Source organism: Ursus americanus, unplaced genomic scaffold, assembly GCF_024610735.1.
Source record: "Ursus americanus isolate L20-20 unplaced genomic scaffold, mUrsAme1.1.p SCAF_68, whole genome shotgun sequence".
Lineage (NCBI taxonomy): Eukaryota > Metazoa > Chordata > Mammalia > Carnivora > Ursidae > Ursus > Ursus americanus.
This window is the reverse complement of record NW_028273650.1, coordinates 1-58,017: the sequence shown is the minus strand read 5'-3', so window position 1 is coordinate 58,017 and position 58,017 is coordinate 1. Positions and strand designations below refer to the sequence as shown.

The 58,017-nt window shown below is 55.6% G+C and overlaps 1 protein-coding gene and 2 long non-coding RNA genes across 4 annotated transcripts; 1 reads left to right on the top strand and 2 right to left on the bottom strand.

Annotated features, from left to right (window-relative positions):
• The first annotated feature begins 8,256 nt into the window (after positions 1 to 8,256).
• On the top strand, positions 8,257 to 23,478 carry LOC148106733 (uncharacterized). Of its 2 annotated transcripts, XR_015723582.1 has the most exons (4): positions 8,257 to 8,521; positions 16,176 to 21,041; positions 21,723 to 21,878; positions 22,388 to 23,478. It is a non-coding gene; the product is annotated as an uncharacterized LOC148106733 (long non-coding RNA). The 2 variants fall into 2 exon arrangements; XR_015723583.1 differs by lacking the exon at positions 16,176 to 21,041 and having other exon boundaries at positions 8,267 to 8,521; positions 22,388 to 23,469.
• On the bottom strand, positions 9,322 to 19,821 carry LOC148106734 (uncharacterized). Its single transcript, XM_087860558.1, has 4 exons — positions 19,737 to 19,821; positions 17,391 to 17,533; positions 10,343 to 10,462; positions 9,322 to 9,987 (listed from the first exon to the last, which is right to left on the bottom strand). Exons 1-4 carry the CDS (start codon positions 19,789 to 19,791, stop codon positions 9,496 to 9,498), a joined length of 810 nt encoding a protein of 269 aa, XP_087716684.1. The 5' UTR covers positions 19,792 to 19,821; the 3' UTR covers positions 9,322 to 9,495.
• A 1,741-nt stretch (positions 23,479 to 25,219) lies between the features above and the next one.
• Positions 25,220 to 28,126, bottom strand: LOC148106732 (uncharacterized). The gene is made up of 2 exons (XR_015723581.1): positions 27,899 to 28,126; positions 25,220 to 25,508 (listed from the first exon to the last, which is right to left on the bottom strand). It is a non-coding gene; the product is annotated as an uncharacterized LOC148106732 (long non-coding RNA).
• Positions 28,127 to 58,017: the final 29,891 nt, after the last annotated feature.

The window sequence follows — 58,017 nt, the reverse complement described above, 5'->3', positions numbered from 1 at the left end:
ACTCTTGAATGGAAGCTCCTGGGCAACTCACAGGTGTCCCTCTGTCCTTAGCTACACCCTGTCCTGCCAGCTGGAGCCCCGGTCCTAGCTGGTCAGCAGCACTCAAGAAGGAGAAGAACTGGCCGCAGTCAACCTCAGGGCTGAGCAAGTGTCCAGTGGCCCTGCAGGGATTCCTCAGCAGCTGCATCCTTGCGCCCATTTTCTCCACACCCCTTCCCCCCATCTATTTCCTTATGTAGGGGGCACCATTTAGTTGTTTTAAATAGTACCGTGATAGATTTGCATGTTAGGAGATTAAAGCCCTTGTTTTGTTTTAGAGCCCATGTGTGTGGTTTGGGTCTTTTACTTCCTGCAGTAATGGAAAACTTGCACAGACTCTCATATTCGTTCCTGACCTAGGAAATCTTCCAGAGTCATCAGCTACTGTATGTGGGAGGAAGGAGAAGTGGCAACCCTTCTCCCTAGCCACTGGAGGGCACCCCAAAATCCCCCTTACTCAGAGCACGGGTCCATTTCAGTCAATGAATTTGGGCAAACAGCAGAGACAGCCCCTCAGAACTCCTGAGATTTAGAGGTTGCAGGGACTTTCCCAGGAATAGCAACAACCACTGAAAGTGGGAGTCTTTAAGACTTCTCTGCCCCAGACCTCCTTCCTGCCCCAGGTCTGGGGTTGCCTTTCTCCACTCTAAGGCCAGGAAGACTGTGTCCTGCTTCTTCCATTGAGATGCTTTTTTAGTTTTGTGTTTGGTTTTGGAACTTGTCGTATTGTAGTTCAATCTCTGGAACTGCATCAGCACCTAGTGGGGAAAAACACGGAAGGAGATCAAATCCTGCATGTGAAGGGGACAAAGCCAGAGGAAGATAATTTGCAGATGGACTCAGGGCAGGCAGGACTTTCCAGCCTCAGTCTCCCCGTTGGCTGTTTACCAAGTTTGGAATCTTTCTGGGATTCTTGTCAATGATCTCTGGATTCCCTTTCCTGCTTGTTTTGTGTGTTGGGAGAAGATGGGAGGGGTACCTTAAAGGGCACACCTGAGCCTGGTTCCATGAACATCTATGCTGACGTAGGAGCCAAGATTTCCAGCCTTCGTGCATCTCCTTATGCGGTTCTTCTGAAGCAGCAGTTCCCTCCAGGCCCCAGGCTCTGGGTCAGATGCACAATAGCTACTGTTCCCTGGCTGGCATCTGATGGATCAGGGATGGGTTCTCTCTTGCCAGGATAATGGGAATTTTTTTTTAATTTTTTTATTATGTTTTGTTATTCCCCATACAGTACATCATTAGTTTTTGATGTAGTGTTCCATGATTCATTGTTTGCCTATAACACCCAGTGCTCCATGCAATACGTGCCCTCCTTAATACCCAGCACCGGCCTAGCCCAATCCCCAACCCCCTCCCCTCTGAAACCCTCAGTTTGTTTCCCAGAGTCCATAGGGGAAGACTTTTTTAAACAAACCCAATTTGATGAGTTTTGACACATGTATATACCCATGATAATGAACATAGTCATCATTCTCAAAAAATTCCCTGATGCCCTTACAATCCTTCCCTCCCCCAACCATCCCGTCACCAGGTAATCACTGGTCTACTTTCTGTCTGTCTGTCTGTCTGTTGGTTGGTTTATTTTTATGCAAGGGTGCTCTTTATTTTTTTATTTAAATCCAATTAATTAACATATAATGTATTATTTGTTTCAGAGGTAGAGGCCAGTGATTCATCAGTCTCATATAATACACAGTGCTCATTACATCACGTGCCCTCCTTAATGCCCACCACCCCATCCCCCACCACCTCCCCTCCAGCAACCCTCAGTTTGTTTCCTATGATTAAGAGCCTCTTATGGCCTGTCTCCCTCTCTCTCATCTTGTTGTATTTTTCCTCTCTTCCCCATGATCCTCTGTTTTGTTTCTTTAATTCCACGTATGCATGAGATCATATGATAATTGTCTTTCTCTGATTAATATATTTTGCTTAGCGTAATCCCTCCAGTTCCATCTACATCATTGCAAATGGCAAGATTTCATTTTTTGATGGCTGAGTAGTATTCCATTATACACACCACGTATATATATTCCATTCCATATATACCACATCTTCTTTATCCATTCATCTGTCAATGGACATCTGGGCTCTTTCCATAGTTTGGCTGGTGTGGACATTGCTGCTATAAACATTGGGATGCAGGTGCCCCTTCGGGTCACTATATTTGTATCTTTGGGATAAATACCTAGTAGTGCAATTGCTGGGTCATAGGGAAGTTCTGTTTTTAACTTTTTGAGGAACCTCCAAATTCTTCTCCAGAATTAGGTACCAGTTTCCACTCCCGCCAACAGGGCAAGAGGGTTCCCCTTTCTCCTCATCCTTGTCAACATCTGTCATTTCCTGACTTGTTAATGAGGTGGTATCTCATTATGATTTTGATTTGTATTTCCCAAGTGATATTTAACATTTTTCATGTGTCTGTTGTCCATTTGTATGTTTTCTTTGGAGAATGTCTATTCGTGTCTTCTGCCCATTTCTTGCTTGGATTATTTATTCTTTGGGTGTTGAATTTGATAAGTTCTTTATAGATTTTGGATATTAGCCCTTTATCTGATTAAGACATTTGCAAATATCTTCTCCCACTCCGTCGGTTGTCTCTTGGTTTTGTCGACTGTTTCCTTTGCTGTGCAAAAGCTTTTCATCTTGATGAAGTCCCAATAGTTCATTTTTGCCCTTGTTTCCCTTGCTTTCTGTCACTTTAGGTTAATGTTGCATCCCCTGGAATTTTATATACACGGAAACAGGATGGACAGTATGTCCAGTATGGTTTGTTTTACTCACCCTAATACTTTTCAGATTCACCTTTGTTGTGTGCACCAATAGTTTGTTACTTTCCATTGTTGAGGAATATTCCATTATATGGATATACTAAAATTTGTTTATCCATTCACCGGTTGATGAAAATTTCAGTTTTGTCCAGTTTGCTTTTCTACATTAAGCTGCTATGAGCATTCATGTTCACATCTTTGTATGGACATACGCTTTCATTTCTCTGGGAATGGAATACCTAGATCGAATGGGAAACACATAACTTTTTAAAAAACTGCCAAATTATTTTCCCAAGTGGTTTTACACTTCTATCAGCAGACAGCACGGGATGGGGCCACTTTGCCATCACAAGCGGGAAACTGTGAGACTGGACCCTAGAGCTTCAGGTGGGGGAGCAGCCTCGAGAGATGGGCCTTAGCCAGCCTGACCCGAAGTTCGATGAGTGAGTGAGTCTAGTCCTTTTTTTTTTTTTAAGCTTTTATTTGTTTATTTGAGAGAGAAAGAGATAGAATGGGGAGAGGAAAGTGGAAGCTGGGAGAGAAAAAACAAAGCTGAGAAGATGGGAGAAGTGGGAAATCTCCAAGGGCAGTCTGCTCACCTTGCAGACACCGGAAAGCGGGCAGCCTTCTGTGCTGAGCACGACACAAAATCTGCAGAGAGAACACTGCTTTCGTGGGGATTTAATACTGATAATGACTTTTGTCCAGCCCACGATAGAAACAGGTCCAGGGGAGCCCCTGCAACTGCATTGTCTTTGCTAAACCAGGATGCACTGCCTGTTCACCCTGGAGAGAAGGTGAGGGAGCCTCCTCTGGACTCAGAACTGGTCCTCCCCTCCCCCGCCCTGCCTTGGGAGGCTGAGGAGCTCAGTAACTGAGAGCACAACTTTGGAACCACACGAGCTGGGTATGAATCCTTTCTCTGCCATTTACTTGCTGGGTAGACTTGAGCTGGGTAGTCATCACCTTCTGGCCTCAGTTTACCCATCTGGAAAATGCATTTAATAGCACTTATCTGATGAGTTGTGACAATGAAATGAGAGAACCAATGGTTTGGGGCAGAATTTCCCAGAAAATGTACATCTTTTCTTCTCTAGAGGCTGGTGCAGGTATGTGGGTGCTCTGGATGGAGGCTAACTTGAGCCCTAGCTGCAAGTTTTCCAGGCCAAACGGGCATTTCCGGTTAGGAAGATAGGAGGTTGTCCCCGTCCGGGACCTGCTGAGTGCTGTACAGGGAAAGGGTTTCCCCTCTGTGTGTTGGGGGGGGGGGGGGCGGGTTGTGAGTAATGGGAAATGGGTGTGTGGCCCAGACCTGAGAGCAGTATCCCTGGAGAGCCCCACGGGTGAGGTCCTGGGGTCACTGCTATAGGCGGCTTAGCCCCTAGGGCTGAGCCTCTGGACAGGGCCTGGAAGAGGTCCAGCTAGTGTGCCCTGTATCCCAGGGACCTGGAACGCCATGGCGGGGCAAGGAGTGGGGAGATCTGTGTGAGCAGGTGAGCAGGAGTGGCTGGGGCACTCCTAGCTCCAGCTGAGGATGAAACCACACCTGGGGCAAATCGTTCACATGTCCCCTCAAAAGAGCTGCATCCACTGCAGGCACTACTGGGGGGCATGACCCTTCCCCCCACCCAGAGGAGTTAATAGTCCCACATTCCAACATCCCTACATTAAATTCCTGTGGGAAGTGAAATTTCAAACATATTGTAAAACGTCCATCAGCAGCCTAGTTCTGAAAGTCCAGAATGTTCCCTCCTGGGCAAGGTGCACATGGTGGTTGTGGCCCATCTTGCTTTTACGCTGGCCAGAGTTGAAGGAGGGAATCTGGCTTCTGGTCCCTCAAATTGTCCCTCCTTTGTTATGCTTCCCCTTTGAGCATCTTCCCTAGGGGTGCCCCCTGGCCCCTTCCCTTCTGCTCTTGCAGCCTCCCCCCTCCCCATTTCACTGATGAGGAAGTTTAGACTCAGAGAGGTAGAGCAGTCCCCTTAGGGCCACTGGGCTGTCACGTGGGGGAGCTGGGGGTTGAACCAGATTGGTCGGACTCCTCTCTCTGTTCTTCTGCAGGGTGTCCCTCTTCCCTGACAGTCTCCTGGTTCTGACCACCTGAGGGCCAGCATCCCCGGAGGGCAGGTGGCACACCCATACCTCCCAGTGGCCCATCTTACTGGATCTTCGAGTGCCCCGGGCACCAGTTTCCTGGATCCCACTTTTTCTCATTCCAGTTTCTCTGTGTGGATCTGCAGGCTGGTCAGCGCCTTGATGTGGGCAATAATGTGGGCTTCGGTGTGTCCTTGGTGACACCAGCTTCTTACCGCCCACCCTCTTTACTGTGCACCCACCCCCAGTCTTAAAGTGTGCTTCTGTTTCCACTATGAGCAAGTCCCTCCTAGGGACAAGCCCTCATCAGACTAGGGAGGTGGGAGGGTGCTTTTCAAGGAGGAAGTGATCCCAGGATGCAGCTGCTTTGCCAATACACAGGAAGCCCTTCCTGAATGCTTCCCACAAAAGGTCAGAGCTCAGCCTGTGTGGCGCAGTGCAGGAAGGGGAGAAGCCGCATGGTCTTGTGTGTTTTGTTTTTTTATGTGGGGTCTGAGCATAGCAGAGGCTGCACAGGGAGAGGGAGGAGTGCATGCTTTGCAGTGGGACAGACTGCAGCTTTGAGCTCCAGCCCTGCCACCTGTTCCATCGCTTGCATTTTTCCTTTGTCTCGGTTTTCACAACAATAGAATGAAGATGATGTTAACATGCCCGTGCTGCAGGGCTGCTATGAGGTTTGGAGACTGTGGACACAGCATCTGACCCACAGAGCTGAGGAAAATCAGCTTTTATTAACACTGCACTCTGGGCGGTCCTTTGAATGATCGCCCCTCCATGATCAAGATGAACAGTAACCTGTACAGGAATGCTATTGCTAACCCATGATACTTATGGAGGGTATATTGTGCCAAGCACTCTGCCGAGTGTTTGACAGGAACAGTTCATTTTCTCCCCACAACAACCTAAGGTTATGGAGCTTCTCTGTAACCTCTATTAACAGATGAGCAAGGACGTTATGCCACCTGCTCAGTGTCTGACCCTGGGGAACAGTTGAACTGGAGCCTGGGTCTGCTTCACTGTCCATGGACTCCTGAACCTGAGCTCTTGGGCACCACAAAGTATGCTCAGGGGATGAGGAGGGTCTCGGCTGCACAACCTGCTGCTCATCTCCTCCGTCTAACTTTCGTCCTCTTTGTATCTGTTTGCATCACTTTTTGTCTTGCCCTTTCCTGATTTTCTGCTTTTATTAGGCAGAGGAATAATCAAAGCCGGCCTCCAGAACATCAGTTTTGAATGCATCATGATAAGGTTGAGGTAATCAAATGTACCAGTTATCCATGGCTGTGTCACCACGCTAACATCTAGGGCTTAAAACCACAAGTATTTGATTTGCTCGTGATTCTCTGGTTGGCTGGTTGGGGCTGAGTGCATCTCCACAGTTGTGCTGGTCTGCCTGGGTCTCTGGTGGCCGCAGCTGGCTGACTACTTGGCTAGGGCTGGGTGGTCAAGCACAGCCTCATCCACGTGTCTGGCAGGTGGCAGCTTGTCAGCCAAGGAGGATCTGCGCTCTTCTACGCGGCCTCCTCACCAGACCTGCTTGGACTTGTTTAGAATCAGGTGACAAGAAAGCCAGACCATCTCCTGCAGCTTCGGCTCAAAAGTCACACCACATCCCCTGTGACACATTTTCCTGGTCAAAGCAAGTTACAAGAGCCATCCGCATTCAAGGGGTGAATGACTGGATTCAATCTCCTGTGGGGAGCAGCGTCAACAAGTTGGTGGCCATTTTTAGTCTACCAAAGCGCCCCCACCGCCCTGCAAAGATCTCCTCACAATAATCCCCTTTGTCCCTCCACTCCCTTCCCTGACTCCCACTCCCTTCTTATACTTTAAATAACAGTTTCTTACTTCCCATCACCCAAAGCTGTACTCAGTTACTCCACAATATCTCATTATGTGCCAGGGACCCAGAAGTGAACAAAGTCCCCGCTTGAATGAATCTAACGTTCTGGGAGAGGGACACACAACCAAGAAATAAACAAGTACACAGTGTAGGGCTGTGGAGGACAACAGCTGCTTTGCAGAACAACAGAGCAGAGTCAGGGGGTGGGGGGGTGGGGGTTCCTATTATACACAGAGTGGTCGGTTGGCATCTGATGAGGTGACACATAAGCCTCAAAGACATGAGGGAGTGACACACTCCAGAGGGAGGAGAGTTCCAGGTGGAGCAAACTCTGGGGACCAAGGCCCTGGGGCTCACATTCAGAGACACACTTCCTTGCAAACTTGGATGGAGTTAAAAAAATTCTACAAATAACCGTAACACATTTCATTAAAGAACAACAAAAACATATATAGTAAAACTCTTGCTACGCAAAATTGTTTTATTTTACCTGCTTCTGTTACAACTAGAGTCAAATGATACCTTCTGAGGACAGAACGGTGGGTTACCTTTTTGGGCTTCAGGAGTTCACCTTTGAAAAGGAGTGTGGCCCTAACCTGCCTCCTGGCTTGTGGTGAGGATCAAAGTGACACCATAAAGATGAAAGTTGCCCTGCCTCTGGTTTCATTTCCTACCGCAAGGTTGTCTTTTTTTTTTTTTTAAAGAACACAAATCAGATATTACTTCCTGCTTGAAACCCTCCCCAGGCTCCCTGCGGCCTAAAGAACAAAGGCCAGGCTCCTAAGGATGCCTGAAGAAGCCCCTGGACGAGTGCATTTTTGCCCCTTCCACTCGTGTCCTGGGTCTGCTCAGCTGCCCTAGGCCTGGTGACTCCCAGATCCCCGGGGTCCTCCTCTTCTGTCTCCAGCCCTGAGACCAGCGCGCAGGCCCCACATCTGTCTACCTCCAGCCGCCTCCCACAGCCTCTTTCAGGCCGTCTTCCAGGATTCAATCTAAGTACAGCCCAGCATTAGCTGTGATGCCACGGAACACACCCCTGAGCCTCACTCTCCTGTGTGCAGAGGGGCCCGGGACACCTAACTCCTCGGGGTGGGCAGGAAGCCTGGCGAAGACACGCGCGAGGACTCGGGCCAGGCCCCGGCCCACTGCAGGGCTCGACTGCGCGGGTTCCGGCCCTGGGGCTGGGCTGCAGGGCGGCGGGCTAGGGCGGCCCCGCGAAGGGGCCGCGTCCGGGCTGTGGGGGGCAGGGCAGCGGGTGGGAGGGCTTCCCCGACGTCGGTCCAGCCCCGCCGGCCCAGAGTGCCGCCGGTGGGAGCCCCGGGACCTCAGCTCGGCGGGCCGCCCCTCCCGGCCTCCGCCGAGGCTTCCCTGGACCCGGCCACCACATGCGCGCTGAGTCCCTTGCCGTCCTGAATTCCGGGCGCGACTGTCTGGCGCGGTCTCGGGAGCGGAGCCCCGTGGCGTGCAGGGCATGCGCGGGCCGCGGGGCGCATGCCCGGTCCTCCCAGCTGGGGGGCAAAGATCGGTGCGGGGACTCGGCCCGGCGCGCGCCTTGGCGGTGAAGCCCGGCTCAGCCGGTCGCCGCGCACGCGCGGCCCGCGCCGACGGACGCAGCACGGCCCCGAGGGTGCAAGCCCGCTGCCACCGCTGCCGCCGCCGGGCCGGGACCGCTGTGCGCCTGCGGCGTGAGGCGTGGGAGGGAGCGCCGCCCGTCGGTTCGCGGCGCCGCCTCGCAGTGGTCTGCCCTCGCCTCCCGGCGCCCCGCGCGGTCCGAGTGAGTGCGGGGCTGGGGAGGGGGCCGGGACGCGGGCGGGCGGGCCGGCTCCTGGAGCTGGGGGTTGGCAGGGCCTAGCGGGGCCAAGGAGCCGGTCCGCAGGGCGGATGTGGCGGAGACGGGCCCCTCCCGCGCGGGGCTCGGGAGGCCGAGGATGTGGGGAGGCCGGAGAAGTGGGGAGGACGAGGGAGGGGCCCGGGGAGGACGGCGCTGTGGGGAGGACCGCGGCGCGGGCCGGTCGGGAGATGTGGGGCGGACTGGGGGTCTCCGGGAGGACGGCGATGTGGGGAGGCCGGCGGGGGGACAAGAGAGGCCAGGGAAGGGGGACGAGGGGGCGGGTTCTGGGAGAACGGGGATGGGTGGAGGACGGACTTGTGGGGAGGTCGGCGGGCTCCGGCAGGCCAGGGGACAAGGGGAGGCCGAGGGCTCGGGTAAACGGGGAGGTTTGGGGGACATGAGAAGGCCTGGGGGGGTTCGTGAAAGATGGGGAGGTTGGTGGATTCGGGGGGTCTCGGTGAGACGGAGGGGCTCGAGGCCGGAGCGTACAGGGAGGTTGGGGGCTTGGGGAGGCCAGCTGGCCTTCTTGGGAGCCAGCGGATTGCCTCAAAAACAAAAGGGGGGAGAGAGGAAGGAGGAGGAGGAGGGAATTCCATAGACGGGGCGTCTTCCAGTAGGATGGTCCACAGCATTACTGAACGAACAACAGAAGCTTAACCAGAGAAACACAAGATCTGGACCGGGACACTGGCTGCTGGGGTCTGCCAAGCCCTTCCCCTGTGCTGGCGGGTGGGGGTGGTCCCCACACAGAGCCCGGCCCAGGAGGACATGCCCACTTTAGAGCCAAGGAGGCTGAGGCTCAGTAAGGGCTGGCACCTCACTCAAGGCCACAAAACTAGAAAGCAGCCACGGCCAGGCCGGTTAGCAGGCTCCATCAGTGCCGACACCCACACTCTCCTCGCTGGAGCCCCGGGAATTTAAGGGGACTGGCACGTGACACGGGGTCCCGGCGCCCAGAACCCCCCAGCCTCGAAAAGACCCGGAGGACTGCAGGAGGATGGTGCAGACCCGCGACAGCACCCCGCGTGCGTGGAGCCCAGAGCACGAGCCCCAGGGACAGGAGTGCCCACCCTCTCCCTGTGGCCAGGGCACGTGGCCCTCCCTGCAGGGCCCTTTGGAAGCCCCTCTCCGCCAGTCCCCGCAGGGGTCACAAGGATCTGACATTCTACAGCAAATGGCCAAGGCCTAACCTTGCTGACTTCTTCAAAGTAGTCGAGGTGGCAGCCCATGAGGAAGGACGTCGGTGCCATGACGAAGTCTAGCATCTGGCGCGACAAGACGGGCACGAACGTGTGCTGCCACTGCAGGGGGTGCAGGTAGGCCAGGAAGCACTCGGCGACCAGCGGTAGCAGCGCCCAGCTGGAGGAGAAGAACACCATCCGCTGCTCCATGAGGAGGCACGTTAGGATCTGGGGGAGATCAACGACACTGTGTACACACCTCTGACCACGCGCCATGCACTGAACATGCGTGTGAATGCGCCACCAAAACCACGTGGAGCCTAGGTCTCACCCGGTTTCCCTGCTGTTTGCCAAAACGAAAGCCCCTTTAACCCCCAAAAGCACTGCTTGTAAATGGTGTGCACAGTCCTGAATGTCTGCTTGAAGCCAAAAAGCAACTATTCCCAGTGCGTTGTGGAACATTCGGAACATTCTGGAATGTTCTGGAACACACGTGCCCTGGAATCACCCTCCAGACGATGACAGCTTAGATGCCCCACCAAGCCAACCAGCACGGACGCCCCAGGTCCGGAGGGACGCTTACCTGCCGCACTTTCTCGGGCCTGAAGCACAGCAAAGGCAGGTGAAGGTCCAAGTCGATGACCGGGCTCTCAGGGTCCACGCGGGAAGGAAACACGATCTGTAGTGGCTTCATGTTAAATATCTGTGACGACCAAGTTCCGTAATTAGCTCAGAGAGCCGCTCCCAGCAGAGGCCGAAATGCACTGAGACTCTCCGTTCTGGCACCGAGGGTGTCTGACCTAGGATACGTGTTTGAAGACTCACGCTATCCCCATATATGTCACAGAACCAAACAGTCCAGAGACACAGAATTGCTGAGCAAGGCTCAGACGTGAATCAAGTGCTGAATGTCTTTTTCGGCCAAACTTCCCTAAACTCTTTACTTCATTAGCAGACTGCCCATCGGCAAAGATAAACTGACACCTGGACATCTGTCCCGATCAGCACAGGTTCTAAGTCAAACACGATCGGGTTAATCTCAGAACACTTACTGCATATTACAAATTCTCTTAGTATTTTCAACGTAATTGTCAAAGCTCTTTAAAGACATGCACTTTAAGAAATCGCTGAGAAAGACTTTATTTTTCTCAATGATGGTATCTCAAAATTACACTTTGATTCAAATTCAGTATCTGCAGAATGCCCCTTCTGTGTAAAAGGACGCGGTAGACGGAGGGGGACGGTAGGGGCCCCTCCACCGAGAAGCCTTCCAGCTCATTGGCAAGTTCGTTCCTGACCGTGGGTGTCAGCCTTTTGGGGGGCACCCAGGAGTGTCCCTGGAGCCCTGGGGACCAGCAGAACAGAGTGACCCAAGTGTGAGGAGCACCGGGCCACAAGCACAGAGAAGATTCGAATCTGAGCACAGAGAAGCTCCCGCCAGGAAAAGTGTGGAAGGAGGACACACGGAGAGATGCGGAGCACTGGCTGGAGAACAAATGTTCGCGTTCCACACGTGCTCACACCTGCATCACCACGGCTCTGCGTGAACGCTCGTGCAAAGAACCTGAGGGCAGGAGAAGCCTTCTTTCTGCAAGGGCCCCCCGACGGCACCGTCTTGTCACCCACTGGCCCACAGAAGCAAGACACATCAGAATCAAGGCGGACGCGCTGTGTGGACAGTAACATCCTTTTTATTTAAAACAAAACACGGTAGAGCAGAGTTACATGCTCCCAGCGGTGATGAACTATGAATCATTGTAAAGTTTATATGAAAAATTCCCCTCAATATTTCAAAAAATAAACGTATCGACCAGCTTCCCAACTACAGGTAGAAACTAATACAAACACCAGTCATTCTACCAGGGACGCTGTTGGGCCCCCGGGATGCCAGCGACCTCACGTGCGTGAGATCCACACCCTCTGAGCTGGGCTCTGCTGTCCACCCCACCTCTCAGGTGAAGAGACTGAGGAGGGAGAGAGATTTCGGGGAAACACTTTCCAAAGTTCAGCTTTGACTGTAGCCCCACGCAGACAATAGGATCCACACACAAAGCAACACAGGAAGTGAGTCCGGTAGAGTGAGACGGAAAAGGCGCATTTCGCGTGCACACCCAGCGACTTGGCCATGCTCTGAAAGCACGTAAAATCAGACCCGCTGGTGGGCAGAGAAGCGGCAGAGTGGGCCCAGGGACGCGGGTGTCTGCTGCTCTCGGGCTGGTGGTCCAGGCGCCGTCCGCGAAAGGGCACCGAGCCAGGCCTGGTGGAGGCTGGGCGCCACCGCCCCTGACGCAGACAGGAGATGCCCCACCCGGCGCCCACACGCTTGATTCACAGGAACCACAGCTCCTGACCACTAGCTACACAGCCTCTCCATCAATGTTTGCTTGTAGTGGGTTCTGGAATTCCATGCTGAATCGGCTCCGGGGTTAGAGAAGAATCTTGGCCTTGCGTTTTTCCAAAACAAGGAACAGCCACAGTGGTTCAACACTCCCAAAGATGGGTCAGGGCCACGTATCAATGAGGACCCCAGAGCTGGTGAGGCCGCACGAGGGGGATCACAGCGGCTAGTCTGAGCCAGACTCGGCTCATTCGGACAAATGCGCAAGAACCAAGACGCAGGCCCTGCTCTGTGAACAGGACAGGCTAACACCGAAACACGACCCATCCGTTCATTCATTCACTCGACAGCTGTGGGAGCAGCAGGCATGGTAACAGCGTCGCAAACACAGCTCTGAACGGGGCCTTTTCCTCATGCAGCTTGGAGGCCGATGGAGAAGATGGACATTGAACAAAACACACACGTGTGCGGGCCCTAACTGCAGACCATGCTGGGCTCTGCAGGAAGGGAGCAGGGCACAGAGAGACGGGTGGGAGGTCACACAGAGGCCATCCCGAAGAACCTGACTTCCAGGAACAGCATATGCAAGGGCCTGGGGGCAGCACCTGCGAGGGACTGAGGGAAATCCAGTGTGGCTGGACAACAGTCAGCAAGGGAGTGAGGACATGAGACAGAGCAGGACACTGATACAGGGGCTAGGGATGCAGGACTGCGGCAGCTACGCAGCGAGAAGCCATTGTGGGCTTTTACGCACAAGAGGAGAGTCCAATGGATAGATGTTAACAGTCCCTGCAGCCACTATGCAAAGGATGAACTGAATGAAGGGTCAAGAATGGACGTGACCAGACCAATGGCTCCCCAAGTCACACAGGTGGGACCCAGTGGCCCTGCGTGGGGTGGTGGCCGTGGCCAACTAGAGGCAAACGCCGGGAGCTGGCCGGTCAGGGATGAGCCATGGATGGAATGCAGGGGTGAAGAGAAGAGGCATCAAGAACGACCCCCAGGAAACTTTCTCACGGGGGTGGTAAAAGTCGGAGAACCAAATATGAATTCATCCAAGACTCCGAGGTACAGAAGATGGGTATGGGTGCGGTTCGTGCATTACTCATGCTCAAAGGCGGAACATAGTACATACGGTTAACCCTCAAACTGCCCTGAACTCGGCTTTGTTCACTGCTTAGCCGGTCCTCAGGGAACACTTGTTGAGTGATTAGAGCAAGAACAGAAACTTTGATGACTTCACTGAACCATAAAAAAATACCAATTATCCACATGATAAAGATGAGAGCCTTGCACAAAACAAGAACCCAATAAACGTCCCTACAAAGGTTTCTGGGAGCGGAACCAAGGTCCTGGGGCAACTTGCTCTGTCTCTGGGCCTGGAATGCATCTGGCAGGGTTCCCTCCCCCATCCCACACACTGTAGTGTGATATTAAAAATATACATTTTAAGTTCATGATCACATGTCTCCTGCGAAATAAAATTAATTTTTCAACTGTGAATAATAATCAATACGTAGAGAACCGAGATCTCTATGTCTAAGCTTCCAGAAAGGACTGAGTGAAGCAGAGTCGACATCTATGACCTTCTTCCAGACACTAATCTGGCAGGTGCTTGTTTGAGAACGAGGAAATGCCCGGTGGTTGCGTCAGTCTGGAAGATGCCAGGCCAGACAGGTGTCATCACAGCTCAGCCGTCTTGGCCCATTACTCGGCAAAGGGGGAACGTGGGCTGCCTTTCTGCAACTGTCCTTAGCCCGAAACCCTCACGTGGTGAAAGAGCCAACAACATCTCAGGACGAGCGTGCCAGGGAACCCAGACCCACGGAAACGCTTGGCCACTTATTCAACAACACGGTGGCACTGGGAAAAACCAAAAAATAGGAAGCCAGGTACTTTTCATTAATCACCCCGGACAGGAGAAAACATGAATCAGTTTAATACAATACCCAATATTCCAGACAAATAAACCAAATGAGCCGGTGTGTTAAGCACTAAGGGGGCCCATCACCAGCTCCACACCATGTATCACGGGCCGCCCGGCAAACGCATCTCTAGAAACAGCGTAATTAGATGATTCTGTAAGGAACCTGAGAAGCGTAATTTAAACACCCTGGAACGTAAGAAACAGTTTAAAACATTAAAACCATCGTCGACATAGGACTTTTACTATTCATAAAGAAAAGACAAAATTCCAGATTTAATGACCAAATGAAGCGGTCCAGGCGGCGGGCTAGGTGTCAAAGACAGTTTTGCAGCAAAATCTTTTATGTGATTGTCAACTTCAAAATCTTTACAGAGCTTTAGATGAGTCAATAAACTAAAATAAAAAAAAATCAAATCACAAAATAAGTATGAGTATCCAATTGTCATCTTAGCATTTCTTTTTTTATAATAATTTTTATTATGTTAGTCACCATACAGTATATCCTTAGTTTTTGATGTAAAGTTCCATGATTCATTACTTGCGTGTAACACCCAGTGCTCCATGCAATACGTGCCCTCCTTACTACCCGTCACAATGGAATATTACTCAGCCATCAGAAAGAACGATTACACAACATTGCAGTGACATGAAGGGGACTGGAGGACATCTTAGCATTTCTAATCAGCGCTGACCTGTCTGCCAGTGCCGGCAGCCCCAGGGCCTTCCAGGCTGGGGGCGGGGGAGGTGGCGGGAGGACACTGACGACAACCCTAGGCCTCAGACAGCAAGGTGAGGCTGCCCAGGGTCAGGACCTGCCTGCACTGGGGCACAGGAGAGGTGGGGCGTGGGGGGGATGGGGGCTGGTCATGTTCTGTTTCTTGCTGTGGGTGCTGGTTACACAGCTGGAATTCATGCAATTTTCTGTCTGGGTCATACTTCAGCAGCGAGTAAACATCTCAAAGGAAAGTGCTTGGCCACGTTTGTTTCCCAAATGCATTCTGACTTTTGAAGTACGGTTGGCCCTTGAACAATGTGAGGGGTTAAAGGTGCTCTCCCCCACGCAGTTGAAAACCTGCATAGAACTTCTCAACCCCCAAAAAACTTAATTGCTGATAGCCCGCTGCTGACCTAAAGCCTTACCGACGACACGAACGATCGATTAACAGGTATTCTGCATGTAATATGCATTATATCCTGTATTCTTAGAATAAAGTAAGCTAGAAAAGAGGAAATGTTTTTAAGAAAATCCTGAGGAAGAGAAAATACATATATAGGACTGTACTGTATTTGTTGAAAAAAATCCAGGTGTACGTGGACGCGCATAGTTCAAACCGCGTTGTTCAAGGCACAGCGGCAAGTGACTGAAACGCATGACGGACCAGCAGGTGCCTGGGGGCAGGCAGCTGGGAAGCGACCACAGGGTGTAAGGGAACTTTGGGGCGTGGTGAAAATGTTCTCTGTCTTAATGGCAGTGGTGGTGACATGGTGTCTACATTAGGCAAAATTCAGCCAACTGCCCTGGAAACCCCACCTCTGTGCCCTGGGGTGGTCCCCGGCCTCACTCGCCACAGCAGGGCCACAGCAGGGCCCACGCGTGTCCCGCAAGCCAAGCGCTTACGCTGTTACTTTAAGTAACAAATCATAAGTCCGCCTGGGGTCAGTCAGGGCGCCTAGGTGGCGCAGTCGGTTAAGCATCTGACTCTTGATTGGAGCTCAGGTCGCGATCTTAGGGTCATGAGATCAAGCCCGTGTCAGGCTCTGCACTCAGCATGGATCCTGCTTGGGATTCTCTCTCTCTCTCCCTCTGTCCCTCCTCCCTGCTCTCTCTCTCTCTAAAAATAATAAATGAATAAATCTTTAAAAATAATAATAGCTCTTCCTGAAGTTAGTGTCAGGAAATGGAGATAATTCAATATTCTTCCATATTTTAATTATTGTCAAAGAATAGTATCGAGTTAAAAAAAAAAAAAAACCAGACTCTCCATAATCTAATTCCCCAAATACAACTAAGCATTCTCTCCCAATTTCTGTCCACACAGAGGCCTAGTTTACACGCCACCGTTATAGCAGAAAAACAGATTTTAAAAATCTATAAATCTGTATTTATAAACTGCCTTTTGCATTTCTGTCATCTGTTTTTCTGTTTTCTAGTTCGGGTCATTTAGCAACGACCATCAGGAGACAGAAAACTCGAGGAGCAGGGAAACTGAACACGTTTTTCGAGTTAAATGTTCCTTCGCATTAACGTCTAGCAGGATGGTATTTGTTGCCAGTCACACGTGAATGATCACGCGTACAAAGGCCGAGAAAGTGAAGCAGGTGCTGTCCTCCCCGCAGGCCCGAACCCGTTCCGTTCGAGAAAGGGTGGCATCACCACCCCCAATTCACAGAAGAGGAAACGAGATGGGTGCACAAGCCACCTACCCTCAGGTGCTGAAGATTACCAGTTAATTAACGAAAAGGGACCCTGTCCTAATTTATCATCCTATCACTGCCCACGCCCGGGCAGACATGCCCTACTGAGCACGCAGTCCCGGAGGGAGACCCGGCGAGCGCTCTGTTCTGTGTCGGGGGCAATAAAACACGGGCTAGACCCAAACTATGGGCAAACACCAGCCACATTTTGAAAACTAAAACATTAAGGTGCTGGAACTTGAGCTCCGAAGGTGGTGAGTTTGGTCAGGAAGGATTCCTGCTCATCCCTCTGACCACAGTGTGAGAACCAAAATGATGGTCTTTCCAGAAGTCTGCGACTTGCCAGGGGTGGAGGGTGGGTATTACAGCATTAAGGCAAACCTCCGTTGGCCGCCTCTGTCGTTAACCAAACCACTGAGAATTCCAAGACTAGAACTTTGTGAGAACGAAAACCAGGCGGCCAGGGCGCGTGTGGCCGGGGGATGGACCGTGTCCACACGCCACAATCATCCCCCGACGACAGGCGGCAAGTGCGCCCGACGCGATTCTCTCTAGAGTTTTCAAAACTTCTCTACGTCCTCAGGCTTTCTACTCAATATCATCAGCATTAAGGCACTTCAAGATTCCACCCCAAGAAAAGATAATTCGTTAACTGTCATGAACTTAACAGGACTGACAGCAGCGGCAGCCTGATTTTCTCAGATAACAGGAGAAGAGCTATTTCTGATGGACGTCTTTTTTAAAAAACCAAACAACATAAAATCCTCCATACTAATTTTACTTCCCACAGTTTGGTTTCATCTTCCCTTGTCTGGCAGACCTTCCCCACAGGCTACCGCCTCGGGAAGCCTCTGGGCCTTCACGGGAGCTCCCGTCACCAAACCAGAGCCCTCCCACCACCGCCAGCGCCAGGCGTGGCCTCGCAGACACGCGGGCACCGCACGGGCTCACCAGGACAGGCAGTCCTTGAGGGCGTTGTAGTAGGGGAGCTTGGAGACCACGCACACCGAGAACGGTCCGAAGCAGCCAGCCACGCCCGCGGTCGGCCAGGATGGCTCCCAGTGCGCCTTGCCGTTGTAGAAACACGACTCGTCCTGGAGAGAAAGCAACAGGCCCGTGTCACCCTCCGATCCAGCTGGTCCCAGCTTCTATCCTCAGCAGTGTGGGCCTCTGCAGACAGAAGCGAGAGGGCAGGGGCCCAGACAGCATCCTGCTCCCCCGCCACCCGGCTGGCGCCCCCTCCGGTGTCACCGCAAGTCCCAGTCAGCGTGGATGCCCCCCCTGTGTCACTGGGAGTCCCAGTCCTCGCAGATGCCCCCCTCCCCCAGTGTGTGATGTGCTGAGGTGGCAGAGACAATGACACGTCCCGACCCCAGATTGGAACACAGTGAGAACACAGTAAGACACAGAAGGGGCCATGGGCTCTGCTTACACAGGAAAAAACCTCCAGCACTGGGCCATATGTGTGTGTGTCGGTGGGGGAGAGGGGGGGTTCTCAGCTGGAGAAAAGTACCGGCACCGAGATTCCAGAAGGCACAGACCACTGCAGAGCTTACGAGTGGCGCATCACTGAGGGCCACAGTCTGGCCCCCGTGGAGGGTTGTTTGGGGTTTTTCAGTAGGGACGGCGGACCGTGATAACAGCTCCACCTGGGGATGGTGTGAACGCGAGGGTCTTGCAAGACAGGGGGAGAGCCCGGCAAGCAGTGGGCACGCCATTCGTCTACCCACCAACATTGAACCAAGGCCCTCAAGTCAGTGTGCTGGGCCCCCAGGCAAGTCCCCTCACCTCCCTGTGCGACTGCCTGCTCCCTCAGCGGTAAAACGGGGATGATGCTGAGAGTTCCCAGCCCCCTTCGCTGTGGATTAAATGAACGACTGTGCAGGAGGGTCGTCGGCACCGGGCTGAGCACACGGGCAGCTGGCATATGAGGACCACAGTGCCGTCTGCACTCCGGGCAGGGCTGCGCGTGCAGTCCACGGAAAGACAGGAGCGCAGGACAGGGCGTGGATGGTCACTGGGCACGAGGGGAGGTGGGGAGGCCAGCATGTAGGGCCCAGAGTCACCCCGAAACCACGCAGGCACTGAGAGGATGGGCGAGGGGTCACACACACCCCAGCAGCCAGGTGTAGTGGGGGAGTCACAGGCAAAGCAGAGGCTGTGACCTTTTTAAAATGTATTTAAGGATAAGAGAAATAACATGTACTTCTCATAGCGATCACTTCACAGACAGGCTCCCAAGCACCTTCCTGAATAATCCAGCCTCCCATCCTGTCTCTGCCGGAAGCGCTGGCCAGGGAGGGGCAGGAACTCGGCCCCCGGCTCGTCTCCCACCCCTACCTAACCCAGGCAAGCAGGCAGGCTGCCAACGCCGCAGGCCCAGCAGCCCGCACACACGGCCATGAGGGGTGGCCTCCCCGCGCTGCCCACTGCCCACCCTAGTCCAGGGGTCCAGGGGACGCCTAGTCCAGACACGGAGGTCGCGCACTCAGACATCAGCAGAATGCTGGACTCCCACAGGTTTCCGAGGCACATCCACAGGCGTGAAGGGACAGAGCCCATCGAGTTGAGCCTTATGCCGTGACACTTAGGGATAATTCTCCCAGCACACCTGGCCCAGCCTCTGACGGCAGAGTGGGGAGGAACAACCGGGCAGCCACCGCCCCCTCGGTGTGGGATTCCTGGACTTCCCCGGGGTAAAGCACTGCTGCTTCTGGAAACCCTCTGGACACAGGCCGTGGGTCACCCCGCCTCTTCAGGTGCACGGCGGCCCCTGCGACCTCCAGGGGCCGGCTGGCTCGCACTCGTGGCCCTGCCGGGCGGGGGAGGGCCAAGTCATGCTCTGGAGGCCCAAAGCCGTCACCCCGCATACAAGAACACAAATGTCCCTCCACGGACATGTGGGAAACAAGCTGTGGCTCACATACACTGGGCGGTAGGACTCGGCCGTAAGACAGAGGCGCTGCTGCCCCAACGTGGATGAACTCTGACCCCATCCACTGAGTGCACGAAGCCAGACACAGAAGCCACATGCAGCCTGAGTCCACTGACACCAGGTGTCCGAAGCAGGCAAACCCATGTGGGCAGAACGGGGGCCGGGGGCCGGGGGCGGGACTTCCGGGGTGATGAACGTCTTTTGCAACCAGACGCGGCAGGGGCTGCCCGCCAGCGGGAGTGTACTTAGTGCCGCTGACCCACACACGCTAACATGATTACAATCGTGGTGATTGCGGGAAGCGTGTTTCAGCAAAAATAAACACCAGCAGATTTCAGAGGGAATTCACGGCGGTCACGTACGTGCAGGGGTCGGGAGTACTGGGCAACCACGGCATACTTCTGTTCCCACAGACATCGGTCAGCACCAGGAAGTGCACACAGTCCTCCTTCGGTTCGGAGGCCACGTACACGCCCCCTGCGGGTAGAGAAAGGAGAGGAAATCTCGGCACGGCCCCGTGGCATCCACCTCCGAGGCTGGGCTCTCCGTGAGCCCACTTTGCGGCCTACAGAACCTGTCCTCGCCCTGCCAGCTGTGGCACTTGGGGGGTCGGGCCGCCAGCCAGCCGTGGCCCCCTCCGTCCCTCCGTGGGTGCCCATTTCTCAGCCACCCTCTGTGCTCTGCAGAATTTAGCGAAGGAACATAAGAACAACCGCAGACAAACCCTCTGGGGTGTGCCTGGGGGAGGCGACCGTTTCTGAGCATGGCAGGTGCAGGGGTTGTCCCAGCTGTCCCCGGGTTGTAATCCCTGAGACCGGGAGACAGCAGCCATTCCCGATGGAACCTCCCAGACGGGGAATGACAGACGGGAAGTCCCTAGTCTGAGTCTTCTACACCAGCCACTCAGCGTTTCTCAAAGACCAGTGGAAAACATGAGGGCCACCCACTGCCGGGAACAGGCCAGGTGGGGAAAGCATGTGAGCCCGGGCTGCAGGCCCCGGGGTCCCCGGAAAAAAAGGGGCCAGGGAGCCCGGACGGAAGTGCACTCTGGGGGGAGATGCTGCAGGCTAACTGGACTCATCCTGACCCACCGGCCGGACCTCTGGAAGACGGGCCTGTCAATCAGAAGTGAAAATCCTTGGAAAGCACCTCTACCAACCGTGCTGGCGATCCCGACAGCCCTTCGTCTGGGATTCGCTCTCCAAAACACGGGGGCTGCACTATTGGGCTGCACGTCCTTCAGCTCCCAAACCCCCAAGATTAAGAGAACTGAGACCTGCAGTTTGGCCTCGGGGCTGCCAGGGGTAACCAGCCCCCCGTCTGTCACCCTTTCTTGACTTGGTTTCTAGAAAGCACCATGGGGGAGTTGGGAAAGCAGGGCGGGGGATACCTGGGAAGCAGAGCTGAGGCAGGCCAAGCAGGTCCACACCGTTGGGGACACTAATGTCTTCAGGAGGGAGGCCCTTCCAGGGCTCCGTTTTGGGCTTGTCCCTCTTCTTTCTGAAGGAGCGCCTTCTGGTCTTGCTCAGAGTCGCAGAGGGGGCGCCAGCCGTCTGACTGTCATCCTTACTGACAAAAGGAGGCACAAAAACTGACAGGACCTCCGGATCGAGAGAAGAGGGGCTGCTGACCCCCTGCTTCAGGGACACCTAAAGGGAGTAATACGAGTAAGCCAACAGCGCTCACCCTTGCTCCGCTGTGCGCCTTCTGTCCAAGCACCCACTGTCGCTCTGTTCCCCTTCGACCCACCAGAGTGCCGGTTCCGCACCCACGTGTGTGTGTGTGGCCTCACCCACCAGTGGCCCAGGACAGGAAGGACGGCACAGAAGCTGCTTTTAGGGACCCATCAGGCCATGCGTTCAGGCAAGTCACCCACAGCACAGGGTCTGGCTCTCCGGCTGCCCCTGGGCACACAGCCCGGCAGTTGCCAGCCCAGGACTGACAGGCAGACCTCAGTTCACATCCAGCTCTGCTTGGACTGCAGCAGTGAACGCCGCATCCCTGAGCTTCCCTCTCAAGGGGGCAAGGTCGCAGGTCAAAGGCTCAACCCCAGCCCCCACACTAGAGGCCCCAGTGCCCTCCCAGGTTGGGGGGGGGGCCGCATACTGTCCAGCCCAGTACAGATGGGGTGCCGGCGTCATGCCCCATGCCAGTGGTCCTGTTGCCACTGACCTGGGGACACGGACCGAGGGGTGAGAAGAAGGACTGCCGGCCTCAGAGAGAAGAGACACACCCTTCCTCCAGCAACCAAACGGTCACCCCAGGTCTACACAACAGGGTCATTCAGCCTGAACACTTTCGAACTTTAACTTGGTACCCGATTTTTACAAAACCTTTTGTCTTTTCAGTCTTCCCCCAGATAATATGAAGAGCACGGGCTCTGCCTCCGACCTCCGTTCTGTCTAGCTACGATGCCTGAGACGGGCCACTCCGCAGAGGCAGTTGCCGGGCTGCTCCCCGAGCTCCCAGAAGAGGTCAACAGGCCGTGACAGAGAAACGGGCAGGTCAGCTCCAAGCTAGTGGAGAAACAGAAGTCAAGGGCAGGATTCGCTGGGTGGCAAGCATGTGGGAAGGTGGGAGGACGCCGGGGTGGGGTGGGCCGCGCGGAATCAAAGATCTCTGAGGGACTCAGAGAGGGCATGAGGAAGGACATCGTTGTCACCAGGAGAAATGGAATTGTCACCGGCAGGGAAGGGACAGCCAGCATCACCGTTTCAGTAAGAATCGTGGAGCCAAAGGGGAACTCTTACCCTTGAGAGGATTCATACAAGGAACTCCCATCAGTAAATACACTCTCTAAACTCAAAAAGTTTATTTTTATTCTGTATAATTTAAATTCAGGCAATAATTTCTTTATATTTGGAAAAAAAGTTTAGTACCAGTGGGAACAAAGACCAAACATGGGAAATCCATAGTACTGGATAATGTTTACATCTTTGTGTATCAGGCATGAAAGGAAACCACGTCTTGAGTTCTACAAAACCTTTCTAAAACTTTCCTTATCACCATCCAGCAGTTCGGACCTACTTAACTATGAAAGTATGCACGTCCGCTCCTTCCTCACGTCAAACATCACATCGGTGAGCACAGCGTGGAGCCGGCCCCTTGCCTGCAAACCCCCCTCTGCTCTTCCCCTCTGCCCTGACGCTCCTGGGTAGGGCCCCGGCAGACCCCTCCTTCCAGGCTGTGACCCCCCCAGGGCTGACTCCTTGCCCCTCCTCAAGTGCCCCGCCTGGCTGGCAGTCTCCACACTCACATGGTGTCCTCACCTAGGGACGGTGCCCAGAGTCCCACTGCCAGCTCAGACCTCTTGCCAGTCCCAGACCGCACCCAGCTGCCTCCAGACATACCTGGCGAGTCCCTTAAACTCACAGCTTCAAAAACTAAGCTCCTGCTGATTTCCCTAAAACCCAAGCTTCCGCCCATATGCTTGCCTGTGATAAAGACAGTGACCCTCGGGTCTTCGGAGCCACCAACCGCAGAAAGGTCTCTGAAAGCAGCCCCAGTGCCAGCCCAGCTGCGCACCTGCAGACCAAGCAGCCACCCACCCCGGGACTTAGAGCAGCTACAGACTCCACAAACTAATCCTTCAAGGGTTCTGCCATGAGAATGGCATTGCCTCCTCCCGCCCGGCCCAGGGCGCCCGACCCGCACTGTCCACTCTCACAAAGGGGGGGCACCTGGGTGGCTCAGTCGGTGAAGTGTCTGCCTTCGGCTCAGGTCATGATCTCAGGGTCCTGGGATGGAGCCCCAGGTCCGGCTCCCTGCTCAGCGGGGAGCCTGCTTCTCCCTCTCCCTCTGTGCCTCTCCCCTCCCCGCTGTGTTCACTCTCTCTCAAATAAATAAATAAATAAATAAATAAATAAATAAATAAAAATCTTAAAAAACAGAACACATGTGACCTCATCACCTGCCCCAACGGGCGGTGGCTCCTGCCACTGGCACCAGCTTTTTACCCCTGCAGACCCTTCGATGGGTCCAAACCAGCCTCACACACCATCTCTGTCCCTCCACCAGAATGAAAATGGAATCTGTTTCCATACATTACCGTTATTACCACGTATTCCATGTATGTGGCACATGTGTGCTACGTCACAGGGCAGGACGACGACCTGCATAGTACGCCTGAGCAGCAGGCCAGCCTGCTTCCAAAGCCAGGGTGCCCCCAAAGCCGTGCCCCGCTGAACCTCTCGGTCTCCAGAAACAAGCGCCCATGGTCCAACGCTGTGCTTTTTCCCTGCTCTCCACTCCGCCGGACTCGTGCTCACCCCCTCCCCGCTCCTCCTCTTCACCAGGGATGCCCCCTCCACCCCCACTGGAGGGAGACTTTCCTCACCTGCAGCCAGGACAAGGCGCCTCTTCTAGACCATCAAGCCCCTGGCTCCTCACCTTCTTCCACCACCTCCACCTCCCCTCCTCACCTCCTACAGGACCTCCTTCCATCACCTTCACCTCCCGTCCTCACCTCCTACAGCATCTCCTTCCATCACCTCCACCTCCCCTCCTCACCTCCTACAGCACCTCCTTCCATCACCTCCACCTCCCCTCCTCACCACCTACAGCACCTCCTTCCACCTCTCCTGCACCTCCTCCCTCCTCACCTCCTACAGGACCTCGTTCCACCACCTCCACCTCCCCTTCTCACCTCCTTCAGCACCTCCTTCCACCTCCCCTTCACCTCCTCCCTCCTCACCTCCTACAGCACCTCCTTCCATCACCTCCACCTCCCCTCCTCACCTCCTACAGCACCTCCTTCCACCTCCCCTGCACCTCCTCCCTCCTCACCTCCTACAGCACCTCCTTCCACCTCCCCTGCACCTCCTCCCTCCTCACCTCCTACAGCACCTCCTTCCGCCTCCCCCTGCCCTGGCTCAGCACCTAGAGCACTGATGCCCTCCACGTTGTACTCTATCACCTTCAGAGCTGTTGGTGGGCTGGGCCGGGGACTGTGTGGTCTCTCTGTGTCCCCACATTCAGCCAGCCGACGGCTCTCAGCGGAGGTTGCTCATCCATTCACATCCTCGCGCTCCGCGACCTCTTAGAGCGCAGCAGTCCGGATGCCGCAGGGAATGCGGTCATCATGCTAACGGCAGGAGACTACCTCTCGCCCCGCCATTTATCTAGTCCCTTAAAGTAAGATGGCCTAAATTCAGCCAACTTGGCATTTGGCCATACATCTCACATCTGTTTTTCCACTGAACGTATGTCCTTGCGTCTTTTCTGGTTGGATAAGCAATACAGTCTCATGTTAAAAGCTAACGACAATACAGGAAGAATAAAATACATAAGAACAGAAAGGAAAGGCCTTCCCCCTAATTCCACGAAAGGGTGGGTAATACTATGCACAGCGGAGATTACAGCCTTCCCGTTTCTTATGTGCGTATATATCAATATGATTTGTCCCCCTACATACAATCATCTCCTTTTACTGGTTCCGCTAGCTTTTTTCTCCACTTCAGCATATGGGGTGGCTGATTCCCTGTCACAGCTGTATGGTGCCACACGGGGACGACGCAGTAACAGCCCTACCGAGGGACAGCTGGCGTGCTCTCTTCTTCGTCACACGCACAACCTGAGCAAAGGCAGCGGTGAACAGTGTCTGCCATACATATGTGCACGTGTCCGACTGGGTCATCAGAGTAAGTTCCTGAACGCACAGTCCTGGATCCCAGAGCATTGCAACGGCCCCTCCCCTAGGGGCGAGACAAGGTCTGTTCTCACAGCCTGGGGACAGTCACTCCTGCTCTTCTCTCGCCCACACTGATTTACTAACCCCTCCCCGGGAACAACCATTTCAGTCCAAAAAACCAGAGCTAATTAAAAAGTGAGACACACACACCCTAACTGATAGCATCACAGATTTATTTCTTATTCCTTTTTTTTTTTAATTTTATTTATTCATTTGAAAGAGAGTGAGACAGCCCGCGAGAGAGGGAACACAGGCAGGGGGAGTGGGAGAGGAAGAAGCAGGCTCCCAGCGGAGGAGCCTGATGTGGGGCTCGATCCCAGAACGCCGGGATCACGCCCTGAGCCGAAGGCACACGCTTAATGACTGAGCCACCCAGGCACCCCCACAGATTTATTTCTGTTAGATTATAGAACGGCACTGATCTTCACACAGGATGGGCCATAATCTGTGAAATAAAGCAGAAAACAGATTTGTTTAGCACTCTAGAACTTGCTGTCCACCACCGTTAATAGCCACGTGGCTATTGAAATTGAAATTAAAATTCAATGAAGTGTAAAATCCAGTTCCTCAGTGGCACTAGCCATGCCTCAAGCACCTGGTAGCCATGTGTGGCTAGTGGCCGACACACGGATGGCACAGATGAGGAACACGGGCGTCATCACTCAGAAAGTTCTGGTGGACAGCGCTGCTCTAGAAACCGAAAGCTGGGACACTCTCCACCAAGAACCGCTACAATGTTGCCTTCACACCAAGAATTACGCCAGTGAGCTACTCGAGGCACGGAGCTCTCGGCCCACTCGGAGGGTTAGTGGTGGATCCTTCCACACCCCACGCCTCGTCTCCACGGCAACCACGGAGTAGAGAGAGATGTAACCAAGCCAGAACCTCCCATGGGGTGGACGTATTCTCCAAGTCTTTGTCACTACCCTCACAAAACACCACCCATCTAAGAAATGAAATGGGAAGTTAGGACTCCTTACTACCCTACCAGGAAGTGGAATGTTTCTCATACCTCCAGGCTTGTTTTCATCTGTCACCGAGCAGGAATGCCTCAACGACAGAGAAATGGTGATTTTCAGAGTTATAAAAAAAGCCTCAGACGTTAGAAATAGAACTGCTATAACAGCAGAGTGGCCAAGTGAAGTCACATGTTTAGGTAACTGTAACGTCAACATCGGCCTTAAAGGAGGCTCAGCCCAGGAAGCTGGATCCGTCCCGAAAGGCTGCCTTTTTCCTACTCCAAATATTTGCGCTCCACCTCTTGCTGAACCCCTAACAGAATCAGCGTGTAGGATAAAAAGGGTAATAGCTAAAATGCAGAGTAGCAAACTGCTACTTGCCTGGGAAAGCCGTGGCCTGTTTGGGGCAGGAAAGCACCACCGTGCCATTCACCCTGCTCTCGAGACACGTCTCACCCTGGGGCAACCAACATGCATGCCGAAATCACCCAAGAAGCAACTGAAACCAGGTCATTTCCTATCAGAAGAAAAAGGAGGCAATGCCATTGGCAAATTAGAGGCAGGGAGATAACCCAGTCGATGAGGGTCAGAGGAGACAGAGGTCAAAAGGGGATGCAGACATCACCGGGATTTGGGGAGTAAGAAAGGAGGAGGGAAATGCAGAAACCATCGAAGTTGGCTCTGTATTAAGGGAGACTGGTCGCCTGGGTGGCTCAGTTAAGCATCTGCCTTCTGCTCAGGTCATGATCCCGGGGTTGTGGGTCCCTGCTCAGCGGGGAGTCTGCTTCTCCTTCTCCCTCTGCCCCTAGCCCCTCTCCTGCTCTATCTCTCTCTCCCTCACTCAAATGAATAAAATCTTAAAAAAAAAAAAAAAAAGCTAAGGAGAATACCAAGACATTAAGAGACATTTATCCAGTTAATTTGAGCAACATCTAGCTTCTCCTGATGACCTCGACCCTTTCCGCTGCACCCCTAAATACTCGGGTGCCTTCCTGTGCCTCTCACTGCTGTTGTCCAGAATGAGATGAGGACTTGCCCAGGTAACTGGGCGGTAGAGCCGGAATCTCGGAGTACTCTGGGCATCACCACTAACCAGAGAAAAATGCCACAGATAGGGTCATATGGACATCCTGGACCAAGAGAAAAAGAGGGCCACAAACCGATTCAAAAGAAAGCCTGGGTTACACAACCAAGAAAAAGCAGGGGCACAGTAAAGAAACACAGAGAATGAGAGTGTCCAAAACTGCTGCTTTCCGGGAAAAGGGTTTGTCACTCTGGCTGCTAGCACACAGAGAAAGAGAAAAGGGCCCCGGGCGGGGGGGGGGGGGGGGCAGGGAGTAGGCAGCCTTTTCTGCAAGCGAGAAAAACAGGAAGGTTTCATCGCAAAATGACTAAATGCAGAACATTTGAAAGTGCCCCTTACATCTAAAACCCCAAACCTCACGATGCTGTGCCTGGCACAGCACCCACCATGGAGGAGACAGTAAGTCCGGGATAATGAATGAAATCCTTTCTTCCCCCACGTAACCCCAGGCGCCCCGGCGCACCCCCGCTTCCCCCCATCAGCCGCCTTCACCCTGCCCAGGTGTGCTTCCCGAAGACCGAGCGGCCGAAGGCGGAGCACCTGGAGGGGCGTCCTCCGAGCCCGCGCTCCTCTCCGGCGAGGGCTCCCCAGTCCGCAGACCCCCGCGACTCCTCCGCGGCCAGGACAGCCAAGGTCCCCGCACCGGGCGGGATGCGGTGGAGGGGGGGTCTGGCCGGAGCCCCGAGCACCGCCCCCACCCCGCAGACGCCCAGGATGCCGGGGCCAGACCCGCGCTCCGATCGTAGCCGCCGCCCGGCCGCGCCCCGCCTCCGTTTCGCCACCTGCCCCTACCTGCTCGGGGCCGCGGAGGCTGTCCCGGGAGGGCCCCAGCAGCGCGCACGACTCCAGCAGCCCTGAGGGCAGCGTCAGGTGCTGCGGTGCGGCCTCCGCCATAGCTGCTTGGCTGCTGCGGCCCGCTGGGCGCACCCCACTCGGGCGCCTGGGGCCGCCGACCCCGACCCCAGCCCCGCGCCCCGCGCAGCGCCGCCTGCACAGCACCCAGGCGGCCCACAGCCAGGCGCCGGGTTCGCGCAATGAGCAGTCTGTGGAGCGGTACCTCCCCCGGGGAGGGGCCTCCTGGGGGCGGGGCCTCCATGGGGGCGTGGCCGGCTGCGGCGCGCGGGGTCCGGTGGGGGCGGGGCCTCTGTGGGGGCGGGGCCGGCGGAGCCCTAACTGGGCCTGGCGGGGCGGGGCCTCCCCGCGGCGGCGCCCCCAGAGGGGCGGGGTCTGGCAGGCGCGGCCGCGGGGCCCCGCGCCAGGTCGTCATTTCCTTACCGGCTCGCGGATCCTGGCGCGTGCGCCGTGTCTGTGCGCGCGCATTCCCTCCCATTGGCCCCGCCTCACCGGCAGCCCCCTTCCCGGGGAACGGAGGAAAGTGGGCGGAGTCCCCAGGTGGCAGGCGAGGGCGCCCAGCCCCCGGGGCCCAGGGCGTGAAAGTCACCTGCTCTGGCGAGCCCTGGGTCGGCTCTACAGGGCGAGGAGAGACCTAGGCCTGGCACGACCCCGGCTCTCGCTGCCTCCTGGAAGCCCTCCTGTGCCCTGGACTGCGGAGTTGGTCGGGCGTGGACGCAGAAAAGGCTGGCGGGGAAGGGGTAGAAAGATCCATTCCTGGTTAACCCGGTTAACCTTGCTGGCTCTGTCTAGTGAGAGGCTGAGCAACATTGGGCAGGAAACCCCGCGGGGTGGGCACCGCTGGAATGGATGGAGCCTGGGAGCACAGAGATGAGGAGGGTCTGAGAGGAGACAGGGCCCCTATCTGGCCAGCTCCAGACTGGCCTGTTCCGGGGGGGGGGGAGGGACCGTGGGCCTCCCCCAGCCACAGACTGGGGCCAGGAGGCTGGCTTTCGTGGCTGATCCCAGTCCCAGCTCTGCCTGCCCGCCAACCTTGGCACATCCCTATCCCTCTCTGCAGGCCAGCATAAGCATCTATAAAACCGAGCGGGTAGGGCACTTCGGTGGCTCAGTGGGTTAAGTGTGTGCCTTGGGCTCAGGTCATGATCCTGGGGTCCTGGGATTGAGCCCCACATTGAGAGCTCTGCTCATAGGTGAGCCTGCTTCTCCCTCTACTGCTCCCCCTGCTTGTGCTCTCTCACTCTAGCTCTCTCAAATACATAAATAAATAAAATCTTTAAAAAAGAAAAAGCGGGAAATGATATGAAAGGAACTTTTCTAGTTCTAATAATCCATGATTCATTTTTTAAAAACCACAAATGTTTGGGGCGCCTGGGTAGCGCAGTCGTTAAAGCGTCTGCCTTCGGCTCAGGGCGTGATCCCGGCATTGTGGGATCGAGTCCCACATCGGGCTCCTCCGCTATGAGCCTGCTTCTTCCTCTCCCACTCCCCCTGCTGTGTTCCCTCTCTCGCTGGCTGTCTCTCTGTCACATAAATAAATAAAATCTTTAAAAAATAAAAAATAAAAAAATAAAATAAAATAAAAACCACAAATGTTTAATAATAATGTCAAACATCTGTCATCAGCCTAAGATGAAAAGGAACAAAGCAATGTCAGAATCACAAGGGGGATGGGTGGGCCTGGACCTGGGAGTGCAGTATTCCTCCAACCTTCCCAGCCTGGTGAGGCCCTCACTGCCCGCAGCCTGACTCATGGGTTCCGAGTTTCACTCACTAAGTCACCTATTTATTGGCTGTGGGTCACTGCTGGTTCTCACTTAGGTCTGGCATCCGCGATCTCATTGGTAGTCTGGCTCTCTCCGTGGTGTTTTCGTTGTTGGTGGCCTCAGCACAGGGCAGAGTGGAGATACCCATGAACCCCCAGTGCCCAGGAAAGGCTCACTGATGCGGCTTGGAGGCATGAGCCACTCCAGGAAGGCAGCAAAGCCCTGGGCTCTAGGGACCTGGGCTGGAGCCTGGCTCTTGTGCGAGCTGTGGGACAGCCAAGCTCTTCACTGGCCCTAAGCCTCGGCGGCTTCCTGTTTGTTCAAATGCTGCTGGGTGTGGTCAGGACTCGGGGAGGTAAACACTTGGCGGCTGTCAAGAAGACCTAAGTGAGGCTCGGGCGAGAGCAGTGTCCCTTTTCCTCCAAGAGGTGCAAGGGTGGGTTTGAGGAAGGGAGCTTCTGGTGTGAACGGGTCCGGGCCTGGCTCCCGCCGTGCACGGGGCCTGCGAGGTTCTGCTTCTCTGGGCTTCACCCTTAACACCCGAGAAGGCCACAGGTCCTCCACAGGGCTCCTTCTTTACCCTGTGCTTTTCGGTGAGTCCCCAGTGCTCGTGCTGCAGACGCCTGCCCTGTCCTTGAGTGCTGATGGGATTGGACACAGAAGTGCAGATAACCAGCCACCAAAGGCACAGGTGGAAAAGCCACATGACGGCCATCTAGAGGCAGAAGATGCAGGCAAGGGAGAAGCGGGAGCACGCAGAGCCTGGCTAACGGGGCCACCTGCAAGGGCGTAACACCGCCCCACGCTGGAGCCAGGGAAGGGACAGGTCGGACTGGCTGCAGAGCTCGCTGTTACAGGGGCTCTTGCTGCGGGCACCCCCATCCCGAGGAGCAGCCTTGCTGCTCTGTCTCACTCTCAGGATTACTGTGAAGAGCAAAGGAGAAAATAGATATGAAAATTGTTTGTAAACCGTAAAGGACAGAGGCAAAAATAGGGGGATGGGCACACCGTTGTGAGTAATGCTGAACAACACCGAACTGTCGACTTCGAAAAGGTTACTTTTACGCTATGGAGTTTCATCTCAATAAATTTTTTTTAATGGAGTTTATTTTTTTTAAAGGTTTATTACTTAGCGCGTGCAGTGTGGGGGAGGGGCAAAAAGAAGGAGAGCATCTCCAGCAGATTTCCGGTAGGGCTGGATCCCACAACCCCAAGACCCCCACCTGAGCCAAAACCAAGAGTCTGACGCCCGACCGACTGCACCACCCAGGCATCCCTCTAACGGAGTTTAGGAGGACCCGGTCTCAAACTGTGGTATATAGCAGCACGCCTTGTGCGTTTTAGCAGTGGTTTAGGTGTTAAAATTCTTTTAAATATAGGGAATAGAGGGAAGCTTCATGACGTTGGATTTGGCAATGATTTCTTGCATATGACAGAAAAACACAGCCAATGAAAGAGAGAGAAACTGACTTCATCAAAATTAAAACCTTTTTGTGCATCAAAGGATTCTATTAAGAGCATGAAAAGGCAATCCACCGAATGGGACAAATATTTGCCTGTTCCCTTATCTGTAAAACAGGGATGACCCCCACCTCACCGGCTGTTGGAAAAATTGAACCTACCGGTGACTGTGGAAGAGCCTCGTGCAGAGAGCGGGGACATTTGAATATTTACAAGTCCGACCCGGGAGGCATATGGGCCTTTCGAAGTCTGGGCCCCCATGTTGCCAGCCCCACCCCTCCCTGAGCCTGTCCTGCACTACCCAGACTTGGTCAGGGCCCCCCCACCAAATGCATGGTGCTTTCCGTCTCCCTGCAGGGCTGCCCAGAGCACACCTCGGCCGAGGGCTGCACCTGTGTTCTCCTACCTCCTCCCCCAGTGGGAGGGGCTATTTCCCTCCAAGCTACAACCCTGAACTCAGGGTTCCGGCCTCCTCATTCTCATACCCCTGCTGCAAATCCTGATTCCAATATGTGCTGTCTTTGACCTTGGGCAAGTGACTTTCTCTCTCTGGGCCTCGGTTTCTTGTCTGTAAGATGGAATAGTACTACCTACTTTGCAGGGTTGTTCTGAGGGTCCAGCGTCACATACACCACGGTCGATGGTCAGGTGCGATCAGCATGACCTTCTGCTCTCATGGTTTATAGGAATCATCTACAGGGCCAGTCCTCTGACTTAATGGTAAGTGGACGCTGGGTCATGTTGACATGTATAACCGTAAGCGTCCACACACGACAGAGCAGAAATGCCCACTGCAGCGTTCGGGTGCTCGTCACCATGTTCCAGCCGGTGTTTATTGTCCTCAAATCATTGCCCTTTTTACACCTCTGGCCGAGAGCTCCAGAGGTAATGTGAGTTTCTTCCATCAAGAGTTGAGGTGCCCCATTGCCCTTAAACCTGGTTGCAAATTATTTGACTCTTAACCTATGAAACTTTAATCCTTTGTGTGTGTGTGACACGTGTTCATGAGAAAATACATTTAAGCAAAAAGAAAAAGCTCACACCACCCAGGATAAGCAGTTAAGTTTTTGATGTACGTCCATACACACACATGCTCCGCCCACACAGTTTGGGATTTAGTCCTACATTTGTGAGCTGATACTAAACAGACTGCTGTGTAATCTGTTGTGTTTTGCTTTACAGTCTAGAATGAATATACTTTCGCGCAGATGTGTGAAATCTTCCAGTTGAAAAACAGACCTGGAGAACAGGTCAAAATACAAAATCCAGTGCGATGCTGGTAACAAGGAAAGGACCTAACACGAAATTCCACCAGAAGATTAAAAGTAAAACAAAGGTCAGGGGTACCCCAGAAACGCTAACAGAAAGAAATCAGGGGCCAGATTTTCACATGAGGCAAAGCAGGAACTCAAGGCCTAGAGCACACACGGTGAGGACAGCTGAGGGAGTGTCTTGGCCTACGAGGCACCAACACAAACTTGTTTCTGACTCTTCTTCTCTCTTCCCTAAGCCTTTCAGGCTCAGCTACTCCTCTTGTCCTTTCTCCAGGGTCCAAATGCCCCAGGGGCGTGTCCTCTTTCCACCCGTGGCCAGGCTGGGTCCGCCCTCCCCGGAGGTTTTCTGTGTGACCTCCTTCTGCTCCCAGGGCATAGCTTCCGGAGGACAGGCTGTCTTGGCCTTTGGCACTTCATCCGATGTTCGCCTACCGAGCATTCTTCTATTTCTTTGGAATAAATTAATCCTGCAGGGATCCAGAGCATTTTCCTCCCCCAGGGCCCAGGAGAACAAGTGTTCTGGAAGGATCCGGGGCACTTCTTTCCTTCTCCAGCAACACGGAACTGCACTACAGCTAAAACAGTTAAATTATTTATTCCTCACAAAAGTCCTGAGCTGAGGGCTAGCTGGTTTTCCACGTGAAAATATAAGCCAGGCTTTGACTTTTCTTGGTAAAGTTTACATATCCATAAACAAAGAAAAACATGAGTCTGAATAAAGAGTTTTCTCCGGGGAACGAGAGGACCAGCACATCAGGAGAAAATGTTGGCTATGAAGAAGTCAGACGTGACCGCTCCCAGACCCAAGCTGTCCGAAGGCGCTCGCTGGGAAGCCGCTTCCCCTCCTGAGCCTTCGCGTGCTCGGTTCTATTGGGATGTTTACTGAGCACCTACTATATGTCTGGTCCTGTGATAATAGCTGGGCCCGCAAAGAATAAAATACAAGCCCTCCCCGGCCCTCCCCCCGGAGCTCCCTGGGCAGCAAGTGCATACCCAGGGAAGAGAGGGGGGCAGAGGCGCTAAGGAATCAGAGCAGGGCTCCGGCGGGGGGCTCGGGCAAGAGGAGAAAGCCCTGAGACCAGCCAGGAAGGTGAAGAGGCATTTTCCAGGGAGAAAAGGCCTGGAGAGCACGGCAGGCAAGGCAGTGGGGACGGTGTGGCGTGTGCAGAGCCCCACAAGCAAGTCCTTGGGTCCCGCAGCTGAGGAGCTGGTGGGCAGGTCTGTCCTGCCATTGGCTCTGCCCTGGCCCCGGAACAGGGTCCAGTGCATGGGCTCCAGCGCACATTGGAGAGGGATGAAGACAGCGGGAGAGGGGGCGGGGGCCAGGTTGGGAAGGCTCAGGCGCCATGCTTGGGAGGCTGGCATCTGTCCTGGGGATGGTGGCAAGAGGCTGAGGACTTGGCCCAGGAAGACATGGAGCCAGTGAGGTATTTGAGGAGACTGACCCAGGCTGCAGGGCAGAGGCCGGAAGTGGGATCTGAGCTCTACAGTCATCAGGCTGGTGAGCGAGGGGTCCGAGTGAGCAGAGTGGGGAGGGCCCAGAGTGAGGAACCCTTGGGAGGCAGGATGGCAGGACAGGGACGGGGCTGGGGGGGAGGTGTGAGTCCAGGCTTCTCCTCTGTGGCCCCACAGATGACGGGCCCCCGTGCCACCTCCCCAGCGTGGACAACACCATCCTCTAGAGGCCTGATGTTCTGCCCTCGTGCTGGTCCGTCCACTCCCAGGGCAGGGACTGTGGCTGAGATGCCCACTCCCTTGGAGCCCAGCACAGTGATCGCACAGGAAGATCTCTCTTGTCGGGACCAGGCGGGTGAGTGGGGCAGAGGAGCCTCAGAGGGACTGATGACCTTGACGGACTTGTGAGCATCTAAATGGGGCATCCTGGGGGCTGGGTGTGTGTGTGCATGTGTGTGCACGCGTGGTGAGCAACTCGTGTACTCCTGTGCCTCGGGCTGGGCCTCTTTCGTCCGCTCCCACGGTGCAGAAGGACAGGGATTGCGAGAGAGCCAGGGCGCAGCTCCAGCAGAGGGGACGCGGAACGGCTGCACAGCCGATGAAGCCCGAGCGCCCTCCGGAGAGATGGGGTCGCGGCAAAGCCACGGGGCCGCCACGCCTCAGGGGGGCCGCCTTGCCAAATGCCTCCGACCTGCCCAGACAGCCCACCCTAAGCAGCTAGAGCCCCGCTGTCGAAAGTAGTTTTCTCTTTCAAATATTCGTAAATGAGAGGAAGCCATGTGTTGGTAAATGCTTACCGCCGGTTCACTCGGAGACTGCGTAATCTCTGAGCTCAGCATCTCACAGGGTTTGCACGGGTCCAAAGGGCGGCCCTTCACCCTGGCGTCAGGTCCAACAAGCCCTCCGCCAGGCACCCCCGCGAGCGGTGGAGGGCCATGTGTCGGGCCGGGCCCTGTCGTCCTGCAGGGATCGAGGCCATGCCTGGGTCCAGCCAGGCCTCACGAGCACAGGGTCAATGCTCTATGTCGTCAGTGGTGAAATGAAGTGAGAGTACTTCCCTCCCCTAAAGAGCAACATTCGGTCTGCACAACAAACATTTATTGAGCGTCTACTGTGTGCGGGCCGCCGTTGTGCCTGGCTGTTCTGGGGCGTGGTGGGGTTGAAATCGGACCTGTCCCGACATGGACCCAGCCCGGCTCCAGCAGGCTAGGGGCCCCCAGGCAGGTTCTCTGTGCTCCGGGCACGTTAGTTCCCGGGTCCCGGCTCTGCGTCGGGCACAGAGTAATAGGGGTTCAAGGAGTATTTGATGAAAAGAAGATCAAAGTCCCCCTGTCCACTGGTTAGGGTCCAGCTGGGCTGCAGGGTGCCTGCCATTCAGCAGGGATTTTCCCCGGCCTAATACTGAGTAAAAGGATAAAGTCACAGGAGAACACCCGCTATGGCACCATTTAACAAAGTCCAAGCGTGGACAGGACACACCTTGGTAAGAGTATGAGGCAGAGCGGGGTGCTGACGCTGAGTGCGGGCCGGGCGCAGTGGCCGTCTGAGGGTTCAGCGGGTGGGCCAGCGGTGCCCGTGTTACAATTAGACATATTCTTTTTTTTTTTTAATGATTTTTTATTATATTATGTTAGTCACCATACAGTACATCCCCGGTTTCCGATGTAAGGCTCGATGATTCATTAGTTGCGTATAACACCCAGTGCACCATGCAATATGTGCCCTCCTTACTACCCATCACCAGCCCATCCCATTCCCCCACCCCCCTCCCCTCTGAGGCCCTCAGTTTGTTTCTCATAGTCCATAGTCTCTCATGCTTCATTCCCCCTTCTGATCACCCCCCTTTCTTTATCCCTTTCTTCCCCTACTGATCATCCTAGTTCTTATGTTCCATAGATGAGAGAAATCATATGATAGTTGTCTTTCTCTGCTTGACTTATTTCACTTAGCATTATCTCCTCCAGTGCCGTCCATGTTGCAGCAAATGTTGAGAATTCGTTCTTTCTGATAGCTGAGTAATATTCCATTGTATTTATGGACCACAACTTCTTAATCCAGTCTTCTGTTGAAGGGCATCTCGGCTCCTTCCACGATTTAGCTATTGTGGACAATGCTGCTATGAACATTGGGGTGCATATGGCCCTTCTCTTCACTACGTCTGTATCTTTGGGGTAAACACCCAGTAGTGCAATGGCTGGATCATAGGGTAGCTCAATTTTTAACTTTTTAAGGGACCTCCACACTGTTTTCCAGAGTGACTGTACCAACTTGCATTCCCACCAACAATGTAGGAGGGAACCCCTTTCTCCACATCCTCTCCAACAATTGTTGTCTCTTGCCTTGTCAATTTTTGCCATTCTAACTGGCGTAAGGTGGTATCTCAGTGTGGTTTTGATTTGAATTTCTTTGATGGCTAATTATTTTGAACATTTTTTCATGTGTCTGTTAGCCATTTGTATGTTTTCATTGGAAAAGTGACAATTAGACATATTCTTTGTAAATAAAAAATACTTTGTATATATGAAGAAAGAGAAAGCCAACGGTCTCGTCTATTTCTGGAGCACCATTGTGTTTGAAACGATGCAGTTGCATGGAGGGTACTTCCCCACTTCAGACACCGTGCACCTGTCCCAGACGCCCCGAGACAGCGAGCAGGCTGAGAGAATGGGGACAAAAGGTGACTTCCACAGGAAACAGGGAAGCCAGCCCTGCCCAACGGGTCGTTGGCTGCCACTGTGGTCGGCTGCTGCCGGGTGCTCAGGCGGGAGGAGAGGACAGATGCGAGAACTATCTTAACCCATCCAGACCAGGAATTAAGACAAGTAAAAATAGACAGCTAACAGTAAATGGGGAGAAAAGAGGAAGTCAGGCGCTAACCTGCACTTGAGAGAGGCCCAAGGTGACTCAAGGTAATTTTCCTCTGCACCTGCTGTTCCTGTTGCCCTAGAACGCTCTTTCCCCTTCCCTCCCTGATAACTCTGACCTACCTTTCATTCGTTCAGATACCACCTCCTCCAGGAAGCCCCCTGAACCTGCCTCCCTGATTCCCAAGTTAGGGCGACCCTCTGCACCCCAACACACCCCTCAGTCCCTCGTCACGTCCCTCTGACCATGAGGCTCATGTCCTCTGTGCCTGCCCCTGGGCTTCCGACCTACTGGCCAGCCTCCCCCTCACTGGCTCCTGGCTCCGGAGCCTCGGTTCAGCCCCTCTCACACGGCACTTTTCAGAAGACAGGGTGCTGCCCTACATCCCGTCCGGTGCAAAGAGCATGGGCATTAGAGGCAGAATGACCCCTACAAGCCCACCCTCAACCCTTCACCAGCTGCAAGGGGGGAGAGCCAGGCAGACCCCACGAGGCTGGCATGAGTGATAGGTGGACCCTCAGGAAAAGTCAGACGCTCCTGCTCCACCCTGCCCTGGACTCACCCCTCCTTGGGACCGTCTGCAGTGCTACCCAGCCTGTCCGGGTTCGACGGAGGTGAGGGGCAGGCCGTGGTAATGACGGCAAAGTCTGCGGACTGCTCGCCCAATCGCTGCTCAGTGCCTGATGCATACACAGGCCTTCTCTTATCGATTGTCCCTGCAACGCGACGACAATGTGCCACCCCATCTGGTAGATCAGGACCAAGGCTCATCTGGTTAGCTGTTGACCCAGGAGCGAACGGTGGGCAGTGTGAGGATACGCACCTGGGTCAGTCTGCCCCCAAAGCCCAGGCCCCTGCCCGAGGCCGACCTGCTTCTCTGTGCGTGGTTGGAGCCTTCCCCGGCTGGACAGGCTCACCCCGTGGGCCCTTCGGCTCCTCTTCAGGGGGTTCTAGCATTCGCTTGGCAGTTAACAATAGCTCCCTCACTGGAATACTGTATTAGAAGGGATTTTCAGACCATTTGGCCAAAGTCGATCAAATCTATAGCTCCAGGACCGTGAGAGTTCAAGGCCATCACCTCACAGTGCTCTGTAAATCCACTGGGACCTGTCTCCGCACACACAGTGCATGTTGGCATAGACACTGGGGTGGCCTGGTGGCTTCCCTGTCTCCCCACGACCCAGGGCAGTGTTTTCAGCTGGGTCCTGAACGAAGCTCAGAGAGGACAGAACAGGGCCTCAGGAACCCAGAGCAGGGCCTCCAAGGCCAGACTGGAAATACCACCTTCCCAAAAGAGAGGGGATTCATTCTCTCAGGGCTCTTGAGGGAGCCTGTGGAGGCCAGTCCATGCAGGTCACACTCTCTCACCAGCCCAGGAGGGTGGTCCTTCTCCTACCCACAGAGAAGGCTCAGAAGTGCTGGGCTTGCCTGGGCCCCGGCCAGGAGCTGGGTCCCTTGGGCCAGCTCAGGTCAGAGTGGCAGTGGGGCTCTCTTGTCCCATCTCTGTCCCTCTTCACCTCCAAAGCCAAAGCCAGGCTGACCCCAGGGTCAGGGAGGGGCAGAGGCCTGGAGGCCCCCCTGCTGCCTAGCCCCAACCCTCCTTTCCAGGTGTGCACTTACACCTGTGTGCTTGCCTCTGCACGTGCACACCTGGGAGGAGGGAGACCGAGAGCTAGCTGGTGGACAGCTATCCCTGGGACCCGGGTCACCCCCTCCTCCGTTCACCCCTGACCCAGAGACGTCCTTAGTCCTTATCAAGCACTGGAGCCCTTCCAAGGCCTACGCTCAGCTCAGCTCAGGGCTTTACGGAAGGAAGGTGCCCCTTCCACTTCCCCCCACGCATCTAGGAACATTCCTGCTAAGAGGGTGGAGGCCGCAGGCACTGAGCAGGGGCTCCAGGGGAGAGACACCCCACCCTGCATGGGAGGACTGGGGACGCTGACATCAAATGGTCTGGAAGGGCCTGGCCGGGAGAGTCAGCCAAGGTGCATTTTGTTAAAAGCAACACAGGCTTTGGGTCCCAGGCATTTTCATTACCTGAAACACAGCCCTTGACCTGCGAGTGGGTTTAAGAGCTCGTTCCCACTCCTACTGGGGATCAGACCCTGGAGAAGGAGACAGCTCCTCCCCCGCCAGACAGGGGGCTGCAGGCAGGATGGTGTCCACCTGCTCCCCTTTCAATCAGGGACTGGAAACCCAGGAGAGGGGGCACAGGAACCTAGGGGCATCTTGCACCTCGCCCCCCCACCCAGAACTTGCCCGCAGCCTTCACCTGCAGCATCCCACACTGACCCCCACCCCTCCTCTACTCCTCTCTAGCCGCATCCCCTCCTGGACTGGCCATTCTTGGTTCTGACCTGGGCCTCAATGCCCAGCCTCAGGTCAGCACCATGACCTGGGTTCCCTGGACAACGGAACCAGGTCTGCCCTCCGAGGCAGCCCCTGCATGTGGGGGCGTGGCACACCCTCAGGGCCCCTCTGTGTCCCTCACCCTAGCAACCAGATTGGGGACTGAGGAGGTCAGGGGCCAGGCCAGCCTCCTGCAATGACCTCTGGGCCCCAGGACTTGTCCTTGAGCATTCTCAGTACCACCCGGTGTCTCTCCTTCCTCCAAACCTGCCCCCACAGAGCCCCCCCCCCCCCGACGCCTGTCGAGCTGGCAGCCAGTCTTGGGCCTGTGGGAGCCACTCTGGATGCCACTCACCCGCCCCACCCCTGGACAAGCCCCAGCCTCTCGCCCCACAGCTCTGTGTGTCAGCCCTGTGCCCCTGAGAAGCAGACCTCACATGGGACTGTATCAGGGGACAACTGTGAGATAATACAGGGAAGAAGCAGGAGCGCCCATCAGACCCTCGGCCGGAGGGAAAAGGGTCCCTCGGAATCCACATCCCCTGAGCCTCGGAACGTGACCTTATTCGGAAATAGCATCTTTGCAGATGTGAAGCACGTTCGGACGAGGTCATCCTGGATTAAGGCAGGCCCTAAACCCGACCTGAGGACAGCTGCCCTTCTGTTTTTTGTGCACAGTGTTGGCCCGTATTTAATGAGTCTCTGAAAGGGGATCTAGAGACAGATTCCCCAATGCACCTACAATGGTGTTCACTGAGCGTCCACTGTGTGTGTCAGGGATGCAGAGACAAGTCAGCAGGTGCCCGCACCCCCAGACCTCCCCACAGTGCCAGGGCCCTGCTCCAGGCCATGCTCCAAGGCGGTGGGGAGGCAGGCCTCAGGCCCGGGTCTAGGGCCCCTGCTCTGCATGCTTGCCCCCAGGGGTGCTAGGAGGCTTGCTAAGCCTGGTGTCAGTCCTTCCTTCTCAGAGACAGCCATTCAGCCCGTGCCAGGCACAGAGAAGCACAGAGCTTGGAAGCAGCAGGGCGTGGCCCCCCTGCACTGCTCCCCAGCTGAGTGACCGAGTGACCGTCTCGTGCCACTGATCTAAGTCAAAGGGGCGACCCTCCCCAACGCCATGGCACCCTGCCCCAAACAGAAAGAGGACTCTGGATTCGTGGGTACTGTGGGGGTTTTCCTACAACCATTTGGAACCGGTTCTAATGAAATGCTTTTTAAAGAATCATAAATGGAAGTGCCGAGTCGACCCGTAATTCTGCTCTTTCCCTTACTGTGAAACCTTTCTTTAGTCAAAAGTGCATCGATGTAAAATAACCTCTCCTCCAACAGACCAAGTGCTGCCCTGATCTCTGCATCCGTCTTCCCAACCCCCAGACGGGTCAGGAGGCCGCCTCACCACTTCCCCGTGCTGGCGGCAGCCGGCTCCGGGGTCCAGTCTTCCCGAAAGCAGTTTGTTCTCACCCTGAGTTTTGCCAGCGTAGCACGAAGGCTAAGCACCTGCCCTCACCGCATCGGCGCCCTGGCTTAACTTCCTGGTTTATCTGTGTTTGACGTGTTGGACGAATGCTCAGCTGATGATTCTGTGGGAAAAAATCCACCCAGAGAAACACATGAAAGACACGTGCCGCGACGCTCTCAGATCCTTTACGCTTGCAAACCTTAGCAGAGCTCTTCCTAAAATCTCGGCATTTGCAGAGAGACCCGCAGGGTGACGATAGTGCCATCTGTCAAATCGTAGCGTTATCTACGGACTTTATTATCGGATCTTCACCACATTTCTTGAGATAAGAACGAGTATCCCATTTCACACCACAGAACGTCGGGGGCTAGAGCTGCCCAGCGTCTTGCAGCTGGTGATTATTGGAGCCGAGGGTTCCTGGATGCCTGCTCTCTTCGAGGGTCTCTGGTCAAGCCTCTCCCACTGACCCCCACCCCACAGCATGCTCTGGGCCAGGACTCCCGTTAGACCTACTTCAGAAAAGTCAGGCGTGGAGGCGTCCCGAGGCAGCTCTGGAGATGGGAGCCAGGCCCACGTGTCTGTCCATCCCCAGAGGCCCGGTGAGCCCTCGGGGCACAGCGGAGTGGAGCATCGATCCTTTGCCACCAAATCTGATCCCCATCACGCACCAGCACCTTAACTCAGGGCATCTTTGTTATCCTGGACTTCCGGCACGTCCCCCACCTGTGTCCTAGCCAGGGCTACTGGTGGCCACAGGGCTGCCCTCCTTGTCCAGCCTGGCACTCAGGTCCCCAGCCTGGCCTGGTGGAGCCCCCTTTGCCCCCAGCTGGGGCCTTGGCTTGACCTTGACTGCCCTCCTCAGCGGACGCTATGGCCATAGGGAGCCCGCCAGGCCCCCTAATAGCAGTTGCCCTGCTGGACAGCTGCTTGCTGGCAGAGGGGTCCAGTCCTCACTGCTGCCTGCCATGGGACGTGGCCCTTGGTGCAGGCCGAGCTGAGCAGAAGGCTGGGGGGTGGCACCCAGAGTCTGGCAAGGCTGTCCAGCTGCTCTGCCCACGATCGGATTGTCCTATACCTCCCCGCCTAGGGTGCTCCATGGCTCCCTGGTGCCCTCAAGATGACCTGCAGCCCTCGGCGTGGCCCATGCAAGGCTGGCCTGTGCGGTCTCAACTCCTGCTCCCCACACACCCAACTGCCTCCCAACTAGAAGAGGCTCGGCAGCGTCTAATTCTCCAGGCCCTTCCAGACCCGTCCATGCCATTTTGCCTTCCCCACGTCCCCAGGCAGCAAGCCTCCTCCTTGGAAGTGCCCTGGCTTACCCAGCAGGTGCACCCCGGCTCGTGTCCTATCTCACTTTGTAATTAGAAGGAGTGACTCTGAGAACAGGGTGCTAAGTCGGGGTCTAGGGATGGCAGGCACTCAGACACGGACGGAGCCAGATCACGGAGGCACCAAGGGGAGACAGCTTAACTGCTGGCCCAGCAAACGGACGCAGAAGCAGTTCACCCAAAACAAGATGCTAAGTGAGGTCGCCAGCGTGTTGCCAGGCAGGGAGGGGCCCCCTGGAGTGGGCGGGGTGGGGGGGGCATGTGAGCAGAAGCTGGGCTGCCTGCCGCCTGGCTTACCCAGGACTGTTCCTGCACTGAGAGCCCCACTCCCCAGGATCCCCTCCATCCAAAAGGTCCTCGTGGAGGCCCCTTCGTGGCTCAGAGGCAGGACCATCAGGCGAACAGGCTGGGGACCTTGCCATGGGCCCTTGTTATTGACCAGGTCACTGAAAACTCCCAGTGAGCTCAGAGCTGGGTGCTCCCCACCCAATTCTACACACCCTCCCAGACCCTGTACACGTGGGCCCCATCGGACAGTGAGAGCCCCACTGGGTGGGCTTCGGTGTGAGTCACGTGAGACAGCAGGTTTGGGCCTGGGTGGTGGTCTTACATGAACGAGTGAGTATGGGGCCTCCCCTTCTTTTTAAAGCTGCTTTGCAAATCAAGGACTGAGCCCAGGTCGCTCCTGCCTCGCCCCCGCCCCTCCCCTGACAGAAGCAGCCCTTAATCGGACCCTGTCCTTGCCCTGCCTCCCCTCTCAGGACAGCAGCCAGAGCCGCTCTGGGAAGCCTAAGGCAGCGCTCTGGCCCAGAACTCCCAGTGTTCCCAACATTGGTGTCATCGAAACCGCATCCAGCTGGTTAATTCTACATGTATCTATTTTTCACCATGAAGAAGAAAGGCCCTACCGGAAGTGCGGCGGGTGGCCTGGGATAAATTGTGGCAAAGCCAGGGTGGCTGATGCAGGGGAGCGAGGGGCGAGCAGCCAGGGGCGAGCAGCCAGGGCAGAGGTCACGGAGGACATGGGATGAGAGCCGTTCTGGGCTCAGAACCTCCAAAGCGTCACAGCCTGGAGCCAGCTGACCACAGGGAGCTGGCCTTGGCCACACGATGCCACGGAGCGCCTTCCCAGCCCGGGCACCCAGAAAGGACATGGGGTACTCTTCTCTCTTCATGGCCCACTCCGTGGCCTGGGAGTAGGGCTCTAGCTCGCTGCTCCTGGGGGCTCCCTCTCAGGGCATCTGGGCTGCCGAAGGTGGTGACATGCAGCCCCTCCTCTTCCCCATGTCCCCTCTGCACTGCCTTCTGGCCTCCTCCATGTTCGCTTTGGCTTAGGGTCCAGTGTGAGCAGGGGCTTTCTTTCTTTCTTTCTTTCTTTCTTTCTTTCTTTCTTTCTTTCTTTCTTTCTTTCTTTCTCTCTCTCTCTCTCTCTCTCTCTCTTTCTTTCATTTTTTTTTAAAGATTTTATTTATTATTTGAGAGAGAGAATGAGAGAGAGAGAGCATGGATGGGGGCAGGGTCAGAGGGAGAAGCAGACTCCCTGCTGAGCAAGCCCGATGTAGGACTTGACCCCAGGACTCTAGGATCATGACCTGAGCTGAAGGCAGTCACTGAACCAACTGAGCCACCCAGGGGTCCCAGGGCCTTCCTTCTTTGCTTTTGGTGCCATCCTTGTGAAAAGAGGGTCATTTTAAAAAAATCTATTTTAGTTCTTTTTTTTCTGACATTCAGTTCCTTGTATTTGATTAACGATTACAGTTAATAGAGCTCCTTAACCATGAGGTTGAGGAGGGTGTGTAGGAGACTGTTGGTCTCCCAATATCCATTATCCCCTTCTCCCTTTCTAACAGAACTTTTATATTGCTGGGGATGGCAATGTGCCCAACTGAAAAATGACATTTCCCATCCTTTCTTCAAAATAGGAGTGAGGAGCCATTATGTGAGGCTTCTAGGAAAGTTTAAGTGCATGACCCTCTTCCTCATTCCTCCTTCCTGTTCCCCAGAGGTAGGATGTGATGGCTGGATCTCTAGCAGCCATTTTGTACCACAAGATGATAGGATGGCAGTGCAGAAAGATCGGAGGCACCTGGGTCTCTGGCGACTGTAGTTCCAGATTTTTCTAACATGAGAAAAAACAAACTTTTATCTTGCATAAACTGCCACTATTAGAGGTTTTCTGTCACTTGTTGCCTAGTCTTAATGGCTACAGAAGGTATAATCCTGATCTCCGTTGTACAGAAAGCAGCATCATGCACCCACTCTGGGCTGGTCCCCAAGCTGAGATCTGCACACACTCTGCCTCAGTAGTCCTCACTGTGGCTCTGTGAGGCAGCTGCCAGGGCCCCTGATATCGGGGAGGAGACTGAGACCAGAGAGAACAGAGGACTTGCCACGGCAGAACTGAAGTCCCCCTAATCGGGGTGTCCCTCCTGCTCCAGCCAAGACACCCCAGGGAGTAAACACGTGATGCCGGAGATGTGGGCTTCTGGACACACAGCGAGAAAGCGACTTGGGTAAGTCGAGTATCCTGAGCCCCAAACCACAGGATTGAGGCCTTGTCTGTTCATGGCGGTAACAAGTCATCTGTGCAGCGGTGGCTTGAACCCTTGGGGACTGAGTCTCCCCACACTTGAAGGGGGCGGGATGGGTGGGGCTGCTGTCAGCCATGGAAACCCCTCCCGGCTCTGGGATTCTGGTGCTGTGCGCTCGAAGACTTCTGCCTGCTTTGTCTGTTTCTAACCCTCCCTGTCCCACAAAGGGGGCAGCCCCAGAGAAGCTCACTGAGCCCCTGCCCAGGCTGGGAGGGAAACTTTTCTGTGGTTCGAGAACCTTCTGAATCAGGCAGGAGCCCTGTGGAAGCGAAAGAGGAAGTGTCCTTGTGTCTACCTCCCTCTGGTGACATCATGCTTCCTTGCTTTGTGCAGAACCTACAGGTCGGCGGCCCGCCCGTCCCCTGGGAGCACCTCACTCAGTTGCTGTTCCGGAAGGGCACATACACAGCCCTGGGCCGGCTCTCCTGGAAACAGGAAATGCTGGTGTGGGGCTGGAGATCCGTTCAGAGGGTTTTCTGGTCTCCTTAGGGGAGGACGGCTCCTTGAGGTCAGTCAGGTCCTGTTCACCAGCACATCCCACGGGGGTGGCCCTCAGTGCAGGGGAGGAGGCCAGCTGGAGGGTCCTGCAGGTGAGTCTGGCAGGCCTCGGAGGGCCCAGGAACCACAGACGGGACAGGTTCCAGCCCCAGCTTTGCATGTAGGAGCCAGGTGACCCCGGGCAAGTCACTTGCATCTAGTAACCGCGCTTCTCCCCAGGAAGGTGGAAACCGGATGACCCCAAGGGCCCCGTGTGGATCCCGGCACCGCCGGCCAGCTACGCAGCCCTGGGCAGGTCAAGGCCTTGATCTCTTCATCTGTCAAATGCAGCTCGAAGCAGTTCAGGCCAGAGAGAAAACTGGGCAGCACGGACTTGAAAGGCCCCCCACAACGGAGCAGGCTCTCGCTGAGCCCACCATGATCACATACGCCTCCACTCTGTGCACACAGCAGGCACCAGTGAATGAGCGTGCCGGACAACTGTGTGCGATTACACAGTGGTGGAGAAGCAGGCACCGGGTCAGACACGCACACACTCACCGACCACCCCCCACTGTGTCCACTGAGTGCCTACTATGTGCCAGGCCGTGGCAGGGGCTGAAGGTGCCACCACCCACGAGAAGGGCATAGTGTCCTCTCTTGGATCTTACACTCCAGCAGGTGGGGGACATAAAACAAATACAACAATGAAAGCCTTTCAGTCTGTATCAGAAGCCAGGATGTGGGAGAAGAGACCGAGGGAGCTGGAATCTAATGATGAGAGAGGCAGACTGGGGCAGAGCCCCCAACAGGCCCACATGTCATGTCCGGTGTGGCTGGAGAGTGTGCTGAGCGGGAAGAATGGGACAGGAGAGGAGGCAGTGACGAGGCAGGGCCAGATGAGCCAAGGTCTTCCTAGTCAGGGTGGGGAGGCTGAGTTTATTCTAAGTGCACTTGGCAGAAATAGGTGGTTTTCAACCAGGGGAGGGACGTCGGTCTGACATGGCCTCTGCCACTTACTAGCTCTGCACCAGGCTCTCCTTACCCTGTCTGTGCCTCAGTTTCCCCTTCTGTAGAATGGCACCCACACTGCCAACAACTTCAGATGGTTTGGGCTGTTCGTGCCTTTACACGGTACCTAGCACGGAGGACGTGCTCAGTAACTGTCAGTGTGGTGGTTTTTAAAACAATGACTGCAAAATCTTGGGCACTCATCCCGCTGAGAGCAGGGCTGTGTGTCCTGGCCCCTCGAGTCTACGGTTTGGTGAGTGCTCTAACACCGTGCAGCCGAGGTCACGCAGCACGGCCTCCCGAGGCTGGGTCACGAAAGCCCTTGGACCGTCTGTCTGGTTTCCTCGGACAACTCGTTTCCAGATATTTCCCCTTGGGATGCTCAGACATGGCCGCCACGTGGTGAGGAAGCAAGGCCCCACGGTGAGGCCGCACGGCGGGCTCCCGTGGCCTGTCCCAGCTGAGCCCCGTCACCCTGGCATGGGAGTGAAGAAGCCTGCAGGTGGCTGCAGCCTCCAGCTGCTGAATGAGCTCCGTCACAGCTGGGGCCCTGGGTGTCATGGAGCAGAGACAAGCTGTTCCCCTGAGCCCCGTCCAAACTCATGCCCCCAGAATCCGTGAGCCCAGCAGCACAGTGACGAGTTCTGAGGGCTGGGACACAGCCACAGAGGATGGGGAGAGTCCGCCCCTGACGTGACATCAGCCACGCCCGCCTGGCCCGCGTTGTCCTCACTCCTCAGGACATCTGCCTGTCTTGTCTTCTCTAGCCCTCACTGTGGTCTCTAACCATAGATAATCTAAACTTGTGGTTTGAGAACTTGTTTTTTAAAGATTTAATTAATTAATTAATTTGTTTGAGAGAGAGAGAGAGCTCGCAAGAGAGCACGGATCGGGGGCGGGGCAGAGGGAGAGGGACAAGCAGACTCTCCGCTGAGCAGGGAGCCCGACTCGGGCCTCGATCCCACGACCCTGAGATCACGACCTGAGCCGAAACCACGAGTTAGACGCTTAACCGACTGAGCCACCCAGGTGCCCCAAGAACTTGTTTTTAAAATGGCAGGATTCTTGGCTTCAAATGAAATCTCAGGCAAATCCAAGTGGAACTGGGGTGGTGAGGCCTGAGTGACCCTCCCCCGCCACCGCCCCCCACCCCCTGGCACGGCGGCCCCTGGGCGGTCTGGGCACTCGGGGCCCCGGGAGCGCAGTCCTCCCTGGTGTGGACAGGAGGGTCTCTCTGTCTGTCCGGAACTAGAACGTGATCAGCAACAGGGGGCGTTACCGCAGCGGCAGCCGCCTTGCTGGCCGACGGCTCGCTGCACACGTCACACCCAGCCTCTGGTTTGCAGTCTGTCCTCGACGCCCCAGGACACAGAGTGGCCATGTCACCCGCCCCTCCAGTCCTCTGCCCCTGCAAGGAATTGGCCTCAGGGGGCTTTACGGAATTCCATGAAGGGGTATAGAGAGAAGTCAGCCCAGGGCGAAGCGTGCGGGAGCTGCTCAGAAATGACCGACCAGGGGACGTTCGTACATCATAGGTGCTTCACAATGATTCAGGGGTCTCAGCTTCCTCGGGAATCAGAACACCTGAGTGCTGCTCTGGCGGCTCCGTCCCCCTGGTGTGCCTCAGTTTCCCCACCAGTGAAATGAGGGGCCTGAGCTCAGTGCCCGAAGAGCCCATATGGCACCAGGCTATGGCTCCGGGCCGCACAGACAGGACTTGTTGGGGTCAGGGACGCTGTCCCCGCGGGCCCATGCTCTGCCACAGCCTGGCACTTCCCTCTCTGGCTCCGGGTTCTTCCTAGGCTGGCGAGGGTGGAAGCACGTGTTCTAGCACCAGGGGGTGTCTGTGACCATCCTGCCTCCTGACTCTGGCCACAGCTGGAGTCATGGGGCCCCCAGCCATGACTCCCGGCAGGCCTGCAGGAGTTCGGGTGGGAAACAGACTCCCATGGGGCCTGGACCAGCAGCCACTCTGGTCTCTCACAGGCCCAAAATCCAAAGAAAGGAGAGGAGGACCTACAAGCAGACACACCCAAAAGTTCTGGGTTTCTTGTTCATTTCTTCTTTGCTTATGCTTCTCTAAACCAGTGATTCTCAACTGGGGAATTCTGTCCCCAGGGGGCATTTGGTAATACCTGGAAACATTTAATGTCCCAACCGGGGGAGGAGGGGTTGCTGGTGTCTCGTGGATAGAGACTGGGGTGCTGCTGAAATCCTGCAATGCATAGGGCAGCCCGACAACAAAGAATTCTCCACCCCAAATTTCAACAGTGTCAAGGTTGAGAAGCCCTGGTCTAAACCAAATCCCATCCACTCTCCAAGCTTCACCTCCTCCAGGAAGCCATCCTTGGTCTGCTGTCCCTGATTATTCCTACTGGCCTTTAATCAGGTTTTCCAGCAATAGTAACCAGCCTCCCCCACGAGGGGAACAGCGTCTACCACCTTAAAAATCACCTTTCTTTGTTCACGTTTGTAGTAAGATAAAACATCTACAGAGAAACACACATAACCTATGTACAACTTAGTGAAGTGTCATCAACGGGATCCCTTTTAACTGCCGTCCAGGCCAGGAAAGGAAACTGTCACCCCGCCTCAGCTGCTCGACGGGCCACGTGACGTCATAGCCTTACCTGCCCTGAAGCAAACGCCGCCCCGTACAGAAATGGCTTTCCTGCAGGCTCTGTCTCCCCTTGTCATCTCCCATTGCCGTCGCTAGACAAGGTGGTTCAACTGCGCCCTTTGGAAATACTAGAGTCTTTCCTTTTCGTTGCCAGTGTGGGAGTAATGAACTGACCTGCTTTCACCCCATGCAGGTGACCAGTCAGGGTCTTTGTTTACTCAGCCTGGACACATGGATGTGGACGTAGTTGAAAGTCTCAATCAGTTGCAAGTACGATGCTTTTTCCAGCTGAACTTGACCATCTTTGGCCAGTGGACACGTCTGCAAGTTTGGACCCAGAGATCTTTCAATATGACCCTGGTCTGTGGCGGCTTTCTTGCTCTCTGGTGTGTCCAGATGCTCCAGGCTCATCTTGTCTATTTCCTGCTGCAAACCCGGAATCAGCCATTTCTCCAAAAAGCCTTGGTTTATTTCTGTAAGAAACTGCATTTCAAGAGCACAGTGTGGACTCCAGGGACGCTCATTTATACTGAGTTAGTCCTTTTTTTTAAAAAAAGGCTTTTTTGGGGATGCCTGGGTGGCGCAGTCGTTAAGCGTCTGCCTTCGGCTGAGGGCGTGATCCTGGCGTTCTGGGATCGAGCCCCACATCGGGCTTCTCCACTAGGAGCCTGCTTCTTCTTCTCCCACTCCCCCTGCTTGTGTTCCCTCTCTCACTGGCTGTCTCTCTCTGTCAAATAAATAAATAAAATCTTAAAAATAATAATAATGAAAATTTTAAAAATTAGAAGCTTTTTTGGTGGACAGAGCTAGGAAATATACCAATATTTCTTTTAACTATAAAGTGCTTCATGAGTTCAAACTGATACTTCCAACTCAAACTCCAGGCCTCCAGCATTTTGACTTAAAGTCTGTCGCACACCTGCTACCCCTTTCCTTGCACGTTTAGAATTCAGGCTCAAAGAACCTGATAATCACATCACAGTATCTCATAATTACTCATTTGCTCTCTCCCTCATCCCACACTCCACCGGCTTGGAGTAACAATACCAGTGTTACTACCACAGGGATGATTCCTGAGACAACCCACCGTCTCGCAGGCTCTCCCCAGTCTCACTCTGGTTTCTATGTCTCTCCTGTGCCTATGCCGTTGGTAGGATCCGCGATCCTGTGCGATCCTGTGCGATCCTGTGCGATCCTGTGCAGTCCTAGATCCTCACAGACGTCTCTTAGCTTTGGTCCTAGAGCCAATCTTCCTTCCAGACTTTCCCTGGTTGCTCATTCTCCAGATGGTTGTTTGGGACCCTCAGACCCTGGCGGGAGCAGTCCCTGACTCCCCGCAGCCCGTGCCCGCGCACCTCTCCTGCCGGAAGGTCTGGTTTGCTGGAGGCTCGGTACTGGGCTCACATTTACTTTGCTGGGTATCTTACACATGCTTCTCCACTTTCCTCTGGCAGGAAGCATTGCCATTGGAAAGTCTGAAAACAATCGAATTTTCATCCCTGTAAGTCCCTCACTCTTTTTACCTAAATTCCTGAGGGATTTTCCTCCTTTTTCTTTAAAGGATTTTACTAGAATGTGTTTATATTCTCAAATACACGGTGTGCTCTTGATACGTAGTTCCAGCTCCGATTTCAGGGAAGTTGTCTGGAATTGCAGTGCTAGCGTTTGTCCATTCCTCGTCCGTGACCGCCTCGTGCAGGGGCTCCTGCTACCTCTATGTTGGGTCTTCTTTGCCAACGGACCTCTGGTAGGCGAGGGTCAGCTTTCTCTGGAATGCTTTTTACCTGCGCCTTTGTTTCTTTTTGGATTTTAAGAGCGTTCCTCCTAGTCACTGTTTTGTTTCTCGCAAGGCTTTATCTACCGTGCTCTTTCTATTTTAGTCTTTATTTCCACAGTTGTTTATTCCTTTGTTTTGAATCTTTCCTGAATTTTGGTGCCTCCTATCCTGGGTTTTCTATCTCCGGTCTACACTGCTCTTTTCCTGGCTTTTACTGTGTCCTTAACATCTGTCAGCTCACCTTGGAATGAAGAGCAGGTTACTTTTCTCCTTTTTCATTTCACGTGGATCATTTTTGGTCCTGAAAACGGTAGGTCACAACTTTGGTCTGGTTTGTGGTGTGTCTTTCTGGACTGCTTTCCTTGTCTACCTGGGGTATTATTCTGCCTTTTATTCTCTCTTTTTACATAAGAACATCATTATGGAATTTTAATCTCAGTGCTTTTCTGTTGCTCACATTTGGGTGAGATTAGTTGGTTTCTGAGCTTTTAGGTGCTATGGTCTGGGACTGCTTCTCTAACTCTCTGAGCCTGCATCTGCCTGCATCGGGCAAGACACATGGCTCGGTGTCTCACATTCGGGGCTCCCTGGTCATTCTGAGGGTTCACGAGGCTCGGTCCCCACACCTCCTGCAGCCCTTGTGCTCACCTGCTTTGGGACAGTGAGACTCCTGCAGCCAGCGGCTGTCCTCTGAGGCTGTGCACGCTGCTGGCGGGGTCCTGGGGCCGCTTGAGGGCTGTCCTGTTGTCAGGCCGCCCAGCTGCGTCCTTCTTTTCCACCCATATGGATGTAGGGTCCTTTGGGGGCCAAGCCCCTACTCTGAGGCCCATCCTCTGACGGGTGGAGTGACGGAACTCCAGATGGGTTTAGGAAAACTGAGATCAGAGGGACCTGAGCTCCCTTTTCTGGGGAGAACCTGAACACTGTCAGCTTATCTCCACCTACTTCTATTTTGGGGGTCATGGGGACATCTTTATCTGAGTCTTGTCATAAATGCTGTTCTTTGATTTTGCTCTCCAATTGTTCTTTTTTTTTTTTTTTTTTAACATGGGGATTCGGGGGTATTTACAGCTAGGCTGCCCTCCAAACTGCCATCACCTGGAGCCTTCACAAGCCCTTCCATTCCTATGCCTGTTCCATTTACTCCTCCCGGTAACCTGGAGCAGCATGCCATGTGACCGGCCCCGAGGGGGAAGCAACCTGGCCAAGGGCCCTCACCTGACCTGTGGCCAGCTGGGATTTGTCTCGGGAGATGACATCGTGGGCCGTGACAGCACCTGGCACCGCACCTGACAGCTAGCGAGCCACCCGGCATCCCTCACTTGCTGAGAACCTACCATGTGCCACACCCCACGTGAGGATGGGGGTGGGGAGGGCAACTCACCTCTGGGCAGCCCAGACTGTGGCCCCCACCACCTGCTGATTCTCCACCCAGACACCTCGCCGACCAGCCACTGCCCCTAGCGGGACCTCACCGCTGCTCCCTGGACGACAGAATATTGTGTGGTCTCTACCTTCACCCCATACCCGTTCAGTGTCCATACAGCCAGAGCCCTCTGGGGCTCCCTGCTCCCGAAGGACCCGGACCAGCCCCCTGGTGGGGCGTTCTGGACCATCTTGGCCTTCCTCATGTCTGTCTCTCTGGCCACATCCGAGCAGGGCTGTGTGCGGGCTGATACTCATGAGCTGCTAACCGCTCAGGGTTTCCCCTAGACTTCCTGCCACCTGCAGCACTTCCCGGATCTGGCCGCGGCCTGGAGGAGAGTTTCCAAGCTCCCGGCCCGGGGAAGGGCTGACGGAGCAGTTCACAGAGAACGAGAGAGCCGGCTGCAGGCCGCCGCGCACCTCCGCGCTCCGCGCTCCGCAGAAACACATGGGTGAGAGGCACCTGCCTGCCCCCGGCCCGACCTGCCTCCCACAGTGGAGGCCAGCCAGCTTCCGTCCCCGGCTGAGTCCCCTGTGACAGTGAGGTGGGGATGAGGAAACCCCGGAGAATGCGGGGAAACTGAGGACAGAGGGGACTGGAGCCCTGGCCTGCACCTTCACACTGGGCTGAGGCAGCCTCACGGACATCTCTGCACCTCAGAGTGTGACAGAGTGTGGGTCCCCATGGGCCCGGCAGTGGGCGCCCCACAGAGGCCTTGCTGTTGAGCACAGAGCACGCGGCCATTCTCTGCGTAGACCAACACCCAAAGGTGACAGAAATGGGGCCACTTCAGCCACGTCAGGGCAGGTAGGTGAGGACTCAGAGGGTCAGAGACCCCACATCCAGGCCCCCGCCCCCGGGAGCCCAGGACAGAGGGGCAGCGCTAGGGGACCAAGAATATACCCACAGCTGGGAGCCAGCTGGCCACAAACCCATGTGGCACTGAGCCCGCCTCAGAGCCACGTGCCACATTTGGCGCATGGTAGGAGCTGATCAGTGTTTGCAAAGCTGGAAATCCCACGAACACAAACAGAAGGGTACTCTGTCTCACAGATCAAGAAGCTGAGGGACTTGCACAGGTGACCCAGCAAGACTGTGGCAAAGCTAGGGTCTGACCTGGGGTTCTCTGAGCCTGGAGCCCTGGCTCCCAGCTGGTCCACCTGTGGCAACATGGTCTGGACAGGCCACAGGGGCCCTGAGGCCAAGAGAAAGTGCCAGGTGATGCCAGGGAGGGCACCTGTCCGGCCGGGGAGTCCCAGGTCCTTGCTGCGGTGGAATTGAGGCCTGGGTGAGCGCGGCCTGGCTCGGCAACCCAGAGTTTTCGGGAGGGAAGGACACCGCCCGCCCCCTGCAGCACTACAGGCCTTCCCTCCTGCCCAGCCCCTCCACATGCCGAGTGTGCTGGGAAGAGGAAGAGCGTCTCAAACCAGTTCCCCAGGGTCTGGCCTGGCCCTGGGCCCCAGCTGTCCACCCTCCTGAGTCAGCTCTGACTTCCTGATGGACAGGAGCCGGGCCGGGGGCTACCTGGGTCCCGTGCCCTCTACATCCGAGCCCTGGCAGGCTGCCCGGGGCTGCGCCCGCATCCTCGAGCGTGGACTGCATGCGCGCTGCGTGGCGGGTGCCAGTCTGGGTGGGGTGGGTGCAGCCAGAGCAAAGCTGAGGGGCCGCCTGGGAGTCAGAGGCCACGGGGCTCCGCGCGGAGACGCGTTATTGTCTGCGGAGGAGAGTCTCAGGTGCCGGAGAGGATGGCAGCTTCCCAGGGCCCCCCAGCCAGCACACCGCTGCCCTGGACTACGTGCTTGTGTCACCCCAAATTCGTGGTGACACCCTAACCCGCACTGGGGCAGTATTAGGAGGTGGGGCGTTAGGAGATGGTTAGGTCGTGAGGGCGGAGCCGGCCTCGCTCCACCGTGTGGGGGCACAGTGAGAAGACTGAACCAGGAGGAGCCCCCCAGGAGCTCCCCCCAGCCGGCTCCCTGCTCTCAGGCCCCTGCCTCCAGACTGAGGATAAGTGTCTGTGGTGCCCGTTACAGTAGCCCGAGCTGACCGAGCGGGGGCCGAGCCCGGCTGTGAGTCCAGGAAACCTGAACCCCAAGTTCATGACAAACACGTGAAATAAATAGTATGTTAGGTGAGGATACATGCAGGCAGCAAAGTAAAGCAGCAGGGCTGGAGTGTGTGTGTGTGTGTGCGTGCTTGTTCCCATCTCCGTGTATAGATGTGCGTATCGCTGCGTGGTGCGTGTACACACACGTGTCTGCCTGTGTGTGTGCACATCTGTACCTGAGTGTGCAGCACGTGTGTCACTGTGCATATGTGCACGCACGCGTCTGCATGAGTGTGTCTGTGTGCATGCATGTGTGTGCACGTCTGTATCTAGGTGTGCAGGCACGTGTGTCACTGTGCATATGTGCACACACGCGTCTGCATGAGTGTGTGCGTGTGCGTACCCGGGCATGCTGGGGGAGGTGGGCCGGTCTTCTCATGGCTGGAACCTGCCCTGCGGTGGAAGCTCCCACTTGACCTTGCTTGTTCCTGGGGTCTGTCCCAGGCACGTGGGGCAGCTCTGTCTCCCTGTCTTTACTCCCTCTCTGCACCCGGGCCCTGGCTGGGGGCTGACCCACGCAAGACCTCAGCTCCACGACTCTCCATCAGCCTGGGGCTGGAGGGGGGGGCAGCTTGGCCCCCGGCAGCGAGGGAAGTGGTGAGGACGAGGCCAGCAGCACTGAGCCTTCCGTGGAGCACCTTGCTGCCCGCTGGGCACCCGTGCCGGGGCCTTAGCGGCATCGCCCTGAACCCTCCCGAACCGGGAAAACCTCATCATGCCCACGTGAGGGCTGAGGATTCCAAGGCCAGCAGAAAGTAGCATTTCATGCCCAGGGTCCCAGAGAACAGGCTCCCCACACCGGAGTCCCCTGCCATCCAGACCTGGAGGTGGCTCGCCCAAGGGCATACGGGACCTGGAAGCCAGTCTCCTTTCTGCTGCTGCAGCCCAGGCAGATGGGCCCCAGAGATGGAGCATTCATTCATTCATCCATCATTCATTCTCCATGACAAGGTGGCCAGCGGTGCACCGTGAGCCCCGAGGAGTGGCTAACCCAGAGGCAGGAGACACGCTCCACTCCAGCTCTGCTTCTGCGTCCGAGAAGTGAGGGTCCTAACACCTCCCTCGTGGTGAGATCAGGGCTGGCGTCCTGGCCAAGTGCACAGGCTGCCTCCTGAGATGCCCCCTCCCCCTCCTGCCCTCAGTGTCGCAGGGGAGCTCTGGTCTGAGGGGCCAGCAGTCTGCCCCGTGGAGAGGACGAGGGGCTCCTCCAGAGCGAGCCCAGCCGCGAGAGTGTGCCCCACAGGAGGGCACGGCGGGGAAGACCCCAGGGTGGGGAGCCAGGACCACCGTCACCCTCCACGCCGCAGACTCACCCCAGCAGCTGGGCCATCGCTCCGGCGACACAAGGGTTGCACCTGGAAGGGCTTGGCAGGGAAATCTGTGATGTGGAATGCCCTCCATACCCGTCTAAATGGCACGTTGTGGGAGCGGCCTGGAGGCACGCTGTTTGAGATACCGCGGTGTAGACAGCCCACGCCATGACACGCTTTTGTTTTCTTTAAAGACTGATTTATTAGGGCTCCTGGGTGGCTCAGTCAGTTAAACATTCAACTCCTGATTTTGGCTCAGGCTCTGATCCCAGGGTCATGAGAGGGAGCCCTGTGTTAGGCTCAGCAGGGAGTCTGCTTGGGATTCTCCCCTCTCTCCCTCTTCCACGGCCCCTCCCCCATAAAATAAATAAATAAATCTTTAAAAAATAAATAAATAAATAATTTAAGAAAGAGAGAAGATATTCTTCTATTTTAAAAAAGATTTTGATTTATCTGTTTGAGAGAGAGTGTGAGAGCGCCCGGCAAGGGGAAGGGGCAGAGGGAGGGAGAGAATCTCGAGCAGACTCCCCTGCTCAGCGAGGGGCCCGAGGCGATGCTCCATCCCAGGACCCTGAGGTCATGAGACCTGAGAGGAAACCAAAAGTCAGTTGCTCCGCAGACTGAGCTGCCCGGCGCCCCCAGCCGTGACATGCTGGGGGCGGGGCACAGATGAGAGGTACTGAGGTACTGAGGCGGCCCTCTCTGTAAATGCACGTCTCTGTTTGGTTCATTTTTGTACCCTGGGCACATAGTAGGTGCTCAGTAAATCTCTGCTCAACTGAACAGATCAACAAAGGACGGGCGCTGCTGAATGGTCGTGGGATGACAGGTGGTTTTTCTTTCTTTTTGCCTATTTTTACATTTTTTTGGCAATAATTACATAGAATTTTTAATGTGAGAAAAAAAGAACCGCAGAGATTTCAAAACCTCGTCACTGCACATCTGGTGTGGCCACAAGGAAGTGAAGGGGCTTTGGGGCAACAGCAGCTCTGTGAGGCCCCAAGGGTCACAATGGCCAACATGACATCTGCATGTGGCTGAGACGCACAGAGGGTCTGGAAGGAACCAAGCCATGGGAGCTGGGGGGCTTTTCTTCCCTTGCTCATGCCCCCTGCTTATCACACTGCTGGGGTAACGGGTCTATTCCAGGAAGGGACACAGGACTGTGGGGCACGAGGGACACGGCTCCAGAGCCTCTCACTTCACTCCAGGGGCCTCGGTTTTCCCACCCGTGAAATGGGCTGACGACAGAGCCCTCGGCCAGTGTGAGAAGTGACTGCTGCCGTCCCAGGGCTTGGCCCCCGCCGTGTCATCAGGCGCTCTTCATTTCCTTCCCTTTTCCTGCCCTGCTGTTCCCAGGGTTAAGCAAGACGTTGCCCATACACGTTACTGCCGGTGGCAGAGGCGCGGGAGAAGGGCCCATTCCCGCATCACTGAGGCTGGCCCGGGGAGCAGGAGGACAGGAGGGTCCTGGGCAAGGAGCGGAGCTGGGCCCACAGCCCAGGGCTGGGTCTCAGCTCGGCCACTCAGCAGTGGGCACTGCACCCCTCTGTGAAGGGGGCACGGCGGGGCCCACCTGTCAGGGCTCTTGAGATGGCTCGCTCTTTCGGTGGGTACCCCCCTCCCATGCCCAGAAGACCCTCTGTCCCCACCCTCCTGTGCAACCCTGGCTCAGCCGCCAGCCTGTCTCTGCTGCCCGCCCTTCTCCTGCATCCACTCTCCAGCAGGCCCGGGGCTGGCCTGGAGCACAGCTGGGCCTTTGCTCTTCTCCCTCAAAGCCCAAACTCAAGGAGCTTGACTCACGGTACTGACTGGTCTGCTTCCTTGTGGTTTGGGAGGAAAGGAACATGTGAGACACAACATCGGAGCCTTGGGGCCCAACTCTCTGCTCAACGACCCTGTGCCGGTCCCGCTGCTCGTGGCCCCGCGTAAGCGCTGGTGGGCCCACTGTGTGTGGGACTTCGGTGGGACCTCAGGGAGCACTGGGGAAGCCCAAGGAGCCACGGCCCGCTTCCGTGGAGGATCAGGGAATGTGCACCTGCCCAGTGCCACAGAAACTGTGCGGTTTGTGCGGGGGTCATTTGCCAGGATGTGTTCCACAGCAGGGTGGGGGCGGGGCCTGCAGGTCCCTGGATCGAACCAGTCCTGATGCCAACCCACATCTCCTATGCCCCACCTCCCACGCCAGCCACACTGGTGTGAACAGCTCCGGGCAGGCGCCCACTTCAGGGTGTCACCTGCCGGCCCCCTCGCCTGGGCCTGGGATACATCCCACCTGCGTCCTCCTCCCAAGGCTTCTCCCCAGGTGGCAGCTCCACGCTCGAGCAGTCATGCCCGTGCAGCCACCCCTAACCACTCAGCCAGGGGAGAAGCCAGTGGGTAAATGCTGCCCCAAAGACAGTTCTGAGATCCCTCCACAGGCTCCCCGGGAGCTGACACAGGATGGACCCCGGGTGCCCCGGCTGAGCCCAACATGACACCTGCGCCTCAGTTCCTCCTCTGACCCTGCTCCCTGAGGTCAGACTGTGGGCTCTGCAGAGTGGCCACCCCTGAACCGGTTACTCGTGGCTCCTGGGTTCAGAGCCACCCTTCTGATCCACTTGCAATCAGAAGGAAGGAGGACGGCAGTCTCCTGTTCAGAGCAGGGGCACGAGGGGGGCCTCCTGCCGGACAGCGGCTCAGGGACGGCTTTCTCAGAACGGGGGGACCCTGGAAGGAAAAGGCCACCAAACGTGTGTGCCAGCCGGCTCTGCTGGGGAACAGAGTCCCCCACAGTGAACACC

Excerpts from the sequence above, each read along its gene's own strand:
- LOC148106734 (XM_087860558.1), bottom strand. The coding sequence starts at position 19,791 with ATGTCTGTGGGAACAGAAGTATGCCGTGGTTGCCCAGTACTCCCGACC. Across the intron at positions 10,463-17,390 it reads CTCAAGGACTGCCTGTCCTG|ATATTTAACATGAAGCCACT; the intron begins GTGAGCCCGTGC and ends TGGTCGTCACAG. Across the intron at positions 9,988-10,342 it reads GGCCCGAGAAAGTGCGGCAG|ATCCTAACGTGCCTCCTCAT; the intron begins GTAAGCGTCCCT and ends GATCTCCCCCAG.